The sequence below is a fragment of the Lolium rigidum genome, chromosome 5 (assembly GCF_022539505.1).
Source record: "Lolium rigidum isolate FL_2022 chromosome 5, APGP_CSIRO_Lrig_0.1, whole genome shotgun sequence".
NCBI classification, from domain to species: domain Eukaryota; kingdom Viridiplantae; phylum Streptophyta; class Magnoliopsida; order Poales; family Poaceae; genus Lolium; species Lolium rigidum.
Genome location: NC_061512.1, coordinates 99,515,395 through 99,587,483, shown reverse-complemented (window position 1 = coordinate 99,587,483; position 72,089 = coordinate 99,515,395). Strand labels below are relative to the sequence as shown.

The window sequence follows — 72,089 nt, the reverse complement described above, 5'->3', positions numbered from 1 at the left end:
CCATGTTGGAGAGTTTGATTCGTTATATTTTTAGAAACGGATGTGTGTACCGGATGATCCGGAAGTGAAGGCAACCATACTAAAAGAAGCACATGAAACACCCTACTCAATACATCCCGGAAGTACCAAGATGTACATGGACTTGAAAGAGATGTTCTGGTGGAACAATATGAAAAGAGAAATAGCTAAGTATGTCTCGGAATGTCACACATGTCAACGAGTCAAAGCAGAACATCAGAGTCCTGCTGGACTACTTAAACCCTTGGATATTCCGGAATGGAAATGGGATGAAATCGGAATGGATTTTGTTACTGGTTTACCAATGACCAGTAAGAAGAAGGATATGATATGGGTAATTTTCGATAGACTTACCAAAAGTGCTCATTTTCAGAAGGACACTTCTGAGAAGCTTGTGGATATATATGTCAAGGAAATACTTAGCAAGCATGGAGTACCAAAGAAGATAGTCTCGGATAGAGGGTCGATCTTCACGTTAGCATTTTGGAAACAACTCCAAGAAGCTCTGGGATCCAAGTTAGATTTCAGCACAACTTATCACCCACAAACCGGAGGACAGACGGAAAGAACCAATAAAATACTGGAAGATATGCTTAGGGCTTGCGCACTAAACTTTGAAGGATCATGGGAAGACCATCTACCATTAGCAGAGTTTTCATACAACAATTGTTATCAAAGTATCATTCAAATGGCAATGTATGAAGAACTATACGGAAGAAAGTGCAGACCTCCAATCTGTTGGTTCGAGACGGGAGAAAACAAGGAGTTTGCACCGGATTACATCAAGGAGAAACAAGAAGTCGTCGAAGTTATCAAGGATAGACTTAAGATAGCTCAGAGTCGACAGAAGAGTTATGCCGACCAGAAGAGAAGAGCATGGGAACCCAAGGTGGGAGACATGGTTTATTTGAAGGTTAGCCCAATGATAGGACTCAAAAGGTTCGGAGTAAAAGGAAAGTTAAGTCCTCGCTATATAGGACCATTCAAAATACTCAGTCAGAATAGAGGAACAACTTTTGAGCTAGAATTACCTAAACAGTTGAGTTTGATTCACAATGTATTTCATGTGTCTCAACTCACAAAGTGTTTAAAAGCACCTGATGATCCTGTATCACATGAGGAATTAGAACTGCAATCAGACCTAACCTACGTCGAAAGACCGGAGAAGATATTGGAAGTACATTGGAAGAAGTTAAGGAATAGGGCGATCAAATACTGCAAGATTCAATGGAAGCATCATCCTGAACGGGAAGCAACTTGGGAGAAGGAGGACGATCTCAGAAAATCCTACCCCGAGCTATTCAGGTACCTCAATCTTAACTTCGGGACGAAGTTTCTGTTAAGGGGGAGAGGCTGTAATAACCCAGAACATAGGAACATCGAAGGGTAGATTTAGAAATGGGATGTGCATTTTATCGCAAAACGAGGGAAATTTTCGCGCCTTATTGCAACTAAACCTAAGAGGGATCGAGGTTCTCTCTCAATTGCAATTAGGGTTAAGCAATGCGAGTTATGAAATTTCGACATGATCTCTTTTGTATCTTGTCGATTTTGAGAGTTGATTTCATTTGACAAGTTATATTGAATTTATAACTCAAAGAAAAAAGGATAAAGAATATAGAATTTGAATTATGAATTTATAATTCAAATACATTTCATAATTCAAACACATTTCATAAATTCAATTCACTTTGAATTTCAAATTGAATAATAAATACACAAATATTTATAAGTAAATGGTACATATACAAATTGAGCTCATAAGGAAATTTGAGCTTTATTGATTTAGATACACACATACAATGTCTTTACAATATTCTTGATACAAGAATTGAATGAAAAATAAACATAAATAAAAAGAAGATTACATCAATTGATCCTATACTAAAATCCTAAACTAATGACTTGGAAGAATTTCTTTCTAGGTCATATTCACCTTCAAAACCTGCAAAAACAAAGAGAACAGCTATACAGGGGTTAAATGGTAAGTCAGTAACCAGCCAAGGGTGAACCAAGTGTCACTGACACTTGTGTTAGTCCAAACCTTGGACAACACAAGCATAAGATGAAGCAGACCAACCCTCGACATGCACAGAGGGCTCAAGTTTCACCAAAGGGCTTCACAGCTCATGAAGATGTTGTGCAACAACAGCACAACACCACAACTGAGTCACCAGCGAAGCCAGGGCTGTGTGTCACAGCCAGAGAAGAAGCACAACAGGGATAAATAGGGTAGAAACCCTAGAAACCAAGCATCAGTCGACCAAATAATCATTGCAGCAAGCAACAACCATAGAACAACAAGAGTTCATCCAGTTCTTGCTCAAGAACAACACAAGCACTAATAGAAACCATTTATCCATCCAAATCCAACCAGCCAAAACCCAACAGAAGCCATGGGAACATGAACAAGACCATCAGGAGCTAGGAGGATAAGGACAAGTCACAAAACCATCAAGCAACTGCTCCACATCAATCAAGCTTAATAACTATCTAGGAGCTGGAACCAGGTATACCAAGTTCCTGGAGAGGATCCAGTGGATCCAATCCATCATTCATGCATGACACAGGTCATGATTTGAGCAGATGCTCAAGGGGATGATCGATCATCACTTGGTAATAACCAAGGATCACTGGCAGAAAAAGGGAGCCAATAGAACATAAACCATCCAGATACTATTTTTGTGCATACGAACAAGAATAGATGCACAGAAGTGCACAGAAGCAAGCACACATGCACAGAAAGCACCAGTAGAAGATTTACAGGTTATAAAAGCTACCAAAGACCACCTAGTGAAACCCTAGCTACTAAACCATCAGAGAAACCCAAGATTTCTTCACAGGCAAGCATAATGGTATTCATAGGATGTATGATGTCCTATTATGCAAGCAGGGATGAGTAGCCAACAAGGATTAGCCAATGGTGTGAGCAACCAGCCTATAGCCAAGCTACAGAGGTCACATCAAAAATAAATCCATCCATTTAACCAAGTATATAAGACATCACTATCCAGAAATGGATCCAGACTTGTATCATTTCCAAATTAATTCATGGAAATGCTAAATCAAGCACAACAAGGCATTTAATCAACACTGCATAAGCAGTTCATCCATAAATAATTCATTCAAACATAAATATACAGTAAACCATGCTTGAACAGGATAATAGGAACAGTGAGAGGCAACAAACACATGAATCATTGCTTACTAGCAATAGGAACTTGTCGAATGAGCTTTCGACAGCAACACATACACACACTTGTGTATTTGCCAGAACAAGAATAAGCCACAGTAGTAGCAGATAATTTCTTCAAATAGCCAAAGAGTAAGCCAGTAATTAGCTACTCGCATTTAATTGATCAAATGGATCAATTAGATCAAGCCAAGACATAGCAGAGCATCATAAGCATGCAGTGATCCAAGGATTGGATCAACTGAAACCTATACAAGCCATGGGTGAGCATCACTGACACCACAAGTGTCAGTAGTGCAAACCTAGGTCAATCACAAGTTCAATAAGCCTATCAATTAACCAGTAAGCCTATGAGCAAGTTAACGAGCATAGGAACAAGCCAGTAGGCAGATGAACATGAGACAGTAAGCAATTGCACAGCACAGAATCATGCACACAGAGATTGAGCACATCATATTGAGCCAATAGGCATAGGCATAGCATCAACAAGCTCAGGAGTAGAGCATAGCATGCGCAGCAGCACAACAGCATGGCATGAACAGTAAGAACAGCAGCACAAGCAGTAGCATGGCAAGCATCGCAAGCATGGCAGCACATCAAGCTTAGCAGAGCATACGCTGGATAGAAGCAGGCATAGATCGAGTAGAGGTAGAAGGAGCAGAAGAGGTAGCGAGAGGAGGTAGAAGAAGCAGAAGGGTTACCTGGTGAGGACGGATGGCAGTAATGGCGGCACGGTGGCACAGGCCAGCCACGGCGGCGCCAAACCGCGGCCAGGCCCGTGCCAGGCCACGCACACCACCAGGGAAGGCGGCGAACCACCAGGAACGACGAGGAAGCGCAGATCGGCGGAGATCGCCACGGATCCGTCGGTGTCTGCGAGCACCGCACACGCGCGCGCACAATCGAGGACGAGATCGACGAAACCACTCGGACGAGCAGATGCGCCGTTGCGAGCTGCGTTGGCGAGCACCATGGCATGCCTTGGTTCAGCCGGAGTTGGCCGGAACACGGCGGTGACCACGGTGGCGACGCAGTCGCCATCGAATCGCCTAGGGTTAGGGTTGCCGAGCGAAGCGGTGAGCGAGAGAGAGAGTGGGGGTGGGCCGAGTGACTCGGTGCCACCGCACCGTTTTGGATTGGCCCTGGTGGGCTGTCCAAATGGGCCGATTTGGTGGGCTGGCCCAACTAGGTAGGGGTATTTTAGTCTTTTCAATTTTTGAAATAACCCTTGAATTCTACCAAATAAAAATAAATGGAAAATACCTCTGAAAATCCAAGAAAAGTAAGATTAATGAATAACAAATTATTCTTAACAAGAATAAAATAAGAAAATATTGAATTTTTTTAATTCAAATTTAAACTCTAAATTTTAAATTGCAATTTTCCGTGGATTTAAAAATCAAGGAAAATTCGAAATGAATTCCAAACAATTATTATTCAAATAATTTCAAAGGGAATTCTATTATTCCAAGTAATTTCTTTTAAAGGTTAAGATTTTGCAAAAAGGGAAAAATCTTAATAATTCAAAATTCATGAATAATTCCAAAATGTGGAAAACCCTATTTTTCAAATTCCTTATTTGAAATAAATATTTTCCAAAGGAAAATATCAACTATTTTTCAATTCTTTTCTTAGTAGAAAATAAAACCATGTTAAAGTACTTAAAGAATTCTAAAGTACCGCCAAAGGCACCAATCCTTAACTCAACCCTAAATTTGTAATAACCATGTCGGGGTAAGGGATTCAACATGAAATAATACATCCATTCATGCATCATTTGGATCTTATAACATTGTCTTTACCGGACAATGATGCTTCTTTACAGAACCCGAGGTTCAGGTTCAATCCAACACTTTGAACTGCATTATCTCGCAGTCACCAGGCAAGTTCACTCTTGCTCATGTCACCTTGATTATTTTATATCAATTTACCGCAAAAGTACTATACTTATCATTCCTGCATTGAAAAGAAAAATGTTACTTTTCCAATTATGAATGTGACTATGTGGTGGGCAATGGAACCATGGTATGTGTTTATATGGTGGAGGTTCCATTGCAAGGGTTCTATAAATCTAGGACTAATCACCAATGTTGTTTAGTGATTCTAGCGCCATACAATTCGCGTTAACCAAAAGATCTATAATGGCTCTGGGGAAGTCAACTGTATCTTTTCCCTCTTGCATATCAATGGACCTGGTAGAGCCTGGCTGGGTGTTGGAGATAACACTGCAGTAGGTTGGGAAATCCTTTAAAATCCCCATCCGTGTGGATGAGAGGTTCTATCGTCTATGAGGGATTGTCCGTAGTACACCGGGGGTAAAGCCGTATGATCGGGAGATGTCTACTGGTGGTGTACAAATGGAAAAAGGGTGGGTATGCAAGGTCGCGGAGAAGGCAATGATTGGCTTGGATCTTACACCTGGCCCCACACCAAGAAAGTGTGGACGAGAAACGCGTCTCGGTTGGTATCAAGGATAAGTTCTCTTATGGGAAAAGTAACGCACCTCTGCAGAGGTTATCAAACTGTGGCAGTCACTCCTTGTTCCGGGAAGGTAACCACGAACGCGGCAGGAAAAGAATTCCATGAAGTTCCGATCAACCTGTGAAGACTGGCAGGCATAGTTTTATGAATAAAATAAACCTTTTGAAGAAATGTTTGCGAAACATGCATTGACCTGAGATTTTCTGATCAATGGTCGTAGCTAGTGCATCAAACACATTTTTCCTTTTGAGCTTGCTGAGTACCTCTGTACTCACTTTCTTTCGACACCCTTGCCGGACTGTGAGAATTAAGTGGAGGCCATTGACGGAGCACCGGAAGGCGACTACACTACAAGGAAAAGGCCTATTGCCGGCGCACCTATTTAGTCTACTGCCGGCGCACCCTAGCCCGCCGGTGCGAACGGGCCGGTGATAAGTGGCTACTGCCGGCGCACCACCCTGTGCGCCGGCGGTAGTTCATCTACTGCCGGCGCACCGGCTTTACTTCGCCGGCAAGGGCTTGTTCCACCGGCGCACGTGCCACCGCGCCGGCAGTAGAGCTTCCAAGCACCGGCGCGTGCGATGTGCGCCGGCGGAAGGGCATTGAGGTGCGCCGGCAGTAATATTCGAAAATTCAATTTTCGCGCTTTTTCCAAGCATATAACAATTCATATTTGCATATTTATATAGCGAGTATATAACAGATTCACATTTAGACAGCAGTACATGCAATATGAGAAGCACATAGAGAGCCAAGTTTCATTTCGGTATCAATACACAAATACGCAAGTCTCGTTGATTCATACAACACATGTGCATATGCAACACCGAACGACGAAAGTTTCACAAAGTTAGAAGTCTCGGTACATAGTCGTCACAAGTATCGTCATACACCTCACAATGTAGGTCCTAACCTAAACTACAATCACATAGAACATGACCAACATGGTCATGATGACCATCATCACGAAGGCCATGGTCTTCATCCGGTTCCTCCTCATGTCCCTCATCTCTCCCGCTACATAACGGGCGTATCTTCCTTCCGCCTCCACCCTAGTGGGGTATCCCTTGTAGGTGTTGCCGCTGAAACGGTGCACCTGTCTCCGACAGTCCTCCCAGTCGTCGTAGACTCCAGGAACCCTCCCCTTGTACACGACATATGTCGTCGGCATCTCCATTCACAAGACAAGTAAAACGTTAGTACCAATGCAATGAACAAGTGCCAACTCAAATAAGAGACAAGTAGTACGAACTAAATAGCATGTGCCTCATACTTTGTTGGTCGAAATAAATAATAACATACATGGATGGTGTCAGCGAGGCTAGGTAGGATGCACAATAGATTGATATTTGTGGCCATCACACCAAGCCTCACCGGCCCCACCCCGGAGTGTACAAGTGACCGAACATTTTAATCATCGGCCAATGCAATTAAGAAGTGCGAACTCAAATAAAAGACAAGTAGTACGAATTAAATAGCGTGCCTCATACTTTGTCGGTCGAAACAAATATTAACATCCAGGGATGGAGTCAGTGAAGCTAGTTAGGATGCACAAGAGATTGATACTTGTGGCCGTCGCACCAAGGCTCACTGGCTCCACCCCCGAGTGTACGAGTGACCGAACATTCTAATCATCGGCGAACTCCAAATACGAGGCAAGTAATGCAAATAATTATTAAGCTATCTACGCCATAATCTTGAAATATATAGCAAAGTAAATGAAACTATAGACACATGTTCACATGCACATTCATACAACTAACTAAAAGCAACAAGTCGATTCTATTGGAATATATAGCAATTATTACAATACGGAAGTTCAAGGACATATCGTTCAAGCTTTAGCAAGTGTTCCCGTCGTAGGATCAGGTTGTACGCCTAGGGGGGAATGGACGGCAGCCCTCAAGCGTGTTGAACGGCCTCTCATCACGCGACATCTCCAAGCGGAGTTCTATCTCGTCATTAGGTGGTTGACATCCTGCAGGATTACCGTGCAAATGAACTGCTGGATGCGACCCCAGTTCTTTCTAATCTCTCTATCAGGGACATACGCCATGTTTGCAAACCTGTTTCTGAGATTCTCTGGCAGCAACATGTCATCTGTGTACTTTATGTACTCCTGCATCTGAAGGATGGCGTACCACGCGTCCATCCCATTGTCTTGCGTCGATCGCCCGAGGCGGGGAAGTTGGTTGTGTGGGTTAAGACCAAGCCTCCTCGGGATTTCCTCTCTACTTTGAGGGGGCCTGCCTTGTTGGCGAAGCCGGTGAGAGCATCATTGAGAAGGGCCCCGATGTGGGTGTAGTCTTTCTTGCGGTCCCTACCCGAGTCGAGATAGACCGCATGCGAGTGTTGCGGGTGCACGACGATGAGGGTGCGGAACTTGTCTCTGCGGAAAACACACGGATTAACCTTTGGAAATGCAAATGGAGATATAGGATAGAATGGTGATGGGGGACTAGCGAGTGATTACTTACTCGGGGAAGTAAGGGATGAGAATGGCGCCCTTTTTAATGTTCCCCAGCATGAAATCCTCGACCTGTCGGGTGGCAATCGCGCGATCCCCGGCGTTGCGGATGATGCTCTCCCGCATATAGAAGGGGTCCATTATCGCGATGGTCGGCGTCCCCTCCTTAACAATCCGGGAAGACAAGCTAAGAGCAACTAGGCGAACCACACTAAAGTGGAGCGCTTGCATGCGATAGATGCTGAAGATGTCGTTGAACCGGATGAAGCACAAGTCCGCGGGGTACTTCTCGACGAAGTTCATGCCGGTTGGCACCTTCGCCACGAAGAGAGGGTAAGCGAGGATCTTTTGATTTGAGAAGAATGTTCTCCACATGCCTGACAGGTCTCATGCAAGCTCCTCATATCCGGGGTGAGTTTCTTCAGGACATGCTCCGGCAGCATCGGTTCACCCAAGTGATGCAGAGGTCGCCAATTGTTTGGCAACTTGTCAAGGAGTGGGACATTGTCCTTGGATTTGGCCGCCGCCTTGTCTTTCGCGTCCTTCTTATTTGCCCTCTTCCTCTTCTTGGGTTGTAGTGCTGGACCATCCATCGCCGTAGTGGCTGTAGCACGGAGTGTGTTTGGGCTCAGCATATTTTTGACGGCGGCGGTGGCGACCTCCTCAGGATTTTCCTCCTCAGCCGTTTCTTGAGAATCGAACAGCTTCTTGGAGCACACATATTTCGATGCCGGCGCATCCTCATGGACAACTTGTGAAGACGTAGGAATATCCCATTGGAAGTTCTCACGTTCGTATTCCTCGGCCTCTGGCGCAGCTGGCTGTTGTGGTGGGGCGCTGACCTCTGGCGCAGCTGGCCGTTCTGGTGGGGCGATGACCACCGGCGCCGCTAGCTGTCGTGGAGGGACGCTGACATGTGGCGCCGCAAGGTGCTTGTCTTTGCTTGCCGTCGACCCCGAGTAGGTGTTGATCCTAATTAGGGTCTTCGGCCATAGTAGTACCCAACCCTTCAGTGAGGCCAGATTCAACGGGCTATCGTCATCGGCACCATGCGGTTGATTAGGATGAAACAAATCCTCATAGCCCGGTAACGCCCGATCCACTTCAACCCGGTAAACGTCATCCGCCATATCTCGTGTGTGCCACTTCTTATCCAGGGGCCGAAGGATGGACCCCCTCGCGACGTCTTTGAGTTCGTCGTTTACTCTCATCAGGAAGGTGCATGGTGTTTCAAGCGGGTCCTTGTACTTGAGCCAGGGGTTCTCAATGCCGGCATTTACATACGCCTCGTCCTCCTTCGCCCAATAGGGCTCCTTTCCCTCGTACCCACGGCTCCCAAGGTTGTGGTTGCCGATGTTAAGCTCCCGCATTTCCTTCCCCCACAACTTGCGATTCTTGGTTGCTTGTAGCTCTTCATTGGCCACAAAAGCATCAATGTCCACCTGGGTGACATGCGGAAAGGCGGAGTGGACCTCTTCGAAACCTTTGCCCTCAGCAATCAGCTTCCGCACCATGTACTTATAGTTGCTGAGGTGTTTGGTGAACTTCAGGAGGGCTTGCGAGTTCACAATGTTGTTGGTTTGATGACTGGAGGCGTAGTCGCCTAGGAACTTGTATCGTGCGTGCAACCTCGCAATGAGCTTGGCTCGCAAAGGCGCTTTGTTCTCAGCTCGGAGGTCCGTCTCGTTGAGATTGACGACCTCTCGGAGGATACATGACAGTTGGTTTCCGTACCCCTTGGCAACATCCTTAGGCTCCACCGGCAAACCACTGGCGGGGTCCACCTCTTTTATTGTGTCTCTGCCGGTGGCGACCGTGTTTTGGCGCCTTCCCTTCCGCGGCCTCTTGGAACCACTTGTCCCGGTGCCACTACTCCCGGCGGCGCCGCTAGGATCATCGCCGCTTGTCTCGCCGCCACCCCCGGCGGCGCCGGTTGCCTCGTCGCCGCTTGGCGCGTAGGTACTACCCCCGCCGGCGTCGCTTGCCTCGTTGCCGCTTGGCTCGTCGGCACTACCCCCGCCGTCATCCTCCATCTCATGGTCCTCGTCGCCGCCAACACCGGCGGCCTCGGCATCCTCCTTCGTCCTAAAGAAGTGCCTATTGTAGTGCTCCTCTAATTCTTCTTGAGACGCCATGGTGGCTTGCACTAATAGAAGATGAAAAAGAGTTAGAATTCACGGAAAAATTCGGCCTGACCTTTGCTAAAAATTGGTCATGCTGAGTGCTAGAATTGCCGGAACGGAAATGAATCGACATTCCGGCACTCAATAGCAACTCAATCCCTGTAACAGAAATGCAATTCACATATATGATACATTTTTCATTTTCATTTCTTTTCCAACCAGCAGCAGAGAATGAACATAGCAACAACATGTGTCATTTCTCATTTGTGAACACTTGACAGCATCTACTGAACAAATACTAATAAGCGATTGGAAATTCTTGTTACATGGGAATATGTAGCACACCAGTCAAGATGCTAGCAACATTTGCAACCAGAGACAACATTTCCATCTCAACCAGAAGCAAACCAGAAGCATTTAGTATAACAAATACAACCAGAGACAACATTTCCATCTCAACATTTCCAACTACTGTCTTTTTCTTTATTTATTTCTGTAGTTGCTACTACCATACCAAACATCTAAATACTGCAGAGTTTAGAAAATTAAACATAATGATTAGGCATTCCCTTACTGTCAACTGCTAATTCATTTTCATTAGGCATTTCATTTTCATTTAATGAAATGAAAAACTAACATACTGCCTAGTGCCTAGTTCTTCTCCAACAAACATTTCATTTTCTTTTTTCACCATGTATTCTAGTCTGTACAAAAAGCTAATTCATTTCATTTTAATTTCACAATAACCATCAGTAATAGCACTACAGTAGCATCATTTCCAGTGAGTCAGTGACAGAATTTCATCATGCTAGCCCTGGATTCAAACCAGAATTCAAACACTAAAATAAAAACCATAACCATTTTACATCAACACCATGCTACTCTCTGGCTACATAATTAAAACAGTGCCAAACAGAGCTTGTACCCACTTATACAAAATACACTAGGTACCTTATCATTTTCATTTTGTTTTAAATGAACCGGATAAGGAACATAGCACCAATTTTCATTTTCTTTTAAATGAACCGAGAAGCTCACATGTGTCATTTCTCATTTGTGGATTATCGAAAGCTCCAATTATAAATCAACTAAATGAACCTAGCTAGCTACTCTGTCCATTTGCAACAGCACATCATATATTTGCAAAAACACAATTTTTTAAATGAACAATTCCCATCTCAAATTACATAACCAGAGAACTAGCATCAACCATGCATAGCACCAATTTAAATCCATTTTAGCAAACCATTTTAGCTAACCATTTTAGCAAACCATTTTAGCAAACCAGAGACCAAAACCTAAATGAACTAAACCAATTTAGCTAGCAAAACCATTTTCATTTTCTAAAAGACCCAAAATTTGCATAAGGGCTAGTTTGGGGTTGCATAGTATGCTTCAGCTTTGCCTTGGAAAATTAGTATTCAGATCAACACCTCAACCAGATAAATCGAGCATTCCTAAATCAACCAATAACACATGCATTTCTGAATTGATTGTAAGTGCAATTGCAAAGTTCAAAGGAGGACTTCAACCAGATAAATCAAGCATGCCTTTCATCATCCTACAAGTGCAAATTGCAAAAGAGCAACATGCTGATTCACCTGACACAAGCACTAAGTAAATAACTAGCAGGTTGTTTTTCTTCAACTATTCTGGCCATGATTGTTCCTATACATATTTAACTAGCACATTAGCACAATTAGATGATTCATTCCTGGAGCTACGATCTTGTGATCTTGTGATCGATGCCGGGTATGTGTAGAAGGAACTCCAATGAACCCTAATCACTAGCAGGAACCCTAGCCGGGAGGGGGAAGGTGGAGGGAAGGGGAGAGGAGAGGGAAGAGGGGAGGGGGGAAGGTGGAGGGAATCTCACCGACGGTGAAGGTAGCGATGATGGTGGCGACGATGGTGGCCTCTCCTCCTCCTCCTCCTCCTCCTCCTAGATGTGCGGCGGCCTCCTCCTCGATGTGCGGCGGCCTCCTCCTCCTCGATGTGGTGCGGGAAGGGCGTGGGGATGGGCTTCCGCGGCGGCGTGGCGGGGCGGCTCCGGCGTGCAGAGAGGTCGACGACGGCGCGGCGGCTCCGGCGTGCTAGGCTCGTGCGACGGCGGGTGCTTCTCCAACGGCGGCGCTCGATCTAGAGGCAGAGAGATGTGGTGGCGGGGATGTGCGTGGCTGGAGAGAAAAATGGTTAAGTCCTATTACGCCTGTGCCAGGGTTATTGCCGGCGCACTAGGACGCTGGTTCGCCGGGGACAAGTATTCCCCCAGCGAACAAAGGGCGTGGTGCGCCGGCAATAAGCCTGGCACAGCTGTAACCTGGGACTTGTGTGTAGCAGTTTATACACATGTGCATTAAAAAATCCTATATTATTTTATTTATTTATTTATTTTCTCTTTATTGTATGTTTCTTTCCTTTTACCCCAAATCCTATACTATTTTATTTTTCTTATCTTTTCAAGATAAGAACAAAGCAATATGCATGAGTTATGTAAAAACATGAAGATATGAGTTATATATACATACACAAAATATTGACCAACACAATATTAATTAGTCATACATAAAATATTGGCCATGACCATATGAGTAGTTATGAATTACACAAAATATGAGTTATAGATTGCAAATAAAGTTTTACATCATCGATTGAGAAGAGTGTTTCGCTTTCTTCTTGCTTTTCTTGCTCGTCGTTGAATAATTTAGCCCCGTGTCGTGACTTCTTCTTTGAAGGGTCGACCCGACCTCGGTAGCGTGGTCCTCGCTTCTTCTTGTGGTGTATGTTGTGTCTTCGTCCTCGGATTCTTCCATCATTGGGTCTCCGACTTGTCCTTCGAAGTCTTCCTCGTTGGCGACTCCATCCATTCCAACGATGGTCCTCTTGCCTCTCCTCACGATAACACGGCTAGGCCTGGATGGGTCGGTTATGAAGAAGCATTGGTGCACGTGTTCCGCCAGTACCCATGGCTCATTCTGCGCGGTGGCGTTCGTGGACTTTGATTTGTTGGCTTCGGGTAGAAACATGGTGGTGAAATACCGGTCTTCTTTTGTGACGCTCTTAGCCCATCTGATACGGAACATCGGCACTTTCTCCCCAGCGTAGCTAAGCTCCCAGATTTCCTCTATTCTTCCGTAGTATCTAGTCTTTACGTCACCCGTCCAGGAATCCATCGTTACCCCTGAGTTCTGTAAACACTGTTCTTGTCTTTTTCTTCCGTGTAGAATGTGTACCCGTTGATATCGTACGCTTGGTAAGTCATGATGTTGGGCGCGGGGCCATGTGACAAGGCCAATACTAGTTTATCCTTGTCGAATCCATTCGTGGGGGATTAGCATCAATGTGGTCTTTGAACCAGCGCGCGAAAGAGGAGTTGTGCTCTCTGTATATTTCGCTTCCGTCATCATCGGCTTGCCACTGTTCGTATCATGGTTTTGTGTCTGTTTCAACCAAGGATCGATCAAGTCAATGTGTTGTAGCGCTACTAAGTTGGCCTCGTCAAAGTCGAGTCCGACCGGACATGTGCACGTGCAGTTCCTTCCTTCCATTTTTGTGGCCTACTCCCTCGAACCTCGCGGAGGTGCTTGTTTTGAGGCAAACCAACGTGGTCCTCGATGTCTAGATAATTCGTGCGTAAAGAGATGCACTCTTCGGTGAGCCAGCCCTGGACGATGCTTCCATCCGGATGTGACCTGTTACGAACGTATCCTTTAATGACCCCATTCATTCTTTCAAAGGGCATCATGTTGTGTAAGAATGCCGGCCCTAGACTGACGATATCATCCATGATATGGACCAACAGATGGACCATCACGTCAAAGAATGCAATCGGGAAGTACATCTCAAGCTCACATAGGATCACCACGATCTCTTCCTGGAGCCTTGCGAGTTTCTTCACGCTTAGCGACTTCCGAGTTATGACGTCGAAGAAGTTACAGAGCCCAGATCAGCGTTGCACGGACATGGTCATCCATTATACCTCGGATTGCAACCGGAAGAATCTGCATCATCATCACGTGACTGCTCATGAGACTTCATGCCGCTCGAAGTTTCGTTTCTTGGGGTCCATGTATCTCGCTTATTAGCCCTGAGTAACCGAAGGGCACTCGACTCCTAGAAGGCAATTGAAAAATTGATCGACCTCGGCCGGACTAAAAGTGAAGCAGGAGGGGGACAAGAATAGTCCGGCTGCTTAATCCTTTGCGCTTCCGACCGCCGTCCGCCTCCTCCTCCGACTGTCCCTCTTGGGCCGGCGGGATTGCAAGCTCTTCCCCGATGCCCAAAACTTTCAGGTCATGTCTTGCTTTCGGCCCATCTTTGGTCCGGTCCGGCATGTTGAGAAGAGTGCCAAGCAAGCTCTCGCACTGGTTCTTTGTAATATGCATGACATCAAGGCGAGTGAGGTGTATCGAGAATTTTCCAGTACGGCAAGTCCCAAAACACGGACCTCCTTTTCCATACACCAATGAGCGGCGTCATTTCCTTTTTCTTCTTCTTCTCTCCAGGCTTTTGACGAATCTTTCCCAGCGCAGGACACTCCTTCCAACCTTTCAGTAATGTATCGATCTCTTCGCCGCTCTTCTTACGTGGAGGTCCTCGGGGTTCATTTGTACCATCGAACAGATCTTCACGCTTTCTCCACGGGTCGGTCTTCCGTAGCCACCTTCGATGCCCCATGTAAACTCGTTTTCGAAGAGCCGGGATCCTTACCAAGCTGCAAAAACATCGTCTCTTCCATGCACCTCGACACATGCCTTGTGTCCATGGCACACCCGGCACGAAATGTAACCGTATCCGAGGTAGTCCTGCACCGTCGTGATCAACGCGGCTCTCAAAGGGAAATATTCTTCCGCGACGGCGTCCCATGTATCTACCCCTTCCTCCGCCCACAACGTTTCAAGCTCCTCCTTTAATAGTTCGAGATACATGTTGATATCGTTTCCGGTTGTGTCGGCCCTTGAATTAGCATACTCATCCGTATGTACTTCCTCTTCATGCACAGCCGGGGCGGGAGGTTGTAGATCCATACAAACACGGGCCATGTGCTATGTGTGCTGCTCTGGTTTCCGAACGGATTGAATCCGTCCGTGCTCGCACCCAACCTGATGTTTCTGGGATCTGCCCCAAAACTTCCGAATTCATTGTCTAATGCTTTCCACTAGCTTGCATCCGAAGGGTGCGTCAGCACTGGGTGCTCAATCCGCTCTTCATCATTCAACACTGCCTCCTTTCTTTCTGCGTGCCAGCGCATGAGCTTTGCTTCCTTGCGGTCCGCGTAGAACCGTTGAAGCCGGGGGGCGAGAGGGAAGTACCACACAACTTTCCGAGGAGCTTTCTTCTTCCCTTTCTTGTACCGTTCAGCTTCACACACGGGACATTTGGTCTTGTCCATGTGCTCCTTGCGATACATGATACAGTCGTTGATGCAGGCGTGATACTTTTCGTGGGGTAAGTCGAGAGGGCACGTGATTCTCTTGGCCTCGGCTAGACTACCAGGACACGTGTTCCCGGCAGGAAGGAGATCTTTCACGTATTCTAGGATGTCGTCCACGCTTGTGTCCGTCCATCCGTGTTTCGCCTTCATCTGCAGCACATCGAGGGCTACTCTCAAGCGAGACTCCCCCAACCCGCGACCTGAGTCGTACAACGGAGTATTCGAGTCTATCTCGAGTTGCTCAAGCTTTGATTTCCGCTTGGCGCCTTTCGTCTTTTCGAGAAGCGGATCTTGAAGATGAGGGTCCCGCACGACCGAAGCTAGCGGCACCTCTTCGTCGCCGTCAAGGTTATTGTCATCGTCAAGGTTATCGTCCTGTGCGACAAACTCTTCATCGTCATCAATATCATGATGCCCTCCTTCTTGCCGGCCATTTTTACCACCTGCCGCCATCGCCCCATTGACCTCCGCGCCATCATCACTCATCCATTGAGTGTGTCCATGCATGAAACCATTAGTGAGCAGGTGCCCCTGCAGTTTGCCTGAATACGGGTCAAACCATTTCCCTCGTTTGCATCTCCGGCACGGACACAATACCTCCGTGCGGTTATTTTCATACATGTCGATGATCGCGTGTTTCAGATATCTCATCACGATGCTTTCACTCATCTCGATAACCATTATCGCCCGCATGGTAAGATTACATAATTGATTAGAACCATGCATCCGTCGGTAGTTTTCACGGAAATTTTCGGCATGACCTTCCTACACGGTAGGACATAGGAGCGCCGAAATGTGCCGAAACGGAAACTTAAAGAATCAACATTTCGGCGCAACGTTGGCAACTCATTTTCAACGCCAACACACACAAGCACAAGCACAACATATATATATGCCACACACGAGAGCTTTGCTTCAAATGTCCAACATAAGTCGATTTCATTCCTCAATTTGTTCATTAATCACCTATTTGTTTGATATATTCGTCAACAAGATCGAGACGTCGCGCCGCTACCACGGCGTATGGAAGCCGACTTTCTAGATCTAGAACTAGATCTAGATCTAGATTGAGCGGTCAATGCGCGATAGATAGATCTAGATCTACATAGGGATGTGGGAGATGCATGTAGGAAGGGAAGATTTGCTCAAAAAATATGATTTTGTTTGGTCAAATTGGCTAAAGTTGGGGTAGAAATGGGCAAAAATTAGGTGGGTTGGGAGAAGGGTCGGGTTGTGTGGATGAGGAGTGAGTGTAGTGGCTTGTGAGTGCTGGTTGGTGGCTGTAGTAAGTCCCAGCTTACTGCCGGCGCACCAGGACCTGGGTGCGCCGGCAGTGTATAGCCCATCCGGCTATATCTGCTCCGGACCGGGCCCGGAAGCATTGCCGGCGCACCAGCCCAAGAGCGCGCCGGCAATAGAGAATTACCGCCGGCGCGCTCCTGGGCTGGTGCGCCGGCAATGCTCCGTGGGCCTGGCCCGAGTTGGGGGAGGTGTTGCCGGGAAATAGCGCCGGCGCGTCGTGTCGGCCTGGTGCGCCGGCGGTGGGAAGGCATCGCCGGCGCGGCGCTTTTCTGGTGCGCCGGCAACAAGTTCCACCGGCGCATGCCTATGGTGGTGCGCCGGCACCACTTGCCTCCACCTATAGGCTTTTCCCTAGTAGTGCTACGAGCTGCTCTATGAAGAACCTGATATGTCCGGAGGAGTGGAAGGCGTGGACTATGGGATAGTCTACGGGCCTGACAACAATGAGGCGGAGGAGTAGTGTCATAACCTAGTGTCATAGAGCCGAGCAACGTAGAACTTACCTAAATAAGTTGCTGAGCTCAGTTTACTATTTATGCTGGTTTGTAATGAACTTAAGTAGTATCTTAGGGTGTTCTCATCGGACCTATGAGAATACCAACTTGTTAAGTCTGTGATTGTAATATAATCTCGAGTGTTATGACCTGCAATGTTTCTGTTGTACCACTCTGAGGGATGTGATATTTGTGAAGAAGTCCCTTCATGAAGATCACATCAACGACTTGTATACTACAACATGCAGTGGTATGCTGGGTCACCGCAGGCGGGCACCGAGCTCACCGGCGTGGCGTCCGATTGGACCGGACGTGGGATCGGACCGTCCGGTGTGGAGACTGGTCGGACCGGGCATGGCGTCGGCCTGGACGTTGTCTTCCTCCCTCGCGCTTGCCTCCCTCTCCTCCCTCGCGCGTCCATGGGATATCTTCTTGTCCAGCTTCATGTCCAGCTCCATGTCCAGCTTCACGTCCATCTGCTCCTCTTCTCCTCGTGGGATGCTTGCTCCATCTTCGTACCTGATCATACATAAGTAAAAGGACTTAGGCAGTATAAAGTTCTCATCGATCAAAGTATCATTTAGGAGTGAATTCACCTGCTCCTTAAGTAGGTTCGCACGAGCCCTTGTAATGGGTCTAATCCTTACTTCATTGGACTTGAGCTTCACGGCAGCATCGTCTTCATCTTGCAATGACGGAGGTAGTATTTTGGTAGGGATGTCCTCATCAGAGGTAGAACAACAGGTCGGCATGCATATCCAGCATCTCCAATCTAGAACTTACCATCGGAGATTTGCAATGCATCAGGCCTTGACAAAGATGTAGGACATGATGATTGCATCATGAGCTGAACACTCCCAGACAGCAAGCACATATGTGAACCTCAGATAGAAATCCGCAGGTGCTAGCATGTTCTGGCTGGTATAGTGCTTCCTTCCATGGAATGTTGCAGACATTGCTGCGGGTACCTTTGCAGTCAGATAAGTACCATCAATAGCCCCAATGCAATCATGTCAAACAATGAGTACACAGTCATGTCAAACTTGGACTTCCGTAGCTTCGGGAACCTGTCCTTGCGTAAATGAACCTAGACCATATCACCAGGCTTGAACAACATCTCCTTGCGCTTCTTGTTCACCCTTGCAACATTGTTCTTTCCTTTCTTCTCTATCAGCTCTTTAGTCTTCACATGTATCTTCCGTACAAAATCTGCCCTCTTTGATGCCTCCATATTCACTCTCTCATGTATGGGTAGAGGCAACAAGTCAAATGGAGTAATGGGTTTGAAACCATACACCACCTGAAACGGAAACAGCTCTGTGGTAGAATGTATCGCACTATTGTAAGTAAACTCCACATGCGGCAAACAATCTTCCCATGCCTTCAAGTTCTTCTTGATCATGGATCTCAACAGTTGTGACAATGTTCTATTCACCACCTCAGTTTGACCATGAGTTTGGGGATGACAAGTAGTGTTGAAAAGTAGCTTCGTCCGCAGCTTTCCCCAAAGTGTCTTCCAGAAGTAGCTCATGAACTTCACGTCACGATCAGACACAATAGTCTTCGGGTCTCCATGTAGACGTATAATTTCCCTGAAAAACAGGTTAGCAATATGTGACGCATCGTCGCTTTTGTGGCAGGCAATAAAGTGTGACATCTTATAGAATCTATCCACTACCACAAATATAGAATCTTGGCCTCTCTTAGTACGCGACAAACCCAACACAAAATCCATACTAAGATCTTCCCATGGTGTAGTAGGTGCCGGTAAAGGAATATACAAATCATGAGGCTTCAGCTTGGATTTGGACTTGTTGCAAATAATGAATCTCTTCACATAACTGTCCACATCCCGCCTCATCTTTGGCCAATAAAAGTGATCAGCAAGCATGAGTAGCGTCTTCTCACGCCCAAAGTGACCCATCAAACCTCCAGCATGTGATTCCTGCAATAAGAGCAAACTCACACATGATTCTGGAACACATAGTTTGTTATCTCTAAACAAGAACCCATCATGTATGTGATATTTCTCCCATGCTTTACCAATAGAACACAAGCGATATGATTCAGCAAAATCATGATCAGTGGATACAAATCACATAGTAATTCTAATCCAGGAATTTTAACATCAAGTTGAGTTAATAGCATATTTTCCTAGATAGAGCATCAGCAACAATATTATCGTTTCCCTTCTTATGCTTAATAATGTATGGAAAAGACTCAATGAACTCAACCCTCTTAGCAAGACGCCTATGCAATGTAGATTGAGCTTTCAGATATTTCAAAGCTTCATGATCAGAATGTATGATAAATTCCTTTGGCCACAAATAATGTTGCTAAACCTCAAGAACTCTAATTAAAGCATACAATTCTTTACCATATATAGGATAGTTCAACTTAGCACCAGAAAGTTTCTCAGAAAAATATGCAATTGGGCGACCCTCTTGCATCAACACACCACCAATTCCAGTACCACTAGCATCACATTCAATCTCAAATTGCTTATTGAAATCAGGAAGTGCAAGCAATGGTGCAGAAGTTAACAATCTTTGCAGTTCATCAAAAGCATGATCTTGGGCGACGCCCCACTCAAAAGCAACACCCTTTTTAGTCAATTCATTCAAAGGTGCAGCAATAGTACTAAAATTGGGCATAAAACGTCGATAAAACCCAGCTAGACCATGAAAACTTCTTACTTGACTCACATTCATAGAAGTAGGCTAATTTTGAATTGCTTCAATCTTAGATGAATCTACCTCTACTCCATGCTTAGAGACAACATAACCCAGAAATATGACCTTATCTTTGCAAAATGTGCACTTCTCAAGATTACCATAGAGTTTATTATCACACAACACTTGCAAAACATGTAGAATATGTATAGTATGATCAGATTTAGTGTGGCTGTAAATTAATATGTCATCAAAATATACAACCACAAACTTGCCAATAAAATCACGCAAAACATGGTTCATCGGTGTCATGAAAGTGCTAGGTGCATTAGTCAAACCAAAAGGCATTACTAACCACTCATATAAACCAAATTTTGTTTTAAAGGCTATTTTCCATTCATCCCCCTCTTTATCCTAATTTGATGATAACCACTACGCAAATCAATTTTAGAGAAAACATCAGCAACACTCAATTCATCTAGCATATCCACTAAGCGGGGAATATGATGATGATATCGAATAGTAATGTTGTTTATCGCTCTACAATCTACACACAGGCGCCAAGTACCATATTTCTTTGGAACTCTAATAATAGGAACAACACAAGGACTAAGGCTTATGCGGATATAACCTTTGTCGAGTAGCGCTTGTACTTGTTTCTGAATTTCCTTCGTCTCTTCGGGGTTTGTCCTGTATGGCGCCCTGTTGGGCAGCGAGGCACCGGGGATCAAATCAATTTGATGGTCAATACCACGCAATGGGCACCTCCTCCGGAAACACATCGCTGAATTCCTGCAAAACATTAGTAACACCAAGAGAAATAGGGGTCATGTCATTAGAAACCAAAACCTCACCCTTGTACATGAGCACAAGAGGCATGGTTGTAGGATCCTCACTAAATTCTCTCATATCTTCTTTGGTGGCTAATAGCACTAAGGAATTCGCTCTCTCACTTTTCGTTATATCACTCACGGTATTACAATTCTCTCGCCTATCTATGGATGCATCCTCCAAGTTTACTTCAACTTTCTGACGAGATTCATTGACAATTTGTTGTGGTGACATAGGCTACAAGTTAATTTTCTTGCCCTTGAACTCCAAGTGATATGTATTGGCGCGGCCATTGTGTTGCACAGAACGGTCATAGAGCCATGGCCGACCCAATAGTAGGTGACACACCGTCATAGGAACCACATCAAAATCAATGGAATCCTTATACGGTCCAATCTCAAAATCAACACGCACCATGTGGTTTACCTTCATCTCACCATTATCACTCAACCACTGAATATAATATGGATGTGGATGCGGTAGATACTTTAGTTTCAGCATGGCACACAACTCCTTGCTTGCTAGATTGCGACAACTCCCGCCATCAATAATGACTTTGCAAGCTTTATCAGGACCAACTAGATCCTTTGTTTGGAACAAATTGCAGCGTTGAGTAGATGCACTCGGCTGCACATTAAGAGCACGCTGTGACACAACAATAGTGCAAGCTTCAGACGGAAAAGCATCTACACCATCACTATCATGATCATCATCTTCTGGAGTATACGGATCAGCATCATCTCCAGTCTCATACTCAGCATGGTCATTAATGATCATCACTTTACGGTTAGGACAATCTCTCTTGAAGTGACCCTTGCCACCACATGTATGACAATTGTTATCGCGATTACGCGTCGTAGACATGCTAGAACCACTTGTACTTTGCAGCAGGTTCGGGCTTCTTTGTGTTGGACACATTGGAGACCGGCTTGCTAGACGGAGTAGGAAAAGGTGCGGAGCGTGAAGACTCCACCGACGCCGTAGATGGAGGCGCCCTAGGCGTGTAGCGTCCAACTCCCATAGCACGGCCTTTGATTTGCGCCTCATCAGCTAACTGTGCTTCAGCTTCTCTTGCATGATGTAACAACTGATTCATAGTATTGTAACTTTGTTAACGAACAATGTCTTTGACATTATACTTCAGACCATGTAGAAAATGTTGCATTGTCATCTCAAGTGACTCACGGACACGGCCACACTGCATAAGCATCTCCATCTCCATGTAATAAGCATCAACTGTCATAACACCTTGTCTCAAGAGGGTCAACTTATCATATATAGATCATAAATAATTAGTGGGAACAAAACGAGCTTGCATGATTGCCTTCATCTCGCGCCAAGTAAGAACTGGCAATTCTTCATCTTCTTGACGAGCACGTGTAATTCCATCCCACCAACGCAATGCATAACCATCAAATTTTGAGGAAGCAAGCTTAATCTTCCTATCTTCAGTATAGTCATGTAGGTGTAGGATAACGTAGCATAGAAAACAAAAATTTTCCTACCGCGAACACGCAATCCAAGCCAAGATGCAATCTAGAAGACGGTAGCAACGAGGGGGTATCGAGTCTCACCCTTGAAGAGATTCCAAAGCCTACAAGATGAGGCTCTTGTTGCTGCGGTAGACGTTCACTTGCCGCTTGCAAAAGCGCGTAGAAGATCTTGATCACGATCGGTTCCGGCGCCACGAACGGGCAGCACCTCCGTACTCGGTCACACGTTCGGTTGTTGATGAAGACGACGTCCACCTCCCCGTTCCGGCGGGCAGCGGAAGTAGTAGCTCCTCTTGAATCCGACAGACACGACGGCGTGGTGTCGGTGGTGGTGAAGAAGTCCGGCGGAGCTTCGCTAAGCGTGCGGGAAGTGGAGGAGCGGGGCGGCTAGGGTTTGGGGAGAGGGGGCGCCGGCCACTATAGGGGTGCGGCCACCTTGGTGGTGTTTGAGGTGGCCGGCCCCCTCCCCCTTGTCCCTCATTATATAGGTGGAACCCCAAGAGGTGGTGTCCAAGTCTTCGAATAAGACCCGAACCAAATCCTTCCATAGGAGGGGCAATCCTAGCCCAACTAGGACTCCCACCCAAAGGTGGGATTCCCACCTCCCATGTGGGGGTGGCCGGCCCCTAGGGGAGTCCACTTGGGACTCCTCCCCCACTAGGGTTGGCCGGCCATGGGGGTGGAGTCCCTTGTGGACTCCACCTTCCTTGGTGGTTTCTTCCGGACTTTTCTAGAACCTTCTAGAACCTTCCATAGAACCTTCCGCGACATTTTATTCACATAAAATGACATCCTATATATGAATCTTATTCTCCGGACCATTCCCGGACTCCTCGTGATGTCCGGGATCACATCCGGGACTCCGAACAAATATTCCAACTTCATTCCATATTCAAGAACTACCATTTCAACATCCAACTTTAAGTGTGTCACCCTACGGTTCGAGAACTATGCGGACATGGTTGAGTACTCACTCCGACCAATAACCAATAGCGGGATCCGGAGATCCATAATGGCTCCCACATATTCAACGATGACTTTAGTGATCGAATGAACCATTCACATACATTACCAATTCCCTTTGTCTCGCGATATTTTACTTGTCCGAGGTTTGATCTTCGGTATCACTCTATACCTTGTTCAACCTCGTCTCCAGACAAGTACTCTTTACTCGTACCGTGGTATGTGGTCTCTTATGAACTCATTCATATGCTTGCAAGACATTAGACGACATTCCACCGAGAGGGCCCAGAGTATATCTATCCGTCATCGGGATGGACAAATCCCACTGTTGATCCATATGCCTCAACTCATACTTTCCGGATACTTAATCCCACCTTTATAGCCACCCATTTACGCAAGTGGTGTTTGGTGTAATCAAAGTACCTTTCCGGTATAAGTGATTTACATGATCTCATGGTCATAAGGACTAGGTAACTATGTATCGAAAGCTTATAGCAAATAACTTAATGACTGAGATCTTATGCTACGCTTAATTGGGTGTGTCCATTACATCATTCATATAATGATATAACCTTGTTATTAATAACATCCAATGTTCATGATTATGAAACTAATCATCCATTAATCAACAAGCTAGTTTAAGAGGCATACTAGGGACTTCTTGTTGTCTACATATCACACATGTACTAATGTTTCGGTTAATACAATTATAGCATGACATATAAACATTTATCATAAACATAGAGATATAAATAATAACCACTTTTATTATTGCCTCTAGGGCATATCTCCTTCCGTCTCCCACTTGCACTAGAGTCAATAATCTAGATTACATTGTAATATACCTAACACCCATGGCATTCTGGTGTTGGTCATGCTTTGCCCTAGGGAGAGCTTTAGTCAACGGATCTGCTACATTCGGATCAGTGTGTACTTTGCAAATCTTTACTTCTCCATCTTCGATGTACTCGCGAATCGAGTGGTAACGCAGCTTGATATGCTTCAGCCTCTTGTGTGACCTTGGCTCTTGTGCATTGGCGATGGCACCCATGTTATCACAATAAATGATTAATGGGTCCAATGCACTAGGAACCACACCGAGCTCTACAATGAACCTCTTCATCCATACCGCTTCGATGAAGCCTCCAAGCCGCTATGTACTCGATTCTCGTTGAAGACTTCGCCACCGTGCACTCGCTTCGAGCTTGCCCGACTTATCGCAGCACCATTCAATATAAACACGTACCTGCATTGTGACTTAGAGTCATCAGGATCAGTGTTCCAACTTGCATCGGTGTAACCATTTACAACGAGCTCTTGGTCACCTCCATAACAAAGAAACATATCCTTAGTTCTTTTCAAGTACTTCAGGATATTCTTGACCGCTGTCCAGTGTTCCATTCCTGGATCACTTTGATATCTCGCTAGTCAAACTAACAACGATGTGCTATATCCGGTCTAGTACATAGCATGGCATACATGATAGATCCTACTGCACGAGGCATAGGGGATATTACTCATCCTTTCTCTTTCATCCGCCGTAGCCGGTCCTTGAGTCTTACTCAAGACCTTGCTCGGTAACATAGGTAAGAATCCTTTCTTACTTTCGTCCATTCTAAATTTCTTTAGAATCTTGTCCAGATATGTACTCTGCGATAGCCCTATTAGGCGTCTTGATCTATCTCTATAAATCTTGATGCCTAATATATACGATGCTTCACCAAGGTCTTTCATTGAAAAACTATTATTCAAATAACCTTTTACACTCGCTTAATAGTTCTATATCATTCCCAATTAATAATATGTCATCTACATATAATATCAGGAATGCTACGGAGCTCCCACTCACTTTCTTGTAAATACAAGGCCTCTCCATGACACTCGTATAAAACCAAAGTCTTTGATCACCTTATCAAAGCGTCGGTTCCAACTTCTTGATGCTTGCTTCGATCCATAGATTGAACGCTGAAGTTTGCATACTTTGTCGAGCATTTTTAGGATCGACAAAACCTTTGGGTTGTACCATATACAACTCTTCCTCAATGTCTCCATTAAGGAACGCCGTTTTGACATCCATCTCGCCAAATCTCATAATCGAAAAATGCAGCTATTGCTAACAAAATCCTCACAGATTTTAGCTTCGCTACAGGTGAGAAAGTCTCATCGTAGTCAACTCCTTGAATTTGTCGGAAACCCTTTGCGACAAGTCGAGCTTTATAGACAGTAATATTACCATCAGCATCTGTTTTTCTCTTGAAGATCCATTTATTCTCGACAGCCTTTCGGCTATCATGTAAGTCTACCAAAGTCCATACTTTGTTATCATACATGGATCCCATTTCGGATTTCATGGCTTCTTGCCATTTGTTGGAATCTGGGCTCATCATTGCTTCTTCATACGTCGCAGGGTCCTCATCATTGTTATCCACAATCATGACATTTAGACAAGGATCATACCAATCAGGAGTGGCACGTTCCCTTGTCGATCTGCGAGGTTCAGTAGTTTCCTCGTTCGAAGTTTCATGATCATTATCATTAGCTTCCTCTGTTGCCGGTGTAGGTGGTACAGGTACAACTTCCGGTACTGCGCTACTCTGATCAACGAGTATAGATTCATTAATCTCATCGAGTTCTACTTTTCTTCCAGTCACTTCTTTAGTGAGAAATTCTTTCTCAAGAAAGGTTCCGTTCTTTGCAACAAATATTTTGCCTTCGGATTTGTGATAGAAAGTATACCCTATAGTTTCCTTAGGGTATCCTATGAAGACGCATTTCTCCGCTTTGGGTTCTAGCTTGTCCGGTTGTAACTTCTTTACATAGGCTTCGCAACCCCAAACTTTCAGGAACGACAGACTTAGGTTTCTTATTAAACCATAATTCATACGGTGTCGTTTCTACGGATTTTGATGGTGCTCTATTTAAAGTGAATGCGGCTGTCTCTAATGCATAACTCCAAAATGATAATGGCAAATCAGTAAGAGACATCATAGAACGAACCATATCTAAGAGAGTTCGATTACGACGTTCGGATACACCGTTTCGTTGTGGTGTTCCCGGCGGTGTCAATTGTGAAAGTATTCCGCATTTCTTTAAATGCATGCCAAACTCATAACTCGGATATTCACCTCCACGATCAGATCGTAGAAATTTTATCTTCTTGTTACGTTGATTTTCTACTTCACTTTGAAATTCCTTAAACTTCTCGAAAGTTTCGGATTTATGTTTCATGAAATAGATATACCCATATCTACTCGGATCATCTCGTGAAGGTTAGAACATAACGATAACCACCTCGCGATGCTACACTCATTGGTCCGCACACATCGGTATGTATGATTTCCAATAAGTCGGTAGCTCGCTCCATCATACCGTAAAATGGAGTCTTAGTCATTTTTCCCATTAGACATGCTTCGCATCTATCAAGTGACTCAAAGTCAAGTGATTCAAGTAATCCATCAGTATGGAGTTTCTTCATGCGCTTCACTCCAATATGACCAAGACGACAGTGCCACATATAAGTAGAATTATCATTCAATTTAATTCGCTTAGCATCAATGTTATGTATATGCGTATCACTACTATCGAGATCTAACAGAAATAAGCCATTCTTTTGTGGTGCTTGACCATAAAAGATATTATTCATAAAAATAGAACAACCATTATTCTCAGACTTGAATGAATAACCGTCTTGCATTAAACAAGATCCTGATATAATGTTCATGCTCAACGCGGGTACAAAATAACAATTATTTAGGCTTAAAACTAATCCCGAAGGTAGATGTAGAGGAAGTGTGCCGACAGCGATCACATCGACTTTGGATCCATTTCCAACGCGCATTGTCACTTCATCTTTCAGGTAGTCTTCGTTTATTCTTTAGTTCCTGTTTCGAGTTACAAATATGAGCAACCGAACCAAGTATCAAATACCCAGGTACTAGAACGAGAACCAGGTGAGATAAACATCTATAACATGTATATCGGATATACCTTCTTTCTTCTTCTTGACAAGGCCGCTCTTCGGATCAGCCGCGATACTTGGAGCAATTACGCTTCCGAGTGTCCCTTCTCCTTGCAGTAATAGCACTCAAGCATCAGGCTTAGGGCCGTTCTTAGGTTTCATAGGAGGCGTGGCAGCTTTCTTGCCACCCTTCTTGAATTTTCCCTTAGACTTGCCCTGTTTCTTGAAACTAGTGGTTTTGTTGACCATCAACACTTGGTGCTCTTTCTTGATCTCAATCTCAGCAGCTTTTAGCATGCCAAAGAGTTCAGGTAACTCCTTGTTCATGTTCCGCATATTGTAGTTCATCACAAAGTTCTTGTAACTTGGTGGCAGTGATTGAAGGACACGATTAATCCCAGATCCGTTAGGAATCACTATTCCCAAGTCACCGAGTTTCTTCGCATGCCGGTCATGGCGAGCATGTGCTCACTAATGGAGCTGCGTTCTTCCATCATACAGCTGAAGAAATGTTTCGATGCTTCATAGCATTCCACGGCCGCATGAGTCTCGAAAATAGTCTTTAACTCTTTCATCAACTCATGAGGATCGTGGTGCTCAAAACGTTTTTGAAGATCGGATTCCAGATCGCACAGGATGGCACACTCGAACTTGAGAGTACCGAGTTTTCCGAGTCTCGTAAACAGCTTTTACTTCATCGGTTTCGGTTTCGCAGGAGGGTCACCTAGCGGTGCATCAAGCACATATTGCAGATTTCCGCCGAGAGGAAGATCCTCACATGACGGAACCAGTCGGTGAAGTTGCTACCGTTGCTCTTAAGCTTTTCTTTCTCTAGGAACTGGTTAAAATTGATTGGGGACGCCATCTCTACAACATATATTTGCAATAGTTTAGACTAAGTTTATGACAAATTGAGTTCAAATTTTAATTCAATATAATTAAAAATCTAGGTGAACTCCCACTCAAAACAATATCCCTCGCATTGTCTTAGTGATCACACGAACCAAATCCACCACACCATAGTCCGATCATCACGAGACAAGGTGTAATTTCAATGGCGAACACTCAAAGTGTTCATCATATCAATCATATGATTCATGCTCTACCTTTCGGTATCACGTGTTCCGAGACCATGTCCGTACATGCTAGGCTCGTCAAGGCCACCTTAGTATCCGCATGTGCAAAGCTGGCTTGCACCCGTTGTATGCACTTGTTGATTCTATCACACCCGATCATCACGAGATGCTTCGAAACGACAAGTCTTGGCAACGGTGCTACTAAGGATGAACACTTTATTATCTTGAGATTTTAGTGAGGGATCATCTTATAATGCTACCGTCGCGATCTAAGCAAAATAAGATGCATAAAAGGATTAACATCACATGCAGTTCATATGTGATATGATATGGCCCTTTTGTCTTTGCGCCTTTTGATCTTCATCTCCAAAGCACGGATATGATCTCCATCATCTTCGGGCATGATCTCCATCATCGTCGGCGAAGCACCAAGGTCAATGGCGCCGTCTTCATGATTGTCCTCCATGTAGCAACTATTACAACTACTTTGAAATACTACTCAACATGAAATTTAAAGACAACCATAAGGCTCCCGCCGGTTGCCACAATACAATAATGATCATCTCATACATATTCATCATCACATTATGGCCATATCACATCACCAAACCCCGCAAAAACAAGTTAGACGCTCTCTAATTTGGTTTGCATATTTTACGTGGTTTAGGGTTTTCGATATAGATCTAATCTACCTACGAACATGAACCACAACGTTGATACTAATGTTGTCAATAGAAGAGTAAATTGAATCTTTACTATAGTAGGAGAGACAGGACACCCGCAAAGCCTCTTATGCAATACAAGTTGCATGTCGAACGAGGAACAAGTCTCATGAACGCGGTCATGTAAAGTTAGTCCGAGCCGCTTCATCCCACTATGCCATAAAGATGCAAAGTACTCAACTAAAGATAACAAGAGCATCAACGCCCACAAACCATTGTGTTCTACTCGTGCAACCATCTATGCATAGACACGGCTCGATACCACTCGTAGGATAACGTAGCATAGAAAACAAAAATTTTCCTACCGCGAACACGCAATCCAAGCCAAGATGCAATCTAGAAGACGGTAGCAACGAGGGGGTATCGAGTCTCACCCTTGAAGAGATTCCAAAGCCTACAAGATGAGGCTCTTGTTGCTGCGGTAGACGTTCACTTGCCGCTTGCAAAAGCGCGTAGAAGATCTTGATCACGATCGGTTCCGGCGCCACGAACGGGCAGCACCTCCGTACTCGGTCACACGTTCGGTTGTTGATGAAGACGACGTCCACCTCCCCGTTCCGGCGGGCAGCGGAAGTAGTAGCTCCTCTTGAATCCGACGGCACGACGGCGTGGTGTCGGTGGTGGTGAAGAAGTCCGGCGGAGCTTCGCTAAGCGTGCGGGAAGTGGAGGAGCGGGGCGGCTAGGGTTTGGGGAGAGGGGGCGCCGGCCACTATAGGGGTGCGGCCACCTTGGTGGTGTTTGAGGTGGCCGGCCCCCTCCCCCTTGTCCCTCATTATATAGGTGGAACCCCAAGAGGTGGTGTCCAAGTCTTCGAATAAGACCCGAACCAAATCCTTCCATAGGAGGGGGCAATCCTAGCCCAACTAGGACTCCCACCCAAAGGTGGGATTCCCACCTCCCATGTGGGGGGTGGCCGGCCCCTAAGGGGAGTCCACTTGGGACTCCTCCCCCACTAGGGTTGGCCGGCCATGGGGGTGGAGTCCCTTGTGGACTCCACCTTCCTTGGTGGTTTCTTCCGGACTTTTCTAGAACCTTCTAGAACCTTCCATAGAACCTTCCGCGACATTTTATTCACATAAAATGACATCCTATATATGAATCTTATTCTCCGGACCATTCCGGGACTCCTCGTGATGTCCGGGATCACATCCGGGACTCCGAACAAATATTCCAACTTCATTCCATATTCAAGAACTACCATTTCAACATCCAACTTTAAGTGTGTCACCCTACGGTTCGAGAACTATGCGGACATGGTTGAGTACTCACTCCGACCAATAACCAATAGCGGGATCTGGAGATCCATAATGGCTCCCACATATTCAACGATGACTTTAGTGATCGAATGAACCATTCACATACATTACCAATTCCCTTTGTCTCGCGATATTTTACTTGTCCGAGGTTTGATCTTCGGTATCACTCTATACCTTGTTCAACCTCGTCTCCCGACAAGTACTCTTTACTCGTACCGTGGTATGTGGTCTCTTATGAACTCATTCATATGCTTGCAAGACATTAGACGACATTCCACCGAGAGGGCCCGGAGTATATCTATCCGTCATCGGGATGGACAAATCCCACTGTTGATCCATATGCCTCAACTCATACTTTCCGGATACTTAATCCCACCTTTATAGCCACCCATTTACGCGAGTGGTGTTTGGTGTAATCAAAGTACCTTTCCGGTATAAGTGATTTACATGATCTCATGGTCATAAGGACTAGGTAACTATGTATCGAAAGCTTATAGCAAATAACTTAATGACGAGATCTTATGCTACGCTTAATTGGGTGTGTCCATTACATCATTCATATAATGATATAACCTTGTTATTAATAACATCCAATGTTCATGATTATGAAACTAATCATCCATTAATCAACAAGCTAGTTTAAGAGGCATACTAGGGACTTCTTGTTGTCTACATATCACACATGTACTAATGTTTCGGTTAATACAATTATAGCATGACATATAAACATTTATCATAAACATAGAGATATAAATAATAACCACTTTTATTATTGCCTCTAGGGCATATCTCCTTCAGTAGGCGCCACAACTTATCAATTTTCAGCTCCCAAGTGAGGTATTCTTCAACATCAGGACCTCCTTCAAATCTGGGTATTGAGAACTTTGGCTTACCCAAACCATCGTCTTGCTATTGTGGTGGGACACGGTGGGCTCCAAGTTCAACAAAGCCACGCCCACGATTACCATGTCCAACACCACGACTAGCAGCAGCTGGTTGTTCTTCATCTCCATGAACACTGTCCCCTTCTTCATGTTGTTGTTGTTGTTGTTGGGCCAGGTTCTCAACAGCTAACTGTAATGCTTGAATAGAACGCTGAATATCGGTCACTTGTACTTGAATTGTATTGACAGTCTCATCAGTAGTGTCAAGCTTCTTGGTGACCTTCTCAATGTCAGCAGCAAGTCCTTCGCCCTGTGCGCGGAATTCACGTCGCTGCTCATTGCGAAGAGCTTCATACTCCCTCCAAGAAACAATATCAGCTCCATCCTTGTTTTTATGGTCAACAAGTTTAGCATCACTAGCAGACATGATTAGTAGGTTAGTGCACTAAAATATATATATATATGGTGGTACTCTCGCAACTCACTCAAAAACTGATAAGAAAAGGAAATCTTACCGCTCCAAAGTGAATTAGTATTGCTTACCACTTGTAGTGACAACTAGTGCACGGATGTAGCAAAGCGAATATCAAGGATAAAGAACAATCACACGAAAAAGCAGGATATATGTGGGGCTGTAGGTGGGCTACCTATTTGCACCAATAACAAGCTCTAGCGCTGACCGTAGAACAACCAATGATACTCACACAAGGCGATAAATGCGGTAATGAAACTATATGGATGAAAGGTTGCAATGCACTCGAGAGACGCTAGCAAAGCTCAACGGGACAGGCACAAGATTGCTCAACTACAGGTGCATGAAAGTAAACAAGGACCTTCACTTGATTCTACTAGCACTTTGCTTTTCTTTCTTTTCTTTGGATTCTCAGACGCAGCACAAAGTATCTCTTTTTGTCTATTTTCAATTTTCTCTTTTTTTGATTTTATGACTCAACTCCTTGTAACACGGCCAACAGATAATGCAAAGCACCAAAACCCTAATGAGAAGCCTGTTGAGCGGTAAAACTAGTCTCTTCTGGGAAGTTCCTAGTCACTTTTATCGACAGGATGTGTCTATGGTTGGGAACAAGCCAACTGTATGATATGTGTACTCGGGGCAACAAAAAATGAAAACTAGATGATGTCGAAACACAAACCCTAGACAACTACTAGAAAGAAGAAAAAGATACGCAAAAACAACTACGAAAAGCAACTAAAACTCGAAATTAGTGCAATCTAAGGCTATGGAAAACCGTAACCCTAATTTTTTTTTGGCTTTTTTGGGATAGAAAACACTCACAACTCAACTATGGGGTGGATTATGGATGGCTTACCGAGGAAACGCTGAAATCTGATACCATGATGATAAGGGGTTGCCCGATCTTCTCAGTAAGCGACGGGGGTGGTGATGAACACACGATGAACACATCGGAGATACACGATGATGAAGTGGATGATAACTTGTATGACGCTGACGAGTCTCTCGATCAATCGCTGTCGCCAATGCAATAGCTCTCAACCCTGCAAGATATTCGCAACTCCACACACTTGCACACGTAACCGCCGACCATGAAGCGGTAAGTTGCAACCGTCTAATTCCCACTGGAACAGTAGATCACACAAGACTTTCAGTAGCAAAACACCAAATCGATGCGGATTAGTGTAGAGATTCAATAGAGTTGCAAAGCAATCAACTATGAACTAGGGTTTATCTTAAACGTGATATAACCTAATTTGGGGGCGTCCTGGGAACTTATATAGAAGTTCAGGACGACCAGGAGTCGAGAAAATACATTAAAAACCGACCCAGATCGGGATCTGGTCGAGACTGACTCGAACACCGCCGGCTTGGGGGCCGGTCGACCGGGCCAGGGACTGGGCATGCCCGTTTGAACTGGGCCTGGCACCCGGTGGTGACCGGAAGAGGGGTCCAGAGCCCCTGGATGGTGCCCGGTGTGCACCGGTCCAGGGTCCGGTCGGCGCCGGGTTGATCCGGCGTGGCATCCGGTTGAACCGGATGTGAGACCAGCCCATCCGGTGTGGCGGCCGGTCAGACCGGGCGTGGCGCCGGCCTGGATATTGTCTTCTTCCCTCGTGCATGCCTCCCTCTCCTCCCTCGCGCGTCCTTGAGATGTCTTCTTGTCCAGCTTCATGTCCAGCTTCACGTCCAGCTGCTCCTCTTCTCCTCGTGCGATGCTTGCTCCATCTTCATACATGATCATACACAAGTAAAAGGACTTAGGCAGTATAAAGTTCTCATCGATCAAAGTATCACTTAGGAACAAGTTCACATATTGTTTGAGTAGCTTTGCACGAGCTCTTGTCATTGGTCCAATCATAAATTTATTGGACTTGAGCTTCACAGCAACATCGTCTTCATCTTGTAATGACGGAGGTAGTAGTTCGGTTGGGATGTCCTCATCACCAAATGTCTACTCTACAACATTCTTACAACTCTCTTCTTGTGTAGCAAAGTAAAAAAATAAAACTTCTAACCTACATGATTGAGGATTATCTTCACAAATGTCATCTATTCTGGATAGGTGTCATCGGCTAGGTAGTATCCTTTGATGTATTGATAGCCACTGATCTCATAGTTGCACTCCGGAGCTTGGCCTTCAACAAGTCTCGTGAATTCCAAAAAGCGTTGTAGCACGTTTATGCCTCATTGTGATACCAAAAAAAAAAGAGTACCAAATCCACATGTCACAATCTATCACAACTTCAAGTATGACACTACACGCTCCAACATGATCTTCATATGTTTCGTGTATTTGTTGTGTTTACCATTTGTCAATATCTGATGTGTTTGTTGCATTTGGTGCTCTCAAATAGGGCAGCTCAAACACCTTCACCACGGATGTAGCAATGACGACTATCGGTGGCGGGTCACAATCGGTGACTAGATTAGCAACAAATTGGCATGTGTGGTTGTTGGGACTCCTAGCGAACGACTGATGGTGACAGGCGGTGGTAGGGACACGATTATATAGCCTACCACAATAGTATGATAATTTTTAAAAAATAGGCAGCCAACGATAAAAAAAACATTGATATTATGCACATACAAAATATTGTGTTATATTATTTTCATAACACTATGCTGATCATTTTTTTATTATATATTTGTGGTATACCATTTAAAAATATCATATATTTATGTTATATGGTATATAAATTTAGTCCCACGTGTAAGATATGTTGTTAAGAGCGATAAAACATCTATTTATGCCACCTGCAGTTAGGGTCCGCTACAAAATATGTTTTGACTCTTGAGAATAGCAACAATTTTGGCAAAGCAACAAGATTTTTTAGCACCAGAAGTTAGGATTCGCTGCAAAAATATGTTTTGATTCTCCTGAATAGCAACGATTTTTTTTTGAAATAGCAACGATTTTGGCAAAGCAGACAGACCTTTTGGCAAAATACTGACCATTTTGTGAAAACTGATTGTTTTGGCAAGACTGTGAAACGAAGTAGTGGACATCATGCTTTTCTGGATAGTAATACTCCTCTGGCACTAAGGGTTTGTTTGATTCAAAGGAATTGTGTAGGATTTTGGGAGGATTTGGATCCATAGGAATTTTTCCTCCAAAAGTTGTTTGATTCACAGGATTGCAATCCTTTGAAATTTCTACAGAAGATTCGTTTGCACTATGTTTTAAAATTTCCTTCACTCCAACCTCCTTTTACAATTCTTTTGGTTTTCCTATGTAATAGTTTCTATTTCGACGCTCGTGGATTTAAAATCATGAAATTTCCTAATCCTGTAAGATTAGAAAGGACATGCCATTACAATCATATGTTTTTTTTTTCTATTTCTATGTTCTAAAAATGTTGCGAATCAAACAAACCTATAAGTTTAGAGGATTTCAACATATTTTAGACTATATTTTACCTAAATCTGGGACCGGCCAGTATTTACTATTTAGAGCATCTGCAACTGCAACAGGGGCGCGTAAAATTTCGGCGCGCTATATCTTCCTTCCGACGCGATGTAAATGTTTGCCACGCGTTTGGCCGAACTTTGCCCCGTCGGACGCGCCAAAATGCAGCGCGTGCGCGGGCGGTAAAATTGGACCTCCTTCGGACGCGCCAAAATACAGCGCGCGCCGCAACGCGAACGGCTAATTTAATCTTATATCGTTTGAAACGGATCAAAAAAATCAAATAAATTACAAAAATTTAACTGAAAATTACGAAATATATTAAAACTTCAACAAATACCAACATTTTATTTAAACTAAACTAATCTACTCGGAGTCCGCCCACTCGAAGTCCGATGATCCGCTAGTCGGAGTCGTGTCGGAGACCGGTGGACGTCCACTCAAAGGAGGAGGAGGAGGTGGGCATGTTCGTCGATGGTCCGGCGCCTCTCTTCTTCTCCTCCGCCTTCTTCGCCCTCCGCGCCGCCTTCTCCGCCCTCTCCGCCTTCCTCGCCGCCGACTCAGCGCGGCGCCTGTCGCGGTTGGCCTTCTTCTTCGCCGCCGCCTTCGCCTTGTGCTCCTTCTTATGCGCGTAAAATGCTTCCATGGCGGCGACGTCCTCCGGGAACGCGCGTGCCCACTCGAGGCGCAGACGCTCATCTTGCTCCGCCACGCGCAGGCGCTGCTCGAGCTCGCGGGCGCGCCGTCGCTGCTCGGTCGTGACAGCCGGCGATGGCGGCGCGAGCATCTCCGCCTGCTCGTGCGTCCAAACGTCGTTGAAGTTCATTTGGCGGCAGGGCCGGCCGAGGCGACGCGTCATAGGCCCGCGCCGCCTCGTGCGCGGTGTCGAAGGTTCCGAGCCGAATCCACTCCTCGCCGGAGCGGATCTCCGCGTCGAAGCGGCCGCGCACGGACGCCGCGGTAGCCGGAGGTGGAGCGGCGGCGCGGAGGCATCTTGCCGGCGGAGGCGGAGCGTCGGCGCGGGAGGTAGACACGCGGTGGCGAGAGGGAGAGAGAGACGGAGGTGGAGACACGCGGAAACTTCAGCGGTTGGTGTGCGCGCGTCGCTTCGCCTTTATAGCGCGCGCGGTAGCCGACGTGGCAACTTTCCCGCGCGGGATGGCGCAAAAGCGCGGGCGCGGCAAAGATTTTACCGCGCGCGCCTTTTTCCTGCGTGCGCTAGGGGTTCGCGCGGGCGCGCGCGCGCCAAACTGACGGTTTTTTTGCCGCTCACGCGTTTTGCCGCGCCTGTTGGAGATGCTCTTAGAGCAGTAGGGAGTAGTAAACTTCACTAACAAAGCTCATGGCCTGTTTATTTGAACGAAAAGCAGATCGGTTAATTAGTGTGATATCCGTGAGATCAAGCGGCAGCGGCACAAGAAGAGATTACTAGCACAACGTCACAGGAAAACCTTTTGCCGCTTAAGCCGGGGTGAGGAGGGCAATGATGGAATGCCGTTGCCCGCTAAAGCTGCAACGGCAGCTTTGCTTCCCGCTTTTTCTGTAGACTTATCAGCACGCCACGAAAGCATATGCTTCGCGCACCCCGCGTCCCACACCCCGATGACACATCACACTGGTGCTTGATTTATCGACGTGATTTGCCCAAAAGCAAAAGGTAATTCAGCAAAAAAGGTGCTGCAGTGACGTGACTGTGGATAGGATGCTGCTACTACAATTCGAATTGTCAAGCTTCACGTCGTTAAGGACATTCAAAATCCGAACTGATATAAAAGATTAGTATAATCCACTTATACACTTCAAATTTTTTTTAGAATCACAGTATAAATTTAGACGCTTACATGCACGGGTATACACTCACCTCTATGAACGCACACACGTACACCCTACCCCTATGAGAATCTCCACTTATACACTTCAATACTTTAACCTACATGTGACTGAAAGATAAGTCAACACATGTAAAGATTCAGAGAGACGGGCTCAAAAGAACTTATATGTGGACCTATGATTCAGAGGTATGGATCACAAGGTCTATACTAAACACCGAGGGGCAATGAGTTGCAAGCTCTAGCCAATGTAACTAAAAAACCAATCTAATGAAAAAAGACTAATATACTTCAACACTCTCCCTCGGGTGAGGTTCCCTCTAAACATGGACCCGAAAGTGGGCTACAATACTTATTTATTTATATCGTTAGCCGGATTTTAAACTCAATATATTTTGGTTCTGATACCATGTAGAACCGTACGCTCTAACCAATGCAAACAAAAAATCGATCTAATGGAAGAGACAAGTACAATACATTTGTACACTTCATCACAAATGTCCATACTTTAAGTTTGTGTCTCTATGTACTTTATTTTGAGGTATAAATACTAGTTTTGTTAATTCTTGGTTGACATGTAGACTGTAAAATTGTATCCTGATTTATGCTAGCAATGAGTTTTACAACCGAGATTTTTCAGTTGCACATTAGGCTGCAACTTAGAAAATGCTTCCTCGGGTAGTTAGATTGGTTTGTGATTCGTGATAGTCCTAAGTTGTAACTAAGATTCGATAAGTTATCCAATCAAGTGAGAATTAATTCATCCCTTTAAATAATTTTGACAAGCATCTATTTTGAGGTTTTAGTGTGACCATCAATTTGGCCAACAGAAACGTGCCCTATGTGCCAGAAATAATATATCACTGAAATTTGTAATTAAAAATTCCCAATCCTAATCTTTAATGACAAGTAACTCATAGATTATCAGTCAAATTGTTCATTTGAACTTATTCATAAATGGAAGAGCCGAGGAGTAAGTGCAGAACATTTTGTTCGTTTAAACAACGGTAAATCAGCACCATAATCTCACACCTTGGTGGGAACTTGGCGATGCAACCTGTAGCAATAGCAAATACCACCACATAAACTCCCCACACAGCTCACACACCTACATAATATGCTCACTCCTCCCAGACGCCAACCCAAAAGCCAAGAGCCACAGCGACCGCGCCCAATGCCGACCACGAGCACGTCGCCGGCGGCGGCGCACCGACGCCGGAGCCGCCGCCGCCCACCTCCCCCGCGCCAGCCTTGGTGCTGCTCCTTCGGCCTCGATCCCCTCTCCTCCACCGGCCGGAGCCCCGTCCCCACGCCGCCGCGAGCCAAGCCGCCCGCCACCGCCCCGCTCTCCCGCCGCATACGCTCCCCCGGCCGCGTCTCCCCAATCGACGAACCGTACACCGACGCCGCCTCGACGTGCCCTTCCGCGCGGCTGTCTTCTGTCAGCGAGTACCCGCTGCCTCCCCTGCCCCCGCCGCCCCCGCCGCCGGCGCCGGAGAGGCCAAAGGGCACTCTGCGGCTCAGGCTGGTGGCCAAGGGATTAATCCTGGAGGTGGACGAGGTGGAGAGGGTTCGTACAGAGAGTAAGGTGGTCGACAGAGTTCTCCGGGGAGGAGGTGGCGGCAGCTGGGGCGAGGTGGCGGTGGAAGGAAAGGTGGAGGTGTGGGCGGTCAGGGAGGTTGTGGAGATGATGCTGCAAGAAGACGAAGAGGTCAACGCGATGAGGCGCCTCGCGCGCGGCGGCGTGGAGCGGGCCATTAGCCTGCTGGAGGTGAGCACTCTGATGCCATTAACGCGTCTGGTAGTTGATTGTCCATGAAATGCCCATACTTATCGTAACTCTTCTGGTAATTGATTGTTAGTTTGATCGAGCAGTTGATTGTTAGTTATATATCTTGTCCATGAAGTTGGAGTACCCAAGTTTAAGATGGATTAAGCATTGATTCGTGCGAGAACTTTGCACCTGTACTCTTGATTGTAGTTATATTAGCTTATGAAATGCCTGACCGTATCGCAACTAAATTGGTAGGATAGGCAGTGCTGGTTCCGACTCTTCGTCTCTTCGATGTGCTTGTCTACCTCCTAGTTGGGAGTCGCGACCTTCGCTGTTATATGACAGTAGTTCAAATCCTGCACTTTTTGTGGCATCTAACAAGGATCAAAGTGATGTATCTGCTGCTCATAGATGTCTTAGTGCAATCATAGTCTTGCAGCACCAATCATGCTGCTCAAGTGCTCTTGATGTATTTTGGAGATACATCCATAACTCCATATGATCTGCAAAGGGGCTAATAAATGCACAACATACATTTGCGAACGTAGACTAAAATTACTCTAAGGTCTAGTTTTGTAAGTAGAAATACATGTTACTCATTAGCTTTACTGCTTCCAAATTCTTTTTTGCCTTGCTCTCAACATGTTCTTATTTATGCCTGAATGAATTTCTCAGGTATCCTTCGCACTTATATTTGACAGAGGAGTTAACAACTGTCTAAAATATCTCGAGGCTGTCCCATGGAGTGAACCAGAAGAGGAGAAAATTAAGAGCTTGCTTTCTCAGCATTCTTCCAATGAAGCAGCTTCACGAGATTTGCTAGCAAGGTTACAGCCACAAAACTCCACCTCATCTTCAGAGCTGGTATTTGAACTCATAGAGTGCATCACAAAGGGGACCAACAATAATGCTCGCAAGGAGCTACGAACTCTTGTCGATAGTATCTTATCCAGGACTCCCATCCACGTAAAGCGTGATAAAGAGCTGGACAAGACAAGTGTTTACCGTATTTGCCATTCTTGCCTGAACTGTCTGGTGGAATTATTTGAAGAAGCCTCTGACCTGAGCCCTACTGACCAAACAACCATTTCTGTTGGAAAAGGACCACTTGAGAGAATATACAAGCAAGTTGAGGACCTCAACTGGCTGTTGCAGATTCTAATAGACAGGCAGATGGGAGAGGAATTTGTCGATTTATGGGCCAACCAGAAGACCCTTGCTGCTATGCACAAACGGGTGTCACCAATGGTACGCTACGAGCTCAGCCGTATCTCTGCCACAATTTTTATTGCCATGGGGAGTGGGAAGCTTCACTGTACCAGGGAGAAAAGGCTCGGCATGTTTCAGGCCTGGTTTAGACCAATGCTGGTAGATTTCGGTTGGCTGAGGAGGTGTCCCAAGGGTCTCAACATGACGACGCTGGAGGAAGGAATTGGGCAGTCGCTATTGACACTCGCATTGATGCAGCAGCAGGCATTGTTCATGGATTGGTTTGAGGCTTTTGGTCGACAAGGACGTGAATGTCCAAACCTTATGAGTTCCTTCCAGATCTGGTGGCGACGATCTTTCGTGAGACCACTAGTTAGTAGCTGAGTGGGGTCTACTTTGTTTGTGCAATACACCGCATAGGGAGTAAATCTTTCATCATCTATAGAAATCGCCTAAGTTTCATGCACGCTTACCGTTTGTGTTCGATATTTTGATAACGTTGGTATATATGTATGTATAGCTCATGAGAGAGATTCCAGTTGAAGCCTCTGCTGGGATGTAACAAAAACATATTCTTTGTATGTTTCATATTCAATGTAAGGTATCTGCTGCGGTTTGTTAGGAAAGTTGGTCCATGTAGTCATGTTTATTCTTCATGGAATGAGTGCTGTTGGTACAAGTTCATTAATAAACCTTAAGGGTGTTTAAAGCTTGTGGTCCACTTGTGTGAGAATTCTTAAACATGAATATAAAGGAGAATTGGAGCTTGCTGTCTTGTAATAATGTCTTCATGATGTGTTGTGCATTGTATGACCGAAATGTTTGTACTCGTCTCTATAGAAATCGCCTTGTTAATGTTTGTTTTATCTGCTTGGCTTTGGCTGTTCTCTCGACCATCGTCAAACAAGGTGTTACGTTACCATGTACCTGATCTTCGTGTTTTGCTTTCACTTCTGAATACTGTGGCATGAACAAATAATTTGAGACAGGGTGCAAGTTAGACAACGCTCAAGTGCATGCCAGGCAAAAGTGGTTTGCAAAAAACAGAAAATCACATACACGTCTTTAGTTGCATATTACTGTTAAATCAATGTGCATCTGGTAGAAGTTATATGTACTTTTAATTCCCCCAGCCTGGTTTTTTATAGCCTTGTTCATGCATCAGATGCTTAATTACGCATAAATGGAGTTAATTGGATGGCATAAAGCATTTCATACACTGGGAATTCTTTAAGGTTTTGGCCAGGTCGCTGCCATAAGGAGCCATTCAGTTCCAGTGGGTGAGGTTGTCAGTACACTGAAGTTAGTTATATGTATTTGTTAGAATGTCAGGGTCATAAGGAAGAAACCAAGAGTCCAACCACTCCTGACATGGTCTCTTGGCGGCATTTGTTGCTACTAATGTGGCCACCAAGATTCTTACTCTCTGAAATCTGACCTCAGAGTTGATCCTATGAAGAATACTTTGACTGTGATGTCTGAGGGTGCAGATGTCTGGGTGTTTGAGGTGGCAAACTATACGTGGATCTACTGTTGGTTTTTTATGCACTGTAACAGGTGTAAGCTAGATCCTGGATAGCATCGTTCTCAGCCTGCCCCGTCGTCTGTTGTGATAGCTTACGATCTGCTTTCAGTTACAAACCAAAACAACTAACCACTACTAGTATCAGGAGTTTGATAAATTGCTGCTGATTGCATAGTTTACAGGGTCAAAGGTGGCATTCTGCCACCTCTGCGGGTTGGTGATTTGCTCCACTTCACATGCTTCCATGCTGTAGTGTATGTTACTTCCCACTTAGCGGCCTAAAGTGACCAACATGTTATGATTACTAAGTTAGGTGCAAGCAGCATAACCATAGATTTCTTTTACTTGGAGAAATTGCAATCAAAATTATTTTGATGATACGTTCAGAAACTGCAAAGATGATTTGTGCATATTTGCTTTTATTTGTACCCTGCTCATCATGTATAAGCTACAACAATTGGACAATTGGTTGGTACTCCCCGTTTATACATACATCAGGGTTCGCCAGGATTACAGTGGATGATTCTCCTTCATCATGGGGTTGTGGGTGTGTCAATATGTAAGGAGCAGGATCATATGGTTCATCCCAGGCTACTTTTGTACTGCCTACTGCACGATCACAACCATTTGTATTGAAAACAAAAGTCAGAAGTAGGGAATAAAAAGGGTTATGTGCCCATAAAACAATCAAGGAGGGTAGACTACAAATCTGCAATCGTACTAGGAGAGTCCTACTGTCTTGGATGCTGTAGATGGTGAAGTTATACGCTCAGGGCTATGATGAACCTTTTCATTGCTTCAAAGTACAGCAACGAAAATTAAGAGGCATTCTTCGGCCTTTGGGACAATGAAATTAAAATGGTGCACAGAAGAAATTTTGGGAAATATCCTTGGTTTACACATAGGTAACAAAGCTGCGCAAAGCATGTTTTGTCGATTTAAGCCATGTAATATGTTAAGCAGAATGGGAATCACAACAAAACAGCAGATCTCCATTACAAAATGAGATACTCGCATAGTAGACCATCCAACTAAGTCAAGTTCATTCATAAGCCGAAAAGCCGAAAACTGCTATTGTTCTCTCCAGGGGATAGAGAGTCCCTCGACTGCAGCCTGAAAATTGGTTAGTAAATGACAGTATAAGCAAAGGCGAGATTTGGTAACAATATAAATGATGATACAGCGAGAACAAAATAACATAGGGAACAAAAATAACCACACTTACAAAAATGTATAAGCAAATTGCAGTTCTTCACGCTTAGCTAAAAAGGAACATGAGCCATACCTCTGACAAATTCACAATTCACAGGATTACATCTAGGAACATGAGCCATACCTCTGACAAATTCACAGGATTACATCTTGATGTTGAAGTACTCAGGGTCAAAATGGTGCAGCCTTACATAACCATCCTCACCACCGCTCGAAAAGCTAAAGACATTGCATGGAAGGAACACAGGTATTAAAGTTGGAACTCATAAGATAAGAGAATTAAAGAATGGAAGTTCAAAGATGTAGCTTAGAATCATATTCTCGCAAGCATTTGGTATCAATAAATTATGCATCAGAAAAGAAAAATAAAAATCAAACAAGATAGGTAGCTCCCATAAATTTCTTTTACAACAACAAATTCAGAATAGTGTATATAACCAAAATGTATTTGGTTGAATTCACTGAGCTGCCAAAACCATCAGAAGCATGAAGAATCAAAAGGTACAATCAAAACAGAATGTCCATTGATAGCCATAGCAGGTTAGATTTTTGAAAACAAAATTCTGAGGAACATCTAGCTCTCATATACAAACTTTTCATCAAAATAAAGTTAGTGTAGCGTATATTGCCAATGTAATTGGCTCTAATCACCGAGCAACATACTAATAATGAACATGGAAAAAGGATTTAACAAGATAAAATGTGAAAAGAGAGACACCAGGACATGAAGGAGGCAACATCAAGATAGGGAGGATATGCTAAGACTCAAGACGGAAGATAATAAAATGGTGATTGAGGATTACTTCATATGTAGCTCCCATATACATTTTTTCATCAAAATATGGTCAGTATAGCGTGTATTGCCAATATAATTGGCTCTAATCACTGAGCAACATACTAATAGTAAACATGGGGAAAAAGATTTAACAAAATAGTAGGTGAAAAGAGAAGAGACCAGAAGGAGACAACATCAAGATAGGGAGGATAGGTTAAGACTGAAGATGGAAAACAAAAAAACAGTGATTGAGGATTACTTCATATGTAGCTCTCATACTCAACTTTTCATCAAAATAATGTCAGTATAGCATATATTGCCAATCTAATTGGCTCTAATCATTGAGGTACATACTGGAAAACTGTAACAGAAGAGAAAACGATTCAACAAGACAAAAGGTAGGAAGAAAGCGCATTTAAATATGTCAAGCAAACAAAATAAACAGGAGGTGAGAGAAATGAAGACTTGACCCACAAGATAAGCAAATGTGAAATATTAAATGGGGTTACACTAATTACATATCAGGATCTGCTCTTATAACGTTTGATGGCATCCTAAAGACTCAGAATAGCGTATATCGCCATGAATCTACATAGCTTAATCATTGAGCAGATTAACATAATAAATGAGAAACAGAGGCACACCATGAACTCAAAGTGCAGTGGCAAATGTAAACATGACAAAACGGATATTGGAATAAGTACTTACCTCCGCCCATCAGGATTAAATGCCAATGCGTTGATTGGTCCAAAATGTCCTTTAACACCACCAATTTCTTCTTGTAAAATCTGAATAACAGAGACATGTTACAGTCACAATATAATAAGCATACAGAAAGTAACTCCCCACGGAGAGTTAAGAGGCATAGTTCACCTTGTGGAAAAATTTAGCCTCAAATTTGCCCGCGCGGCGGTCTGTCATAGTCACATTCATAGCATCTTGACCACCTCCAATAACCACCTGACAGCACAAGAAATAATATAATAATGTTAGAACAGTCAAATACAAATGAGTTGACTAAACAGAATGTACAGCATTCTGTCGCAGTTGTGCCACCTAGTTCAGCATCATGCATGCATTGGATAAGCATTAAAAACAACATATAACTCAGATGCTGACAACCTGAGCAGTTAAAAATATTTTCACTAGTGTCAATATTATTACATATATGAGAGAACCAACGGCACTAAGTAACAAAGAATCAGCCTTAACCCATGGACAAATAAAAATGCACAGTACATGACATGAAGCTATCTTTGCAATACCAGCTGCATGACCATTCGCGCGTCTAAGAAGAAAAAAGTTTTGGGGCAATAACATATATAGAAAAAATCTTTGATAAACTTTGCCTTGTTAAATGACAGCAAGAATCAAAGGTTGGAGGAAGTAGATGGGCAAGACAAGAACATATACAGACATAGAATCTTATCCAACTTCAAGAATAAATCAAAGGACTGATTGCCAGGTGCACACTTCGGAATAAATCCATTCATTCCCAGCCTCATAATTGCGCACAGAAACATATGTTTTTAGATTATAAGAGATCAATAATCCAAGACAGAACATATGCTTGTATAGAGAATGCACACACAAACTAATGAACCAGCATAGAAAAGAAAAAGGACAGATATACATGATCAAGGATTGGAGATATGTCGAGAGCATTAACCGGTCGCTCTGTGACGTATGTCTTTATCAGGGTTAGTGTCCTTGCATCCCATAGCTAGCCACATAACAGATGTCAGAAAATCCATGTAATAAGAATGAAGTATGAACATGTTATTAGGACAGCAATTCGTCACCTTAGCAGATTTATCCAAGGAGCCTGTAAGGAAATGAGACCAATCTGAGGACTTTGACAGTGAACTAATTGCTTTCTGATGTCCCTCCTCCTTGTCTGACTCCTTCAGCAGTTTTCCAGTCTAAAGACCAAGAGAAAATAGAACGTAAATTAATTGGCATAAAAATTTGAGAAAAGATCATGCCTATATTGACTGAATTAAACAACTGGCATGCAGAACAGAGAGGTAAAATGGCTACATCCATAATGATAACTAAATAGGAGCAACCCACTAAGGGTAATTCTCTCGATGTGCAAGGCATCCAACTGAGCAACATGCCACACCAGAAATTTCTATTTCGTTTCTTTTTTTCGTTCCAGTTCGGTTCGAGTATGGTTTCCTTTCCAGTTCCTGTATTCTTTCCGTTTGGGCCATTTAGTTTTCTAACGCTAGACAAAGCCTCCATGCAGCCTACTAATTCAGGCAGCATGCAGCCCGTTGCTTCATTACGGACCAATCAATGAACCAACCCACTACTGTTTTCCTTTTCCAATTACATCTTGATACTGCATCCACTGAACAGCCCTACGCATCCAGCAACTGCAGACTACTGGCTCATCGACCAATCAAGCTTTCCTGGCCCTACACGTCCACTGCATGTTCATCTTCCCGATCCCTCTCCTCCCTGTTTTTCTCCTCCACAATCTCTTCACTTTCCAATTTTGTCACCATTTCTTTCTCCACAGTCTACACTATCTATTTGGCAATTGAAAGGACTAACAAATGATTCACTCCAAAATTTGCAATCAATTCCAGTTCCACATGGAACTCCTTCCCTTCTTACGCTATTGAAGTTCACATCCTCCAGATGCAGCATTCAAGGTCGTGCAAAATGTTTAGTAGCACACTCCTGACTGCAAATCTTCATGGTTCTTCAGAAGTTCAGTTAAACCTACATTAATCTCCAAAGGACCAGTAACATGGCCCATCTTGCTGCTCCTCATCGGCGCATCAATCTGCCTTCTTTGTGTGAAGGGAGCTGTCGTTATTGCGCAGATGCAGCGGCTGTTCAAACAAGTGCTGCTGGAGGCACCTACCATGTTTTTCGCAATTGATAGGTTGTGTCTGAACCTAGCTATCCGCTCCTCCCTCGTGAATTAAATTCTGTATCCCCTCTCTCATTTATTAGATCCTTTAACTGATTCATATACTATGCAATCCCAATCCTCCAGTGCTATGTCAACCCCAATCCTCCAAAGTCTTCTATTTATTCATATCCGTTTACACTTTCATTATTCTACCCCAGTTGCAGGGGCTTTTAAAGCAAAAAAAATAAGGCGATGTTCTCTTCACTAGTACTAATACATATGTTGCTCCGAAAAGAAGGCAAAATCCTTGTACGTTCTCGGGACGTGTTTGTTTCGTGGTTTTTAGACAGGTATTGGATTACAACGCAACCTGATGCGGTGATGCCATAAAACCTGTTTGGTTTGGTCAGGCTGTAATCAAGTAGCTTCAATCCGTTTCCGCCCACATTCCACCGGAAACGAATCATTACCTGAGGCATCATCTACCAGCGGCCCTTCCACCTCCGATCCCCTCCCCCCCCGCCGAGATATCCTCCATCGAGGTGCAGCCCCAGCTCTCATGTCCGTGATGGCCTCCGATATCTCCCCCGGCATCCTCCAGTTCACGAGCAGCGCCCCTGCGCAAGGGTCAGCAGTGTGGTATGAGGAGATGCCATGGCCACGGATCCCCATAATCTGCCTGCGCAAGGGCTTTGGGTGGGAAAGTGCAGCTGGGTGTGCGGGGCGAGGGGCCAGCTCGGGTCGGGGGTGACGGCGGTGTCCGGGTAAGAGAGCTGGGGAAGAGGAGACGGTGGCGGCCGGCGGCGGCGCTGAGGGTGGCGATTTTGACAAAAATAACCCCTTGGCGCTAACCCTCTGCCCGAACTATTTCCCTGCGCTAACCTTCACGTGTGGCGCCTTTAGGAGCGGTGCCACATATATCTGTGTGGCGTTTATATGAACAGCGTCACACATCTAAGCCGACGTGGCGCGGTCGACGCTGCGCATCGTTGACCAGCTGACGTGGCAAGGCGTGTGGCACCGTTTTCATGGGCGCCACACTTTGAATGTGTGGCGCCCTCCACTTATGTGTGGCGGCCCGAGCCCCCAGTCCGACCACACCTCACTCCCCACCCAAATCTTTTTCCTCCTCCTCCGACCAGCCACCCCGCCTCTCTCCCCCACCCAAATCTCTCTCAAATCTTCGTGGATTTCGTTGGATCTATCTGTGGAGTTCGTTCCCAACCCGTTTCTTAAGTTAATCTCATTTGTTCCCCTTTTTTTCATCCAATGAATTGATGGATTTGGTTGGATCTAGATGTGAAACTCTAACTTGAGTTGGCAAGTGAAGTCAATTTTTTTGGAATCTTAGGGTTTGTTGAAGTAGGACAAATGTTAGGAGTAGGTTGTATGGGTAGAAACCCTAGGTTGATTTATTTTGACTATGGCTAACTATTGAGCACATGTATGTATGTGTTATTCACATTATGCTAGGGATGGAAAGAATTTTTCATATTCATCACGTGGACAAGGATACTTTCTTGAAGGGAAACCTAGAGCCGGACCCGGAAGAGGTTGACTTGGTGTTTGACCGTAGCCCAAGCTTTGCCAAATTACGCAGCGGTGAGCTAGCATTTTCATCTTTAAGGTTGTTATCCTAAACAATCTCGCACTCCTCAACATGCTTTTTTTTATCTCGGACCTCTATGACAAACATATCGTAGACAATTTGAGCGAGCACATGCCAATATGGATGATGAACTAGCTAATGAGAGAGTATATTACCACAAAGTTCAGGGAGGAAGCAATAGAAGTCGATCTCCCTCCTCGAACAAGCCTGTTGTACTGGCTCTGCGCAACTTCGTCGAACATGATGGGCTCGTACAACATTTCTTCCTTGTACGCACGGTTCACTAACTCGATACGCCTGATATCCAGAAACCAACGGAGATAGTTGTTGAAAGCAATATCGTCATACTCCGTAACCTCGACATGTCCGCCATTCCATACCACGACGAAACAATGCTCGAACGTTGTCACATGATTCCTGTGACGGTCAGGTCGATTCTGGATCTTCCTCTGTTGCTTCCTATCAAGCCTGCAAGACATTGGAGAACATGTTCGTACAGTGAATTGAATAGAACAATGGACAAAGTAAGCTTCTCGAAATCAATCGACAAGTTTACCTATGGAGCGCACGGTACATGTCTTGCCAGCCCAGGTGGGCATTGCTGAAACAACTCAAACTGTCTCATCACTCGATGCACCATGTGGTATTCAACCGCCCACATGCATATGAGTGGGCACCGCATACGCCAGAAACCCGCCTCCTCCAAGCACTTGGGGTTGAGGTCTCCCATCGCCGTGCTAAAATGGTCCCTTCTACCATATGGCTCCCAATCCACCTACAACATAGAAAGATTTCAAACATTACAACATGGAAGTGGAATTTGAGAAAAGGAGATAGCAAAAGATTGATGGCTTCACAAAGGTTACATGCTCAGAGGTAAGAGGTAAGAGTGTCCAACTCTGGAGTGTACTTCTTGTACATGATAGTTGGATCGTTCGTCATCTTCGAGACATTGTCCCACTGGTAAGCCCAAGTGGGCTCCCGATTAAGGTTCTCGGAATGAAGCCATGGCCTCTTATTGTAAACCACGGGCCGCCCAACTGGTAAGCGTTCTCAGCTCCATACGGAAAGTAGGAGCATGCATCCACCAATGCCCATAGTACCAGTCCTGCGGCAAGCATCGTCCAACTGCGTACATACGATATTTTGTTAGTACTTTGTCTAGCATAATACTATACAAGAATAGTAAAGATAGTAAATCATTATCTGACGGTACAAGTAGGCAAGTGTCGCTGTTCCCCAACTCCACTTGTGCTCCAAGACTGTCAACGGGTGTACGTCCTGACAGTGTCTATCGGACTTCTTTGGTGGCTCTAGCGGGAGCTCTATCGGACTTCTTTGGTGGCTCCGGAGGGGCCATGTCAATAAACCCCTCTATCTGCTCGCGCCATCCATCGGAAGCTGTGTTCATACACAGTGGCTCGCTCTGAACAGGAAGACCAAGGATCATGGAAACATCCTGAAGAGTAGGGGTCATCTCGCCGGCCCTCAAGTGGAAGGTGTGCGTCTCCAGCCTCCATTGGTCGACAAGCGCGGTGATTGCCGCGGCGTTCATGTTCAGCGGCCCCCGGCTTACAAGCGAGATGAATGGGAGAAGACCGGTAGGCTCGATGTGCTCCGTGTACCGCTCGTCATACGGCATGTCACACATTCTACCGTGGTAACGGAGGTTCAAGGGCTCAAGAACCTACAAGCACATAAATACATATAATATTATGCCATATCCAATGGAATAAAATAAGTGGTGCTAACAAAAAAAATTAGTACCTTCCCTAGGTCCGCCATATGATAGGCCCGGTGTTTCCTGTCATAGTAATCATCTAGGAGCCACAACATCCTAAATTTTTCACAAATACACACAATAAGAACTACCGTACTATCACCATACATGTTCTAAATTTGGGTTTTCCTAACAAATATGAGTCATTCCTAAGCACATACTAGGCATATGTAAGACAATAGAATGGAAATATTAGGCATTTCAACACATACATACCTAGGGTTTCAACACATACATGTAAAATTTCATATCTAGGGTTCCAACAAATACATGAGGCTATGGATTTCAACACATACACTACAATAGATTCCAACAACCAAAATTTCATATCTAGGTTCCATGTCTAAATCGAATTAAATTCGAGCAAATCTTGGATGAATCGAAGGGGAATACCTTGAGGAATAGATGGGGATCGATTTGTCCGGCCAGATCTATCGAATCCGTGGAGGATTTGGTGGGGCGGAGGAGAGGCGGCCGGCGGCGGCGGTTCCGGGCGACCAGAGAGAAGAAGAGAGAAGAAGAATATGCTCGAGCTGGGGCGGCTCGGGCGCCACACATAAGTGGATGTGTGGCGCCCATGGGAACGGTGCCACACGCCCTGCCACGTCAGCTGGTGCACGACATGCAGCGTCGACCGCGCCACGTTGGCGCGGCCTGGATGTGTGGCGACGTTGTAAAATAGTTTGGCTAGAGGGTTATTTCGTGATTTTCTTTACCAAAAGGGTTATTTTTATCAAAATCGCCGCGGAGGGTTGAAGGACGGGGGTGTTTCTTGCGTGCGTGGCTAGTTGGGCCTTTGGGCCTGGCTGGTAAGGGCTTCCTCTTTTGCTTTTTTTAGAGTACGATTAAAGACATTAATTCTTTTTTAAAAATAATTTTTATTACTCACTTCGTCTAAAAATAGGTGCCCTAATTTTTTCTGGATGCGGATATATATATCTATAATTAAAGTGTGTTTGTATGTAGACAAACTAAGACACCTATTTTTAGACATGCTAGACAGGCTAGTACTACTTCTGTGTATTTAAAAGGATGTTGAAAGCTTGTTTAAATTTGGATGTATCTAGACATTCTTAGTGTACAGTACATCCAAATTTAGACAAACGTCCGACATCCTTTTATGAAAGATGTTTTTATTTTTAATATTTAAAAACAAAATCATAAAAGAACCCTCAACTTCTTTGGTCAACGCAAGTTTGGAATACATAACCATGTTCTCCTGAAACTCGGTAATGGTTGACGCTATTTAGACCACTTCTATGACCACTTCTGGTCGGCGCTCACGCTGGAGGCTCGCAAAGACCCACGGTGGGACCCTGACAACAACATCGGGTAGACGACCTTCTTCAATCGGCAGCGCGACGATAGGATCGCTGTGTACGATGGCAACGGCCTGCCGTCAGAGAACTACAACTTCGAGGGGCAGCGGCGGTGGTGGAGCGCACCTGGGAGGGCCCTCGCCTAGGTCCTCGACCACATCGTGGAGGGGTAAACCCCGCCGCTCACGATGCCTCTACCCCAGCCGCGCCCACTAGCACGTCGCTAGGGAGGAAGGTGGGACGTGTGCCGCCAGCAGGCATCATCTTCGTCGCACTCCTCTTACTCGTGCTCCTCCTCGTCCCCTGCCCGCTACTCGCCCTACTCGACACGTCTCCCCACCTCCTTGCGCCGGTGAGCAGGAGCCCGACGAGCACTCTCGCAGTCGTGCGGGTGGTGGCATCGTCAACCATGGCCGCCGCGCGCCTTCTCCTCCCCGTGGCTACTTGCAACCAAAGCGTGAGGTGAGTGAGTGGACGCCGCCGCCGAAGTACAAGTTGGAGACCCTCCACCTGAAGGTGGAGGAGGACCCCGAGGAGTTCCCTGGCAAGCGGATCGCCGAGCGGGCCTTGTTCCAGGAAACAGACGAGCGCCGCTGCGAGGAGGCCAAGCGCGCACCGCCGCCTCGGCTTGTTCATCGACCTAGATGACAACAGAGACGCCGACTCATCGAGCAGGCAGCGCGGACGAGGCTACGGCGGCCAGGGTTGCAGCTACTACATGCTGCCGAAGCAGGAGCCCGACGACGAGAGGAGGACTCATGGCGGCGATATACCAGCAACTAGGCCTCGGTCGTGGCTGCCATTAGATTTAGGATTTTTTTAGTTAGCCAAACTTTGTATTAAACGCTAAGCTATCTATAGATCGCTTGTTTTTTTATCAAATTTAAATTATTTTTTATGGGGTACACCGTTGGGACTTAACCGGCCCCATTATCAAATTTTCGCTGGTGGCACCTGATGTCTACGCACGATTCTATTCTTGTAGACAGTGTTGGGTGTACAAGTGCAGAGGTTTGTAGAACAGCAGCAAGTTTCCCTTAAATGGATCACCCAAGGTTTATCGAACTCAGGGAGGTAAAGGTCAAATATATCCCTCTCAAGCAACCCTGCAATTACGATACAAGAAGTCTCTTGTGTCCCCAACACACCCAATACACTTGTCATATGTATAGGTGCACTAGTTCGGCGAAGAGATAGTAAAATGCAAGTGATATGGATGAATATGAGTGGTAATAACAATCTGAAATAAATATGGCAGCAAGTAAACATGCAGTAAAACAGTAAATAAACGGTGATTCGATGTTTGGAAACAAGGCCTAGGGATCATACTTTCACTAGTGGTCACTCTCAACAATGATATCATAAAGGAATATAAATATAAGCACTTCACTATGCTACTCTGAACTACTCTCCGGTTGGATAACGAACACTAATTCACCGCGTAGGAGTGCAAAAGCAAACCTTAAAGATGTATTCCCAAGTACTAATGAACATCCTACACTGTCACTTTCAGCATTCATAGGAGGTACTAACACACCACAATTTTATAGAGACATCCAACTCAAATCATAATTCAGTTAACAAGTATATTGTGAAATATAGCCTAAGAGACCCACACGATGCACACACTCCACCTTTACACACGTGGGACAAGGAGCCTCCAGAGATCACATAAGTAAAATCCACTTGAATAGCATAATGACATCTAGATTACAAAGCTCATGGTCACATAAAGATCACACCATGAGAGAGAGATAAACCACATAGCTACCGGTAGAGTCCTCAGCCCCGGGGAGAACTACTCACTCCTCATCATAGGAGTCAGCAACGGTGATGGAGATGGCGGTGGAGTCGATGGAGATGGCTCCGGGGCAATTCTCCGTCCCGGCAGGGTGCCGGAACAGAGACTTCTGTCCCCCGAATCTCGTCTGCGATGGCGGCGGAGCTACGAAACTTCTCGTGGATGGAGGCCTGTATATTTAGGGTTTTGTGTCATGAGCTTTATATAGGCGGAAGGGCGAGGTCGGTGGAGGCCTGGTGGCCCCACACTATGCCTAGGCGCTGCCAGAGGTGGGCCCGCACCTAGGGGTGGTTTGGCCACCTCGGCGCCCCCCTCCGTCTGCTTTGGACTCCGTCTTTGTTACGGTGAAACGTTAACTTCGGCTTTTGTTTCGTCCAATTAAAACATAAATGCTAGGACAACTTCAAAGTTCAAAGGCTGACTAGATACAAGTAATTTAAGAACAGGCAATAGCACAATCATGAATCAATCAATAATAATTCGGGACTATGCACATTGCACTAAGAATGACAACTATGCTCTCTTAATCGGTGCATAAAGTAGAAGATGAAGACTCAACATATAAGTAAAAGAGAGACTCTTTGCAAAGTAAGCAAGATAAACAAGTTTTATAAACCTTCCAAAAAAGTATGGTACTTATTAGCTTTGAGCTCTCGTTGCCGCTATCATAAGCATCTTAAATGGTTAAAGTTAATGTGAGTAAAAAATGAGCTATATGCTTGCAAATCACAAGTTGAAAATCTCATGCCCCTTGAATGCGAGTACCTAAACCTTATGCTACTCAACTTAGGTCCCAAATAAGTTCTTGTCATCGTAAGTATACATGTATCATTGAGAACCGCCAACGGGGTACCTCTTGCCCGATGATATTGAGGTACTCTTGTAGAATCAATCCCATGCCAAAATGACAAGACAAACAGACAACGAGCATCTCAACAATCTTTTTATTTACTATGTGTACAACTTTTTATTGAAAATGCTTCATAGAATTCTCATTATGGCTTAGCTGTAAATTTCCACCATGAATGATGCATGGCTTAGATTAGAGGCCCCGGCGTTTCTCTAACTTATATACAAACTCCATGGGCTTATAAATTTCCATTTATTTTCGCACCACTAGGCATCCATATACAAAAGAACATGACATCAACTAAATATAAGTGCAATGTTGAAAGTGTTCCCCATGAAAGAATGGTTCTACTAACTCCCAACTCGCAATTTTTAAACATATAAACTTCATAAGATAGGCACAATGATCAAATTTATTAAGTGCAAGAAAGTAAATGTGCCATCAAATTCGTGAGAGCTTTAGTGACTAATTTTCTCATGTCAAAATTTAATTTGGAAGATAAATAAAAATATGATGAATTACTTGGAATAGAAATAATGCAATTAGGTAGATATGATGGACACAATTGGCAAACTTTAGTTATTGATGGTTGGATGCATGAGTAGAGATCATTGATGGGATTCGTAGCATAGAAAACAAAAAGTTTCCTACCCCAAGAACGAAAAACAAGCCAAGATCTAATCTAGAAGACGGTAGCAGCGAGGGGACCACGAGACTCACCCTTGAAGATTTCCAAAGCCTACGAGATTATATCTCGTTGTTGCAGAAGATGATCACTTGCCGCTTTCAAAAGCGCGTAGAAGATCTTGACGGTGCCACAATCGGGCACCTCCGTACTCGGTCACACGTACGGTGTTGATGAAGACGACGTCCTCCTCCCCGTTCCAGCGGGCAGCGGAAGTAGTAGATCCTCCTCGGAATCTCGGCAGCACGACGGCGTGATGGCGGTGGTGGTGGAGAACTCCGGCAGGGCTTCGCCTATGCGCTGCGGGAGTATTATGTGGAGGAGGAGAGGCTAGGGTTTGGGGAGAGGGAGGCTTGGGCGCCGGCCACAAAGGGGGCGGCCAAGGTTGTGGCTTGAAGTGGCCGGCCCCCTCCCCTTGCTCCTCATTATATAGGTGGAAATCCCCAAGTGTTGGTATCCAAGTCTTCGAATAAGACCCGAAACCAAAACCTACCAAAGGGACAAAACCTACCCAAGCGGAGAATCCTACTCAAGGTGGGACTCCCACCCCTTCCTTGGGGGGGTTGGCCGGCCACCTGGGACTCCTCCCCCTTAGGGTTGGCCGGCCATGCAAGGTGGAGTCCCTCCGGGACTCCACTTTCCATGGTGATTTCTTCCGGACTTTTCTAGAACCTTCCATAAATGCACCGGATCATTTCCAAACTTGGAATATGACTTCCTATATATGAATCTTATTCTCCGAACCATTCCGGACCTCCTCGTGATGTCCTGGATCCCATCCGAGACTCCGAACAAAACTTCGAACTCCATTCCATATTCCATATCTACTTAAAACGACATCAAACCTTAAGTGTGTCACCCTACGGTTCGCAAACTATGCAGACATGGTTGAGAATTCTCTCCGACCAATAACCAATAGCGGGATCTGGAGATCCATAATGGCTCCCACACATTCAACGATGACTTAGTGATCGAATGAACCATTTACATACGATACCAATTCCTTTTGTCACGCGATATTTTACTTGTCCGAGGTTTGATCATCGGTATCTCTATACCTTGTTCAACCTCGTCTCCTGACAAGTACTCTTTACTCGTACCGTGGTATGTGGTCTCTTATGAACCATTCATATGCTTGCAAGCTAATTAGACGACATTCCACCGAGAGGGCCCAGAGAATATCTATCCGTCATCGGGATGGACAAATCCCACTCTTGATCCATATGCCTCAACTCATACTTTCCGAATACTTAATCCCACCTTTATAACCACCCATTTACGCAGTGGCGTTTGATGTAATCAAAGTACCCTTCCGGTATAAGTGATTTATATGATCTCATGGTCGAAGGACTAGGTAACTATGTATTGAAAGCTTATAGCAAATAGAACTTAATGACGTGATCATATGCTACGCTTAATTGGGTGTGTCCATTACATCATTCATATAATGACATAACCTTGTTATTAATAGCATCCAATGTTCATGATCATGAAACTATAATCATCTATTAATCAACAAGCTAGTTATACAAGAGGCTCACTAGGGACTCCTTGTTGTTCACATAACACACATGTATCAATGTTTTGGTTAATACAATTATAGCATGGTATGTAAACATTTATCATAAACATAAAGATATATAATAACCACTTTATTATTGCCTCTTGGGCATATCTCCAACAGTCTCCCACTTGCACTAGAGTCAATAATCTAGTTTACATTTGTAAAGATATAACACCTTGGCCTTTTGGTCCTTATCATGTTTTGCTCACGGGAGAGGTTTTAGTCAATGGATCTGACATGCTCAGAAACGTATGTATTTTGCAATTCATTTGCGTCTTCACGCATCACTCATTTTCCAAATGAGTTGGCATTAAATATGTTTAGTCTTCTGGTGGAACCTTAATTCCGCGGTCTGAAATATGTCACTAATATTGTCACACACAATATAGCTTCGAAGTTCTGACACTATCGGAACTACACCAAGTTCTCAAAGAACTTCTTGACTTAACATCCTTAATCATTTTCAAAACAATGACATACTCTGCCTTCTTTTGTAGAATCTGTCACAATATTTAGAACTTATCTAAATCTAGCATAGACATCTTCTATCTCATTGTGCTACCTTTTAAACAACACTTAGCCTAATTTAGATTTGAAATTTTATTTTTATATGTGACCAAACTAATATCGGTGCAACACCTTACAACAATTTGTTTGTCATTACTCATACAAAACTGTATATCCTTGGTTCTTCTAAAGCACTCAGGGATATTCTTACTGTTTATCCAATGATCATCACATGAATCATTCTGGTATATGCTCCTAACCTTTTAGAGCACTGGACATCTGATATTGTACATATTATTCGTGATCTAAAATCACTCATGTGTTTTTACTCATTGAGTGTCAGATACACTCAAGTCTTGTAAACCTTCACATGAAAAGAACACCTTTTATATTGAACTACTTTAATATTCATTCTATGTACTTTTTAATTTAAACTTTTTATGTGTTTCAATATATCTTCATAGATCTTGACACTAAATATGTTTCAGTTCATATCCTTTCATTGAAGTTAATTCTCAATGAAACCTTTTTAATCAATTATATAATTACATTATTTATAATCAACGATATGTCATCTACATAAAGTATTACAAATATGTCTCAGCGCTCCCACTTAATTTCTTGCAAATGCAAGCCTCTTCATCGTCTCTGATGAAATCATAACTCTTTGATCATTTCATCCGGTGAAGATTCCAACTCCGCGATACTCACTTCATCAAATTGAAGTTCGTATATCTATCTTGTATTCCACGGACCAGCAAAACTCTTGGTTGTATCTTGTATACACCTTGAATACATACTTCGGTTAAGTAATGTATTTTGCCATCCCACTAGCATATCTTCATAAAAGAAATATGTAGTGATTACTAGAATAATCCACATAGACTATAAGCATCGCTACGGAAGATCTAATCTTATCGTACTCAACTCTTTGAACTTTGTCGTAAATAATTTTTCGACAAGTCAAGCTTATTCAAGGATATTCCATCCAAGTCCATCAATTTTATAGATCCTTTTTTCTTTTAAAAAGTATTTATCTATCTTGGATTTCATGGCGTATAGCCATTTTAACGGAGTCAAGGCCCATCATAACTTCTTTGTTTGTAGTTGGTTTATTATTGTTTAAAATCAATCCTTTGTACACAAATCATTTATTTGATCACAAAGTAAACCATACCTGCAAGGTTCAATAGGTACTTTGATCTCCATGACTATAACACTTTGTAGACATGGGAGCTATGATCTTTGTGGCCGCTTCCAGAACCATTTCTGATGCTGCACTACTCTGATCATCATGCTCAGGTTCTTCAACCTTATCAAGTTCTATTGTCCTCCCACTCAAATACTTCGCTAGAAACAATTTCTTGGAAATAAGTAAGAAACATTGACAAACACTTTTGTCTTTGTCTCCACAGTGGGAAGAATTCCCAATCAAATCTCTGGGATAACCAACAAAGACATTCATCCGATTTTGGTTGTAAACTTATTTACTTATGCTACGCATACCAAAATTTAAGAAAAGACCATTAGGGTTTACACCCATACCATAACTCGTATGGTGTCATTTCAACGGATTATGATGATGCTCTATTCAGTGTAAAAGCGGTAGTCTCTAAAGCATAATCCACAAAGTATAATGGCATCAATTTATATTATCTCATCATTAATCCAACAAGGTTTGGATACGTCTCTCGGATACTCTATCATCATTATGATACTCCAAGAAACGTGAGTTGTAGAACAATTTCATAACTCTCTTAGAGGTTCGCTAAAAATCGTAATTCAAATATTTCCACCATGATCCAATCATAGATATTTGACTTTTCTATTACGATGATTTCCACTTCATGCTGAAATTTATTTGAATCCATTCAAAAAAAATCAAACTTCTTCCTTATCGAATGTATCCATATATACTCAACTCATTGTTGAAAGTTTTCATGAAGTAGAAGAATCTCCCGCACACAACTATGCCCAGTGAACCACATACATCATCATGTATGTTTCCACTAAGTTAGTTGCCCGTTCAACTCTTGGCCTATGAACGGTATTTCAGTCATTCCTTTTAGAAGAGATTTGCAAGTGCCAAACGATTCAAAAATCAAATGACTCCAAAAATCCATTTGCATGGAGTTTCTTCATGCGTTCCTTTCCAACATGACCAAAATGGCGGTTCCACAAATAAGTGGAATTCAAATCATTTGCCTTATGGCATTTTAGCATCAGTGTTATGTATGTGTGTTTCACCATTAAGATTTATAATAACTTATCCATCGTACATGGAGTAATGTCATAATTTGAACAACTCATTGTTTTTATTTGACCAGAGCAAAATAACAATTATTAAGTTCTTTATTATAAATTCTAAGGGCTAGGTAGAATGCCAACAACAAACATAATAACACTTTATTATATTCCACACGTGCATTATTACCATATTCCTTATCAGTCACTTAGGCCATCGTATTCTTGTATTGCGTTGTATTGTATGACATCTCATACCAACCAATCTGGTACAAATACCCAAGAATTTCATTATGTGACAAAACAAGGAATACATCCATAACATGTATATCATGTATATACACCTGAGCTAGAGTTCTAGTCTTTTCTTTCTTTCTGCTAAAATATCTTTTGTAGTTTCTCTTTTAGTTCTCCTCATTCTCAGAAAACACTTCACCTTCAATAACTTCTAGGTCCATTGGTCAAATACCAATAACCTTGAGGTTCTTACTTTGAAGTTGATCATCATATGACAAGTGTTCCAGATTTCACCATTAGTAACTTTGTAATATGATGAACAATTTCACTCATAATTTTATCCATCATATCATGACGACTTTCCGAGACCACGTCTGTACATGCTAGGCTCGTAAAGTTTAACCTCAGTATTCGCATGTGCAAATCTTGCTTGCACCCGTTGTATGCACACATAGAATCTATAACACCCGATCATCACGAGATGCTTCGAAACGACGAGTCTTAGCAACGGTGCATACTAAGGACGATCATTTCATGGATATGCGAATATTGTTGGTGCCCCAATAATTGGAGGACTGAGACGCCTGGCGTCTTCAACCTTCGTACATTCCCATAAAACTTATGAGTTCATGTACTCTCACCAAATTATATTCTATCATCTTGCAATAAGGTCTTAGATATCACATATATCTCATACCTCGCTTATTTATGAAAACAAAATTTCCAGCTCCTTACTTTAATTTCAAATGGATTTGAACTTCAAGTTTCATGGAGACAAGATGATTTTAGGTACTAATTGAAACCATTGTTCTTTGAATCAACAATGTGAGGTTTACTAAAAGTTTGCAATAGGACTTAATCATTTCTTGATTCTTTAACAATACGGTACCAGTCCGTAAAGTTACTTGTCAAATTTAACAGTATTTCAATCTCAATTACAAGACTAACGCATGGTATAAAACGGATGCCAATTCTACAAATTTAATTCAAAATACTATTAAGACTATGTTCATGATAATTAGTTCAAGTTTTAATCTAATTACTAATGAACTCCCACTTAATACAACATCCCTCATAGTTGTTAAGTGGCACACGATCCACATCCACTACACCAAAACCGATCATCACGTGAGATGATGTAGCTTCAATGGTGAACATCAACATGTTGATCATATCATCCATATGACTCGTGTTCAACCTTTCGGTTTCCGTTGTCCCGAGGCCATGTCTGTACATGCTAGGCTCGTCAAGCAAACCCAAGTATTCCGCGTGTGCAACATGGCTTACACCCGTTGTATGTGAACGTAGAGTCTATCACATCCGATCATCACGAGATGCTTCGAAACGACGAACTGTAGCAACGGTGCATACGAGGGGAGAACACTTTATTATCTTGATATTAATGTGAGGGATCATCTTATAATGCTACCGTCGCGATCTAAGCAAGATAAGATGCATAAAGGATTAGCATCACATGCAATTCATATGTGATATGATATGGCCCTTTAGTCTGTGCGCCTTTGATCTTCATCTCCAAAGCATGGACATGATCTCCATCATCATCGGGCATGATCTCCATCATCATCGGCGTAGCTTCAAGGTCCATGGCGCCGTCTTCATGGTTGTTCACCTTATGTAGCAACTATTACAACTACTTTGAAATACTTCTCAACATGAAATTTAAAGACAACCATAAGGCTCCTGCCGGTTGCCACAATACAATAATGATCATCTCATACATATTCATCATCACATTATGGCCATATGACATCACCAAACCACTGCAAAAACAAGTTAGACGTCTCTAATTTGGTTTGCATATTTTACGTGGTTTAGGGTTTTCGAGTAAGATCCAATCTACCTACGAACATGAACCACAATGGTGATACTAGTGTTGTCAATAGAAAGAGTAAATTGGATCTTCACTATAGTAGGAGAGACAGACACACTCGCAAAGCCACTTATGCAATACAAGTTGCATGTCGAGCGTGGAGCAAATCTCATGAACGCGGTCATGTAAAGTTAGCCCGAGCCGCTTCATCCCACTATGCCACAAAGATGCAAAGTACTCGAACTAAAGACAACAAAGCATCAATGCCCACAAAACAATTGTGTTCTACTCGTGCAACCACTCTATGCATAGACCTGGCTCTGATACCACTGATGGGATTCGTAGCATAGAAAAAAAAAATCCTACCGCAAGAACGAAACACAAGCCAAGATCTAATCTAGAAGACGGTAGCAACGAGGGGATCACGAGACTAACCCTTGAAGATTTCCAAAGCCTACGAGATTATATCTCATTGTTGCAGAAGATGATCACTTGCCGCTTTCAAAAGCGCGTAGAAGATCTTGATGGTGCCACAATCGGGCAGCACCTCTGTACTCGGTCACACATACGGTGTTGATGAAGACGACGTCCTCCCCCCCGTTCCAGCGGGCAGCGGAAGTAGTAGATCCTCCTCGGAATCTCGGCAGCACGACGGCGTGATGGCGGTGGTGGTGGAGAACTCCGGCAGGGCTTCGCCTATGCGCTGCGGGAGTATTATGTGGAGGAGGAGAGGCTAGGGTTTGGGGAGAGGGAGGCTTGGGCACCGGCCACAAAGGGGGCGGCCAAGGTTGTGGCTTGAAGTGGCCGACCCCCTCCCCTTGCTCCTCATTATATAGGTGGAAATCCCCAAGTGTTGGTATCCAAGTCTTCGAATAAGACCCGAAACCAAAACCTACCACAGGGACAAAACCTTCCCAAGGGGGGAATCCTACTCAAGGTGGGACTCCCACCCCTTCCTTGGGGGGGTTGGCCGGCCACCTTTGGGGAGTCCACCTGGGACTCCTCCCCCTTAGGGTTGGCCGGCCATGCAAGGTGGAGTCCCTCCGGGACTCCACTTTCCATGGTGATTTCTTCCGGACTTTTCTAGAACCTTCTAGAACCTTCCATAAATGCATCGGATCATTTCCAGACTTGGAATATGACTTCCTATATATGAATCTTATTCTCCGGACCATTCCGGACCTCCTCGTGATGTGCTGGATCCCATCCGAGACTCCGAACAAAACTTCGAACTCCATTCCATATTCCATATATACTTAAAACGACATCAAACCTTAAGTGTGTCACCCTACGGTTCGCGAACTATGCAGACATGGTTGAGACTTCTCTCCGACCAATAACCAATAGCGGGATCTGGAGATCCATAATGGCTCCCACATATTCAACGATGACTTAGTGATCAAATGAACCATTTACATACGATACCAATTCCTTTTGTCACGCAATATTTTACTTGTCCGAGGTTTGATCATCGGTATCTCTATACCTTGTTCAACCTCGTCTCCTGACAAGTACTCTTTACTCGTACCGTGGTATGTGGTCTCTTATGAACCATTCATATGCTTGCAAGCTAATTAGACGACATTCCACCGAGAGGGCCCAGAGAATATCTATCCGTCATCGGGATGGACAAATCCCACTCTTGATCCATATGCCTCAACTCATACTTTCTGAATACTTAATCCCACCTTTATAACCATCCATTTACGCAGTGGCGTTTGATGTAATCAAAGTACCCTTCCAGTATAAGTGATTTACATGATCTCATGGTCGAAGGACTAGGTAACTATGTATTGAAAGCTTATAGCAAATAGAACTTAATGACGTGATCATATGCTACGCTTAATTGGGTGTGTCCATTACATCATTCATATAATGACATAACCTTGTTATTAATAACATCCAATGTTCATGATCATGAAACTATAATCATCTATTAATCAACAAGCTAGTTATACAAGAGGCTCACTAGGGACTCCTTGTTGTTCACATAACACACATGTATCAATGTTTCGGTTAATACAATTATAGCATGGTATGTAAACATTTATCATAAACATAAAGATATATAATAACCACTTTATTATTGCCTCTTGGGCATATCTCCAACAATCATACTCAGCACAGACGGAGGCTAGCAAAAGGCTGGGAGCGACCAACTAAGAGAGCAATAATGGCCATAATCATGCATAGCGACAAAGCATTATAAACCAAAGCATAAAGTGATATTACAAGTCAAAAAATAAATGATCATAGAGACTTTAGTTGACTGGTTATAGTCATAACATGGTGTAAGCATGCGCCAAGTCAACCCAATAAAGGATCAAAGGAGAATACCACAATATTATGCTTTTATGATAGAAACATCACATGATTCTTTCAATGACACATTATGCACTCTCAGCCATTTGAAACAAGTCATTCTAAAATAATAAATGTTAAGCATATGACAAAAATAATATCCAACATGATATGCCAAAGTCTATGCCACAGTTTAGACAAGCTCTTTTTGCATCACTATAGTCATGAAATATTTTACTCGTATCCAATACCAATCAACTTATTTGAAATAACTCTCATAGATTAAATACATTATGTACCAGAGAGCTAATCATACATAAATAAAGAATGCTAACGAAACAAAATTCAAGTGAAAAAACAAGAGCTAAACACAGTACTATCAAACTAGAACACTCGCAGAATAATTAATAACATCGAAAACTAGAGCGTTCTATGCAATTAAAACGGAGTGTGTCTCTATCCAAAATAAATGTCCGGGATCCAACCATTTTCTACAACAAACTAAACTAAACTAAACTAAAAACAAAAATAAAGACGCTCCAAGAATAACACATAGCGTATGAAGCAATAAAAATATAGCACATACAGAGATGACCAGTTGCTTTGTTGATGAAGAGGGGATGCAGGCATCCCCAAGATTTGAAGGTTGTACCTCTTAAATATTTCTTGGGGTTCAGGGGCATCCCCAAGCTTGAGCTTTTGTTCATTCTTCGTCTCATCACATCATTCTTCTCTCCCTACACTTGAAAACTTCCTTCATACAAAACTTCACACAATTCTCTATTAGCAGCATTAGTATAATTAAAATAAACAAATTTACTTGGGTTAAGTACTAACATATATAAATAATTTATTTAATAATACTGTAGGAACTCTTCAAAAGCTATTTGATCAAAATAACTCAAAAAGAAAGAGATTTAAGAGACAAATGTAAATAGTGCAGAAATCTGTCAAAACAGAACAACAGGTAAAGATCGATTTTTCCGAAACTCCTATGTTGCTCATATCAAAAAGTGGTAAACCAAAGAAAGTTAGTTAATAACCTGGGGAATATGCTTAAAAATTAGCAGATCAAAATTTCGCTCTGGCTATTTATACGAATTTTTATGGTGACAGCATAGAATCTATTTTCAGGACAACAACTTCCCCAAATCTTACTTTCTTTCTATTAGAGGTTATTCTTGGCACAAAAACGAAATAAAAATTATAAGAAGAGGTTATTACAGAGGTAATAACTTACAAGACTCAATAAAAAGGAAAAATTACAGAAATAAAACAATGGGTTGTCTCCCATAAGCGTTTTTCTTTAATGCCTTTCAGCTAGGCGCAGTAGTCTGAGAAGATGCTCAAATAAGAAATATGAATGGAAGTAAAAGAGAGCATCAAGAAGCAAATATGAAACACATTTAAGTCTAACCCACTTCCTATGCATGGGAATCTTGTACACAAATAAATTCACAACGAATAAAGTGACAGCATAGGAAAATAATACAAGAATAACTTCAAAACTTTCAGCATATAGAGATGTGTTTTAGTACCATGAAAACTTCTACAACCATATTTTACTCTCTCATAATAACTTTTATTTGCATCATGAATAAACTCAACAATATAACTATCACATAAAATATTCTTATCATGAGCCACATGCGTAAAATAATTACTCCCCACATAAGCATAGTCATTCTTATTAATTGTAGTGGGAGGAAATTCAACAAAATAGCTATCATTATTATTCTCATCACCATAATCATCAAATATAGGAGGCATATTGTAATCATAATTAACTTTCTCCTCAATAGTAGATGGACTGAAAATAACATAATCATCATTGTAATCATCATATATTGAAGGCATAGTATGATCATAGCAAATTTCCTCCTCCAAAGCTGGGGAACTAAAAAGATCATTTTCATAAAAACTAGCTTCCCCAATCTTAGACTTTTTAATAGCATTAGCAATAATGGTGTTCAAAGAATTCATACTAATAACATTGCTACCGGCATGCAAGTAAAGTTTCATAGGTTTTTTAATTTTCTCTCCAAATACCTCGTGTCCTAACTCAAGATAAATACTATAAAGCTCTCTAATTTTGTTGTTGTTTTTCATTAAGACTAACTAGTGAAAATAAAAACAAGAAATAAAAAGATATAATTGCAGAATATAAAGGAAATCACTTCGAGCACTCACCAGCAACTAAAAAACTTAGTAGCCAGACGATGTGAGTACCTTTTACCTTACCTCCCTGGCAATGACGCCAGAAAAGACCTTGATATCTACGCACGCTTTTATTCTTGTAGATAGTGTTGGGCCTCCAAGTGCAGAAGTTTGTAGAACAGCAGCAAGTTTCCCTTAAGTGGATCACCCAAGGTTTATCGAACTCAGGGAGGTAGAGGTCAAAGATATCCCTCTCAAGCAACCCTGCAATTACGATACAAGAAGTTTCTTGTGTCCCCAACACACCCAATAAACTTGTCAGATGTATATGTGCACTAGTTCGGTGAAGAGATAGTAAAATGCAAGTGATATGGATGAATATGAGTGGTAATAACAATCTGAAATAAATATGGCATCAAGTAACCATGCAGTAAAACAGTAAATAAACGGTAATTCAATGCTTGGAAACAAGGCCTAGGGATGATATTTTCACTAGTGGTCACTCTCAACAATGATATCATAAAGGAATAAAAATATAAGCACTTCACTATGCTACTCTGAACTACTCTCCGGTTGGATAAGGAACACTAATTCACCGCGTAGGACTGCAAAAGCAAACCTTAAAGATGTATTCCGAAGTACTAATGAACACCCCACGCTGTCACTTTGAGCATTCATAGGAGGTACTAACACATCACAATTTCATAGAGACATCCAACTCAAATCATAACTCAGTGAACAAGTATTCTGTAAAATATAGCCTAAGAGACCCACACGATGCACACACTCCACCTTTACACACGTGGGACAAGGAGTGTCCGGAGATCACATACGTAAAATCCACTTGAATAGCCTAACGACATCTAGATTACAAAGCTCATGGTCACATAAAGATCACACCATGGGAGAGTGAGATAAACCACATAGCTACCGGTAGAGCCCTAAGCCCCGGGAGATAACTACTCACTCCTCATCATAGGAGTCAGAAACGGCGATGGAGATGGCGGTGGAGTCGATGGAGATGGCTTCGGGGGAAATTCCCCATCCCGGCAGGGTGCCGGAACAGAGACTTCTGTCCCCCGAATCTTGTCTGCGATGGCGGCGGAGCTACGAAACTTTTCGTGGATGGAGGCCTGTATATTTAGGATTTTTGTGTCGGGAGCTTTATATAGGTAGAAGGGCGAGGTCGGTGTAGGCCTGGTAGCCCCACACCATGCCTAGGCACGACCAGAGCTGGGCCCGCGCCTAGGGGTGGTTTGGCCACCTCGGCGCCCCCTCCGTCTCTGCTTTGGACTCTGTCTTCGTTACGGTGAAACATTAACTTCGGCTTTTGTTTCGTCTAATTCCGAGAATATTTCATGTACAACTTTTCTGAAATACAAAACAGCAGAAAACAGGGAACTGGCACTGTGTCATCTTGTCAATAGGTTATTGCCGAAAAATGCATAAAAGTGTCACGAAGTGTAAACAAAACATATAGAAATTGGTGTAAATAAGCATGGAGCATCAAAAATTATAGATACACTTGCAACGTATCAGCACCCCATATGGCCCCCCAAAAAAGGCTGCGCCGGACGCCGTATAAGGGCACGCGTGGAGATGCTCTTAGACTTGTTATTTTGATTCTCTCTTCTGTTAGAGTGCATGGCTATTTCAATCTCTATTTTATTAGTCATGTTTTACCTACTACTGTCTTTGTGGATTAAATCATACAAATTACTCATATCTCCAACACTCTTTGTCAACACCCGGATTTTTAAGTCCAGATGCCTATTATGCCATACATCGCAATCCTAGGAATATTGTTTTTGTGAGACATAATAGATTGATATCACAGAACATCATTCATTACAACACCATAATAGTCTTACATCAAAAAGGATCACATGATCCAGTCTCATTACAACACTTGATCTAATGATCAATTACATAACACATAGCGTAAATACGTAGTAGAGGTCCATCTGTTCCACAGGCAACTGTTGACGTCAGGAGTAGTCCTAGTTGTCGTAGACGTCCTGCTGGCCTTCCTCCTGGTACTGGGGCTCATCTTCATAGTCTGGCCATTTGAATAGCCAGGGACACAGCCATGAGTACTTTAAAGTACTCGCAAACTAATACTAGTGTAAGTACTATCAACTATGGTAAGATGATGGTAAGCTCTAAGTTCATTTGCATAAAGCCAGTTTTATTTCCTAAGCACTTTAGTAAACAAAGACTCTTTGATTGCCTAACTTAACTCAAGTGGGAACATTAGTGTCATTCCCACAACTCTGTTGTGATTCAAAGTCAAAGTCACCTTTCAATTCAAGTCACAAGTCACCATTCATATTTTGGAAAAGTTCTGATGACGGAACATCATGGCCTTTCCAACTTTCCATGACCACAGACGCGGCTATTCGAATAGGTTTACACTCTGCAGAGGTCGTACACTTGTGCCACAACAATTGCAATAGTCCGTCAGGGGTAACTGGCCCTGATTTATCACACTCAGTGCACGAACTACCAATCATAACCTTTCATTTACATACCCTAGTATAGGCACCTCTCCCCATGAGCTTGGCCTCCCGGTGAGAGCAAACCGCCAACCCGGGAACTGCACAGGGCTTGGGTAGGACATTCACCTCATTTCACATCATTTCACACTTCAATGGAGGCAGCCTCGGCATAACCCCTATGACGCTTGTTCAGAGGGAACCTGATACGTCCCAAACGTATCTATAATTTCTTATGTTCCATGCTACTTTTATGATGATACTCACATGTTTTATACACATTATATGTCATTATTATGCATTTTCCGGCACTAACCTATTGACGAGATGCCGAAGAGCCACTTGTCTGTTTCTGCTGTTTTTGGTTTCAGAAATCCTAGTAAGGAAATATTATCGGAATTGGACGAAATCAACGCCCAGGGGCCTATTTTTCCACGAAGCTTCCAGAAGACCGAGGGAGAAACGAAGTGGGGCCACGGGGCGCCGACACACTAGGGCGGTGCGGCCTAAGGGGGGGCCGCGCGGCCCTAGCGTGTGGGGCCCCCCGTGACTCCTCCGACTCCGCCCTTCCGCCTACTTAAAGCCTTCGTCGCGAATACCCCAGTACCGAGAGCCACGATACGGAAACCTTCCAGAGACGCCGCCGCCGCCAATCCCATCTCGGGGGATTCAGGAGATCGCCTCCGGCACCCTTCCGGAGAGGGGAATCATCTCCCGGAGGTCTCTTCATCGCCATGATCACCTCCGGATCGATGTGTGAGTATTTCACCCCTGGACTATGGGTCCATAGCAGTAGCTAGATGGTTGTCTTCTCCTCATTGTGCTATCATGTTAGATCTTGTGAGCTTCCTATCATGATCAAGATCATCTATTTGTAATCCTACATGTTGTGTTTGTTGGGATCCGATGAATATGGAATACTATGTCAAGTTGATTATCAATCTATCATATATGTTGTTTATGTTCTTGCATGCTCTCCGTTGCTAGTAGAGGCTCTGGCCAAGTTGATACTTGTGACTCCAAGAGGGAGTATTTATGCTCGATAGTGGGTTCATGCCTCCATTGAATCTGGGACGATGTGACAGAAAGTTCTAAGGTTGTGGATGTGCTGTTGCCACTAGGGATAAAACATCGATGCTTTGTCTAAGGATATTTGTGTTGATTACATTACGCACCATACTTAATGCAATTGTCTGTTGTTTGCAACTTTATACTGGAAGGGTTCGGATGATAACCTGAAGGTGGACTTTTTAGGCATAGATGCATGCTGGATAGCGGTCTATGTACTTTGTCGTAATGCCCCGATTAAATCTCATAGTACTCATCATGATATATGTATGTGCATTGTTATGCCTTCTTTATTTGTCAATTGCCCAACCGTAATTTGTTCACCCAACATCTGTTTATCTTATGGGAGAGACACCACTAGTGAACTGTGGACCCCGGTCCAATTCTTTACATCTGAAATACAATCTACTGCAATTGTTCTTTACTATTCTTCGCAAACAATCATCATCTTCCACACAATACGTTTAATCCTTTGTTTATAGCAAGCCGGTGAGATTGACAACCTCACTGTTACGTTGGGGCAAAGTACTTTGATTGTGTTGTGCAGGTTCCACGTTGGCGCCGGAATCCCTGGTGTTGCCCCGCACTACACTCCGCCACCAAAAACCTTCACATGCTTCCTTGACTCCTACTGGTTCGATAACCTTGGTTTCTTACTGAGGGAAACTTACTGCCGTGCGCATCACACCTTCCTCTTGGGGTTCCCAACGGACGTGTCAACTACACGCATCAAGTAAATTTCTGGCGCCGTTGCCGGGGAGATCATGACACGCTGCAAGGGAAGTCTCCCACATCCAATCTCTTTACTTTGTTTTTGTCTTGCTTTGTTTTACTTTATTTACTGCTTTCTTTGCTTCTTATATCAAAAGCACAAAAAAATTAGTTGCTAGATTTACTTTATTTACTATCTTGTTTGCGTTCTCATATTAAAAACACAAAAAAATTTAGTTACTTGCATTTACTTTATTTAGTTTGCTTTATTTACTACTGCTAAAAATGAGTAATCCTGAAGTTGAAGTTCGTTCATTTAAGCAACAAGGAGGAGAAAGTTTTAAAGATGCTTGGTATAGAATTAGTGATGCTCATCATAGGTGCATTAAGAAAGACTCCACTATTATACTACTTAGGAACTTTTATGTTGGTATCTCTAGCTGGAATAGGTATGTTCTTGATACTCTTGCGGGAGGTAATTTCCTAGGCACTCCCGCTTTAGAAGCTAGTTGCATTATTGAGAGTCTAGTTGGAATACCACCTGTTAATGAAGCTAAAATTGAAATATCTCTTGAAGATGTCACGAAAAAGTTGGAGGCCATAGAGAAAGATCTTCCAAGTATTGAGACTAAATTGGGAATATTACTTAATAGCACTGATAAACTTGATAAATCTCTAGGTGGAATTAATGAGAGAATTGCTGTTTTAGAAACTTGTTCTACTCATGATAATCGAACCCATAGGATTAGTGAACTTGAAGAAGCTATGAGAACCTTGGGTTCAACTTTTTCTTCTCTTAAGTTTAAGGAGAAAGCTTATATGGGTAAGGAGCAAAAGTTTATGTATGTCTCTAAAGTGCCTAAGCCAAAAAATTATTATAGGCCTAAAATTGACAAAGCCCTTTGTACCACTACGGATGGGGGAGCATCTAAGATACCTATTGATATTGATGCTTCGTCTCTTGACAATACTTGATACACACTTTCTGCGCCTAGCTGAAAGGCGTTAAAGAAAAGCGCTTATGGGAGACAACCCATTATTTTACTTCTGCACCTTTATTTTATATTTGAGTCTTGGAAGTTGTTACTACTGTAGCAACCTCTCCGTATCTTTATTTTATTGCATTGTTGTGCCAAGTAAAGTCTTTGATAGTAAAGTCAATACTAGATTTGGATTACTGCACGAGAACAGATTTCTTCGTCGTCACGAATTTGAGTAGGATTCTCCGTAGGTAACTCGGAAAAATCTGCCAATTAACGTGCGTGATCCTCGGATATGTACGCAACTTTCATTCAATTTGGGCATTTTCATCCGAGCAAGTCCGGTGCCTCTAAAAAATTCGTCTTTACTGGACTGTTCGTTTTGACAGATTCTGCCTTTTATTTCGCATTGCCTGTTTTGCTATGTTTGATGGATTTCTTTGTTCCATTAACTTTCGGTAGCTTTGTGCAATGTCCAGAAGTGTTAAGAATGATTATGTCACCTCTGAATATATGAATTTTCAATTATGCACTAACCCTCTAATGAGCTTGTTTTGAGTTTGGTGTGGAGGAAGTTTTCAAGGGTCAAGAGAGGAGGAAGATACAATATGATCAAGAAGAGTGAAAAGTCTAAGCTTGGGGATGCCCCCGTGGTTCATCCCTGCATATTTTAAGAAGACTCAAGCATCTAAGCTTGGGGATGCCCAAGGCATCCCTTCTTCATCGACAACTTATCGAGGTCACCTCTAGTGAAACTATATTTTTATTCCGTCACATCTTATGTGCTTTACTTGGAGCGTCTCGTTTGTTTTTGTTTTTGTTTTGTTTGAATAAAATCGGATCCTAGCATTCTTTGTTTGGGAGAGAGACACGCTCCAGTTGTTTCGTATGAACACATATGTTCTTAGCTTTATTCTTAATGTTCATTGCGAAAGTTGAACTACTTCATTCATTGTTATATGGTTGGAAACGGAAAATGCCGCATGTGGTAATTGGTATAATGTCTTGAATAATTTGATACTTGGCAATTGTTGTGCTCATATAGATCATGTTTAAGCTCTTGCATCATGTACTTTGCACCCATTAATGAAGAACTACATAGAGCTTGTTAAAATTTGGTTTGCATGATTGGTCTCTAGAGTCTAGATATTTTCTGGTTAAGGTGTTTGAACAACAAGGAGACAATGTAAAGTCTTATAATAATTACAATATGTTCATATGTGAGTCTTGCTGCACCGTTTTATACTTGAGTTTGCTTCAAACAACCTTGCTAGCCTAGCCTTCTATTGAGAGGAATTTCTTCTCGTGCATCCAAATCCTTGAGCCAAAAACTATGCCAATTGTGTCCACCATACCTACCTACTACATGGTATTTCTCTGCCATTCCAAAGTACATTACTTGAGTGCTACCTTTAAAATTCTATTCTTTGTCTTTGCAATATATAGCTCATGGTAAAATAGCCTTAAAAACTATTGTGCTGAAGAATATGTACTTATGTGTCTTAT

The 72,089-nt window shown here is 43.6% G+C and overlaps 2 protein-coding genes and 5 non-coding genes across 7 annotated transcripts; 1 reads left to right on the top strand and 6 right to left on the bottom strand.

The window, feature by feature from the left end:
* Positions 1 to 37,092: 37,092 nt before the first annotated feature.
* LOC124656210 (BTB/POZ domain-containing protein At2g13690-like) lies at positions 37,093 to 40,838 on the top strand. The gene is made up of 3 exons (XM_047194993.1): positions 37,093 to 37,100; positions 38,380 to 38,851; positions 39,530 to 40,838. Exons 1-3 carry the CDS (start codon positions 37,093 to 37,095, stop codon positions 40,445 to 40,447), a joined length of 1,398 nt encoding a protein of 465 aa, XP_047050949.1. The 3' UTR covers positions 40,448 to 40,838.
* A 1,803-nt stretch (positions 40,839 to 42,641) lies between these two features.
* On the bottom strand, positions 42,642 to 46,956 carry LOC124651135 (eukaryotic translation initiation factor 3 subunit I-like). Its single transcript, XM_047190272.1, has 7 exons — positions 46,915 to 46,956; positions 45,378 to 45,497; positions 45,209 to 45,298; positions 44,449 to 44,535; positions 44,284 to 44,363; positions 42,925 to 43,019; positions 42,642 to 42,701 (listed from the first exon to the last, which is right to left on the bottom strand). The coding sequence occupies exons 1-6, from the start codon at positions 46,924 to 46,926 to the stop codon at positions 42,944 to 42,946; spliced, it is 465 nt and encodes a 154-aa protein (XP_047046228.1). The 5' UTR covers positions 46,927 to 46,956; the 3' UTR covers positions 42,642 to 42,701; positions 42,925 to 42,943.
* Positions 43,188 to 43,268, bottom strand: LOC124658505. Its single transcript, XR_006989237.1, has one exon. It is a non-coding gene; the product is annotated as a small nucleolar RNA U54 (small nucleolar RNA).
* On the bottom strand, positions 43,377 to 43,457 carry LOC124658504. Its single transcript, XR_006989236.1, has one exon. It is a non-coding gene; the product is annotated as a small nucleolar RNA U54 (small nucleolar RNA).
* Positions 43,613 to 43,692, bottom strand: LOC124658502. The gene has a single exon (XR_006989234.1). It is a non-coding gene; the product is annotated as a small nucleolar RNA U54 (small nucleolar RNA).
* LOC124658507 lies at positions 43,844 to 43,923 on the bottom strand. The gene has a single exon (XR_006989239.1). It is a non-coding gene; the product is annotated as a small nucleolar RNA U54 (small nucleolar RNA).
* LOC124658509 lies at positions 44,105 to 44,186 on the bottom strand. Its single transcript, XR_006989241.1, has one exon. It is a non-coding gene; the product is annotated as a small nucleolar RNA U54 (small nucleolar RNA).
* Positions 46,957 to 72,089: the final 25,133 nt, after the last annotated feature.

Coding starts and splice junctions, on each gene's coding strand:
- LOC124651135 (XM_047190272.1), bottom strand. Junction 44,364..44,448: donor AGGCTAAATTTTTCCACAAG/GTGAACTATGCC, acceptor TCTGTTATTCAG/ATTTTACAAGAAGAAATTGG. Junction 43,020..44,283: donor TTTAATCCTGATGGGCGGAG/GTAAGTACTTAT, acceptor CAATGTCTTTAG/CTTTTCGAGCGGTGGTGAGG.
- LOC124656210 (XM_047194993.1), top strand. Junction 38,852..39,529: donor GGGCCATTAGCCTGCTGGAG/GTGAGCACTCTG, acceptor TGAATTTCTCAG/GTATCCTTCGCACTTATATT.